Source organism: Salmo salar, chromosome 18 (genome assembly GCF_965601325.2).
Source record: "Salmo salar chromosome 18, fSalSal1, whole genome shotgun sequence".
Lineage (NCBI taxonomy): Eukaryota > Metazoa > Chordata > Actinopteri > Salmoniformes > Salmonidae > Salmo > Salmo salar.
The window spans coordinates 49,049,169-49,121,257 of NC_138308.1; the positions used below are offsets into that span (position 1 = coordinate 49,049,169).

Here is a 72,089-nt window from a genome sequence, read left to right on the forward strand (position 1 = left end):
TGTGAAATGGCATCAAGGCCTCCTCTCACACGCCCTATGATAATTGAACAATTCAACTTTAGCATGCTAATGACCACTTCAGCGTTGCATACTGGATAACTAATTACTGTGGCAGACCTCTCCAATGAAACGGCGTCCATGCAGGCTCAACACTCTGCAATGAATCGGCGTCCATGCAGGCTCAACACTCTCCAATGAAACGGCGTCCATGCAGGCTCAACACTCTCCAATGAAACGGCGTCCATGCAGGCTCAACAATCTCCAATGAAACGGCGTCCATGCAGGCTCAACACTCTCCAATTAAATGGCGTCCATGCAGGCTCAACACTCTCCAATGAAACGGCGTCCATGCAGGCTCAACAATCTCCAATGAAACGGCGTCCATGCAGACTCAACAATCTCCAATGAAACGGTGTCCATGCAGGCTCAACACTCTCCAATGAAATGACGTCCATGCAGGCTCAACACTCTGCAATGAAACGGCGTCCATGCAGGCTCAACACTCTGCAATGAAATGGCGTCCATGCAGGCTCAACACTCTGCAATGAAATGGCGTCCATGCAGGCTCAACACTCTGCAATGAAATGGCGTCCATGCAGGATCAACACTCTGCAATGAAATGGCGTCCATGTAGGCTCAACACTCTCCAATGAAATGGCGTCCATGCAGGCTCAACACTCTCCAATGAAATGGCGTCCATGCAGACTCAACACTCTCCAATGAAATGGCGTCCATGCAGGCTCAACACCGTATCATCAGGCTACGTATTGGTGGATATATTTGTTGTTTCGTTAGATGGCTGTTTAATATGCTGTGTCCTGGGTGATTTAGGTATGTTTAACTACACGGTAGTGAAATATTTCTGGCTTTTTAGAGGTCTATTTGTTTAGATGTATATCTGTTGATATTGACATCTGATTCTGCATTGTCAATTAAAATACTCATACATTATAAATGTTTTTATTGTCTTTTGTGATTGTACGATATCGTACACAGCCTCATCGTTTTGTGATTGTACGATATCGTACACAGCCTCATCGTTTTGTGATTGTACGATATCGTACACAGCCTCGTCGTTTTGTGATTGTACGATATCGTACACAGCCTCATTGTTTTGTGATTGTACGATATCGTATATAGCCTCATCGTTTTGTGATTGTACGATATCGTACACAGCCTCATAGTTTTGTGATTGTACGATAGCGTACACAGCCTCATCATTCTGTGCCACTTTTCTAAAGCTTGTCTTAGCAAACTCTGCATACTGTAATCATGTGTAAATCAGATGAAAGGATGCTATTCCATTTAGCCTGGAACGGAGAGGACAAATCATTTAGCCTGGAACGGAGAGGACAAAGCATTTAGCCTGGAACAGGAGAGGACAAAGCATTTAGTCTGGAACAGGAGAGGACAAAGAGTTTAGCCTGGAACAGGAGAGGACAAAGAGTTTAGCCTGGAACAGGAGAGGACAAAGAGTTTAGCCTGGAACAGGAGAGGACAAAGCGTTTAGCCTGGAACGAGAGAGGACAAATCATTTAGTCTGGAAAAGGAGAGGACAAAGCATTTAGCCTGGAACGGGAGAGGACAAAGCATTTAGTCTGGAACAGGAGAGGACAAAGCATTTATGGTATGGTTGGTGTAAGGTGTAGGTTAGGTGTAATGGTATGATTAATTAAGGCTAGGTGTAATGGTATGATTGATTAAGGTTAGGTGTAATGGTATGATTGATTAAGGTTAGGTGTAATGGTATGATTGATTAAGGTTAGGTGTAATGGTATGATTTATTAAGGCTAGGTGTAATGGTATGATTGACTAAGGTTAGGTGTAATGGTATGATTGATTAAGGCTAGGTGTAATGGTATGATTGATTAAGGCTAGGTGTAATGGTATGATTGATTAAGGCTAGGTGTAATGGTATGATTGATTAAGGCTAAGTGTAATGGTATGATTGATTAAGGCTAGGTGTAATGGTATGATTGATTAAGGCTAGGTGTAATGGTATGATTGATTAAGGTTAGGTGTAATGGTATTATTGATTAAGGCTAGGTGTAACGGTATGATTGATTAAGGTTAGGTGTAACGGTATGATTGATTAAGACTAGGTGTAATGGTATGATTGATTAAGGTGTAATGGTATGATTGATTAAGGTTAGGTGTAATGGTATGATTGATTAAGGTTAGGTGTAATGGTATGATTAAGGTCAGGTGTAATGGTATGATTGATTAAGGTTAGGTGTAATGGTATGATTAAGGTCAGGTGTAATGGTATGATTGATTAAGGTTAGGTGTAATGGTATGATTAAGGTCAGGTGTAATGGTATGATTGATTAAGGTTAGGTGTAATGGTATGAATGATTAAGGTTAGGTGTAATGGTATGACTGATTAAGGCTAGGTTTAATGGTATGATTGAAAAAGGCTAGGTGTAATGGTATGATTGATTAAGGTTAGGTGTAATGGTATGATTGATTAAGGCTAGGTGTAATGGTATGATTGATTAAGGTTAGGTGTAATGGTATGATTGATTAAGGCTAGGTGTAATGGTATGATTGATTAAGGCTAGGTGTAATGGTATGATTGATTAAGGCTAGATGTAATGGTATGATTGATTAAGGCTAGGTGTAATGGTATGATTGATTAAGGTTAGGTGTAATGGTATGATTGATTAAGTTCAGGTGTAATGGTATGATTGATTAAGGCTAGGTGTAATGGTATGATTGATTAAGGCTAGGTGTAATGGTTTGATTGATTAAGACTAGGTGTAATGGTATGATTGATTAAGGTTAGGTGTAATGGTATGATTGATTAAGGTTAGGTGTAATGGTATGATTGATTAAGGTTAGGTGTAATGGTATGATTAAGGTCAGGTGTAATGGTATGATTGATTAAGGTTAGGTGTAATGGTATGATTAAGGTCAGGTGTAATGGTATGATTGATTAAGGTTAGGTGTAATGGTATGATTGATTAAGGCTAGGTGTAATGGTATGATTGATTAAGACTAGGTGTAATGGTATGATTGATTAAGGTTAGGTGTAATGGTATGATTGATTAAGGCTAGGTGTAATGGTATGATTGAGTAAGGTTAGGTGTAATGGTATGATTGATTAAGGCTAGGTGTAATGGTATGATTGATTAAGTTTAGGTGTAATGGTATGATTGATTAAGGTTAGGTGTAATGGTATGATTGATTAAGGCTAGGTGTAATGGTATGATTGATTAAGGCTAGGTGTAATGGTATGATTTATTAAGGCTAGGTGTAATGGTATGATTGATTAAGACTAGGTGTAATGGTATGATTGATTAAGGTTAGGTGTAATGGTATGATTGATTAAGACTAGGTGTAATGGTATGATTGATTAAGGTTAGGTGTAATTGTATGATTGATTAAGTTCAGGTGTAATGGTATGATTGATTAAGGCTAGGTGTAATGGTATGATTGATTAAGGCTAGGTGTAATGGTTTGATTTATTAAGACTAGGTGTAATGGTATGATTAAGGCTAGGTGTAATGGTATGATTGATTAAGGCTAGGTGTAATGGTATGATTGATTAAGGCTAGGTGTAATGGTTTGATTGATTAAGACTAGGTGTAATGGTATGATTAAGGCTAGGTGTAATGGTATGATTGATTAAGGCTAGGTGTAATGGTATGATTGATTAAGGCTAGGTGTAATGGTATGATTGATTAAGGTTAGGTGTAATGGTATTATTGATTAAGGCTAGGTGTAACGGTATGATTGATTAAGGTTAGGTGTAACGGTATGATTGATTAACGTTAGGTGTAATGGTATGATTGATTAAGGTGTAATGGTATGAATGATTAAGGTTAGGTGTAATGGTATGATTGATTAAGGCTAGGTGTAATGGTATGATTGATTATGGCTAGGTGTAATGGTATGATTGATTAAGGCTAGGTGTAACGGTATGATTGATTAAGGTTAGGTGTAACGGTATGATTGATTAACGTTAGGTGTAATGGTATGATTGATTAAGGTGTAATGGTATGAATGATTAAGGTTAGGTGTAATGGTATGATTGATTAAGGCTAGGTGTAATGGTATGATTGATTATGGCTAGGTGTAATGGTATGATTGATTAAGGCTAGGTGTAATGGTATGATTGATTAAGGTTAGGTGTACTGGTATGATTGATTAAGGTTAGGTGTAACGGTATGATTGATTAAGACTAGGTGTAATGGTATGATTGATTAAGGTGTAATGGTATGATTGATTAAGGTTAGGTGTAATGGTATGATTGATTAAGTTCAGGTGTAATGATATGATTGATTAAGGCTAGGTGTAATGGTAAGATTGATTATGGCTAGGTGTAATGGTATGATTGATTAAGGCTAGGTGTAATGGTATGATTGATTAAGGCTAGGTGTAATGGTATGATTGATTAAGACTAGGTGTAATGGTATGATTGATTAAGGTTAGGTGTAATGGTATGATTGATTAAGGTTAGGTGTAATGGTATGATTGATTAAGGTTAGGTGTAATGGTATGATTGATTAAGTTCAGGTGTAATGGTATGATTGATTAAGGCTAGGTGTAATGGTATGATTGATTAAGGCTAGGTGTAATGGTTTGATTGATTAAGACTAGGTGTAATGGTATGATTAAGGCTAGGTGTAATGGTATGACTGATTAAGGCTAGGTGTAATGGTATGATTGATTAATGTTAGGTGTAATGGTATGATTGATTAAGGTTAGGTGTAATGGTATAATTAAGGTTAGGAGTAATGGTATGATTGATTAAGGCTAGGTGTAATGGTATGATTGATTAAGGTTAGGTGTAATGGTATTGATCATCTCTAGGTTTGCAGTAAAGAGAGGTGAAGTTTCAGTGGGACCCAGGACTACAACAGCCTTCACCTACAAAGCAGCTTCTTCATATCCTCAAGACAGATTTGGAATCTACCCGTAACCGATTCTAATGAAGCACGAGGAACCACATTGGAAAGACTTGAAAGACGGTCACACGTGATTCAGATTCCAACTGAAAAGAAGGCAGAAGAAGCGTATTAACAAAAAATAAATAAAAAATGAACGCGGCTCTTCAAAACGCCAAGTCATTTCATTTGCAAGTTCTAATACAAAGAGGACTGATAAGCGTCGACCAAGAGATGACGGATATGATCGGATACGTATTATGAGGTGATTGGAGACCATATTAAACGACACAAAGAAAGCTTTTGTTGGAAAATTCCTGTTGCAGTTCAGCCAATATTGCCTCTTGCTTTAATTTGATTTTTTATTTATTTTTACCTCCCATTGTTGGGATTTTTATTGAGGTTGTGCCTGGCTGCGTTAGTTATCGGGCCCATCTCTACTCCAAGTGAAGGTCATGAGAGACTACGACAGGCAGAGTGCCTCGGTTTATTGGCTTTCATTGAGTCCCCTTATATGAAGCTTATTTGACTATCTGCCTTTAAGATACTGAGCTCTTTCATGGCGTTTGGTGGCGTTGCTATCCGGATATTGTTTATCACTGTTTTGAGATATTCCTAGTGTATTTACACTTGTGGTTGAATTAAATATTCTTCATCACTTTTGTAATATCCTCTTTTTTATGCCTATGTGGTCTCTCTCGCTGTGTGTGTGTGTGTGTGTGTGTGTGTGTGTGTGTGTGTGTGTGTGTGTGTGTGTGTGTGTGTGTGTGTGTGTGTGTGTGTGTGTCAGGGTGTATCAGTGTGTGTGTCTGTGTGTGTGTCTGTGTGCGTATGTGGTGTGTGTATCAGTGCGTGTGTCAGTGTGCCTGTGTGTGTGTGTGTGTGTGTGTATCAGTGTGTGTGCGTGTGTGTGTGTGTGTGTGTGTGTGTGTGTGTGTGTGTGTGTCAGTGTGCCAGTGTGTGTGTGTGTGTGGTTGGGTGTGTTGGTGTGTGTATGTTGTGTGTGTGTGTGTGTGTGTGTGTGTGTGTGTGTGTGTGTGTGGTTGGGTGTGTGTGTGTGTGTGTGTGTGTGTGTGTGTGTGTGTGTGTGTGTGTGTGTGTGTCGGTGTGGTTGTGTGTGTCAGTGTATCAGTGTGTATCAGTATGCAGCTGTAGCTCTTTGTGTATCTTATGTCCCCCCCAAAAAAGCATTGCCCCCCCTGAAAAAGCATTGCCCCTCCCAAAAAGCATTGCCCCCCCAAAAAAGCATTGCCCCCCCAAAAAGCATTGCCCCCAGAAAAAGCATTGCCCCCCTGAAAAAGCATTGCCCCCCCGAAAAAGCATTGCCCCCCTGAAAAAACATTGCCCCCCCTGAAAAAGCATTGCCCCCCCAAAAAAGCATTGCCCCCCCAAAAAAGCATTGCCCCCCCAAAAAGCATTGCCCCCCTGAAAAAGCATTGCCCCGCTGAAAAAGCATTGCCCCCCCAAAAAAATATTGCCCCCCTGTAAAAGCATTGCCCCCCTTGAAAAAGCATTGCCCCCCCTGAAAAAGCATTGCCCCCCCAAAAAAAATATTGCCCCCCCACAAAAAAAAGCATTGAATAGTCTTGCATCTGATGGCTTGCAGATCATTTAGTGATCTACGGTACTTTAAGAACACTAGAAATGCCCATAGCATTATGCAATAACACCTCAGTATGATACGTTAAATAACACACAGGGGGGGAAAAAAAAAGGTTTCTCCACTTGAAACTGGGCAGCTCATTAAACCACACAATGCTGAGCTATTGGTACAAAAGGCCCTCTTCCCTTACCTTCTCTGTACTTTAGGTGAAATTACCCTCGGCTATCCTTCCTCCTGCTCCATGAGGACACTTGACACATTCTGCCTCGCTGACAAAGGCAGAGGCTGAACATTCTAATTAACGTTTATAGAGAAAATCCAGGCTTTCTGATCTTCATTTCACATTTGTGCTTCTGTACAACAGTCTTCTTTTTATAAGACAGTCTTCCATATGACAGTCTTCCATATGACAGTCTTCTATATGAAAGTCTTCTATATGACAGTCTTCTGTATGACAGTCTTCTTTTTCTATGACAGTCTTACGTATGACAGTCTTCTGTATGACAGTCTTCTTGCTGTATGACAGTCTTCTATATGAGTCTTCTATATGACAGTCATCCGTACGACAGTCTTCTGTATGACAGTCGTCTATATGACAGTCTTCTATATGACAGTCTTCTGTATGACAGTCTTCCGTACGACAGTCTTCTGTATGACAGTCTTCTTGCTGTATGACAGTCTTCTATATGACAGTCATCCGTACGACAGTCTTCTATATGACAGTCTTCTATATGACAGTCTTCTGTATGACAGTCTTCGGTACGACAGTCTTCCGTACGACAGTCTTCTGTATGACAGTCTTCCAAATGACAGTCTTCTGTATGACAGTCTTCTGTATGACAGTCTTCCGTATGACAGTCTTCCGTATGACAGTCTTCTATATGACAGTCTTCTATATGACAGACTTCTATACGACAGTCTTCCGTATGACAGTCTTCTATATGACAGTCTTCTATATGACAGACTTCTATACGACAGTCTTCTGTATGACAGTCTTCCGTATGACAATCTTCCGTATGACAGTCTTCTGTATGACATTCTTCTGTATGACAGTCTTCCGTATGACAGTCTTCTATATGACAGTCTTCTATATGACAGTCTTCTGTATGCCAGTCTTCCGTATGACAGTCTTCCGTATGACAGTCTTCCGTATGACAGTCTTCCGTATGACAGTCTTCTATATGACAGTCTTCTATATGACAGTCTTCTGTATGCCAGTCTTCCGTATGACAGTCTTCCGTATGACAGTCTTCCGTATGACAGTCTTCTATATGACAGTCTTCTGTATGACAGTCTTCTGTATGACAGTCTTCCGTATGACAGTCTTCCGTATGACAGTCTTTTATCTGAGAGTCTTCTGTATGACAGTCTTCTGTATGACGGTCTTCTGTATGACAGTCTTTTATCTGACAGTCTTATGTGTGACAGTCTTCTGTGTGACAGTCTTCCGTATGACAGTCTTCTGTATGACAGTCTTCTGTATGACAGTCTTTTATCTGACAGTCTTCTATATGACAGTCTTCCGTATGACAGTCTTTTATCTGACAGTCTTCTATATGACAGTCTTCTATATGACAGTCTTCTGTATGACGGTCTTCTGTATGACAGTCTTTTATCTGACAGTCTTCTGTGTGACAGTCTTCCGTATGACAGTCTTCTGTATGACAGTCTTCCGTATGACAGTCTTCCGTATGACAGTCTTCTGTATGACAGTCTTTTATCTGACAGTCTTCTATATGACAGTCTTCTGTATGACAGTCTTCTGTATGACAGTCTTTTATCTGACAGTCTTCTATATGACAGTCTTCTGTATGACAGTCTTCTGTATGACAGTCTTCTGTATGACAGTCTTTTATCTGACAGTCTTCTGTATGACAGTCTTCTGTATGACAGTCTTCTGTATGACAGTCTTCCATATGCCAGTCTTCCGTATGACAGTCTTCCGTATGACAGTCTTCTGTATGACAGTCTTCTACATGACAGTCTTCTGTATGACAGTCTTCTGTATGACAGTATTCCGTATGACAGTCTTTTATCTGACAGTCTTCTGTATGACAGTCTTCTGTATGACGGTCTTCTGTATGACAGTCTTTTATCTGACAGTCTTCTGTGTGACAGTCTTCCATATGACAGTCTTCTGTATGACAGTCTTCCGTACGACAGTCTTCTGTATGACAGTCTTCCAAATGACAGTCTTCTGTATGACAGTCTTCCGTATGACAGTCTTCCGTATGACAGTCTTCCGTATGACAGTCTTCTATATGACAGTCTTCTATATGACAGTCTTCTATATGACAGACTTCTATACGACAGTCTTCTGTATGACAGTCTTCCGTATGACAGTCTTCCGTATGACAGTCTTCCGTATGACAGTCTTCTGTATGACAGTCTTCTGTATGACAGTCTTCCGTATGACAGTCTTCCGTATGACAGTCTTTTATCTGAGAGTCTTCTGTATGACAGTCTTCTGTATGACGGTCTTCTGTATGACAGTCTTCTGTGTGACAGTCTTCTGTATGACAGTCTTCTGTATGACAGTCTTCCGTATGACAGTCTTCCGTATGAAAGTCTTCTATATGACAGTCTTCTATATGACAGTCTTCTGTATGACAGTCTTCTTTTTCTATGACAGTCTTCCGTATGACAGTCTTCTGTATGACAGTCTTCTTGCTGTATGACAGTCTTCTATATGAGTCTTCTATATGACAGTCATCCGTACGACAGTCTTCTGTATGACAGTCTTCTATATGACAGTCTTCTATATGACAGTCTTCTGTATGACAGTCTTCCGTACGACAGTCTTCTGTATGACAGTCTTCTTGCTGTATGACAGTCTTCTATATGAGTCTTCTATATGACAGTCATCCGTACGACAGTCTTCTGTATGACAGTCTTCTATATGACAGTCTTCTATATGACAGTCTTCTGTATGACAGTCTTCCGTATGACAGTCTTCCGTATGACAGTCTTTTATCTGACAGTCTTCTATATGACAGTCTTCTGTACAACAGTCTTCTTTTTATAAGACAGTCTTCCATATGACAGTCTTCCATATGACAGTCTTCTATATGAAAGTCTTCTATATGACAGTCTTCTGTATGACAGTCTTCTTTTTCTATGACAGTCTTCCGTATGACAGTCTTCTGTATGACAGTCTTCTTGCTGTATGACAGTCTTCTATATGAGTCTTCTATATGACAGTCATCCGTACGACAGTCTTCTGTATGACAGTCGTCTATATGACAGTCTTCTATATGACAGTCTTCTGTATGACAGTCTTCCGTACGACAGTCTTCTGTATGACAGTCTTCTTGCTGTATGACAGTCTTCTATATGACAGTCATCCGTACGACAGTCTTCTATATGACAGTCTTCTATATGACAGTCTTCTGTATGACAGTCTTCGGTACGACAGTCTTCCGTACGACAGTCTTCCGTATGACAGTCTTCCGTATGACAGTCTTCTATATGACAGTCTTCTATATGACAGACTTCTATACGACAGTCTTCTGTATGACAGTCTTCCGTATGACAATCTTCCGTATGACAGTCTTCTGTATGACATTCTTCTGTATGACAGTCTTCCGTATGACAGTCTTCTATATGACAGTCTTCTATATGACAGTCTTCTGTATGCCAGTCTTCCGTATGACAGTCTTCCGTATGACAGTCTTCCGTATGACAGTCTTCCGTATGACAGTCTTCCGTATGACAGTCTTCTATATGACAGTCTTCTATATGACAGTCTTCTGTATGCCAGTCTTCCGTATGACAGTCTTCCGTATGACAGTCTTCCGTATGACAGTCTTCTATATGACAGTCTTCCGTATGACTGTCTTCTGTATGACAGTCTTCCGTATGACAGTCTTCCGTATGACAGTCTTTTATCTGAGAGTCTTCTGTATGACAGTCTTCTGTATGACGGTCTTCTGTATGACAGTCTTTTATCTGACAGTCTTATGTGTGACAGTCTTCTGTGTGACAGTCTTCCGTATGACAGTCTTCTGTATGACAGTCTTCTGTATGACAGTCTTTTATCTGACAGTCTTCTATATGACAGTCTTCCGTATGACAGTCTTTTATCTGACAGTCTTCTATATGACAGTCTTCTATATGACAGTCTTCTATATGACAGTCTTCTGTATGACGGTCTTCTGTATGACAGTCTTTTATCTGACAGTCTTCTGTGTGACAGTCTTCCGTATGACAGTCTTCCGTATGACAGTCTTCCGTATGACAGTCTTCCGTATGACAGTCTTCTGTATGACAGTCTTCTGTATGACAGTCTTTTATCTGACAGTCTTCTATATGACAGTCTTCTGTATGACAGTCTTCTGTATGACAGTCTTTTATCTGACAGTCATCTATATGACAGTCTTCTGTATGACAGTCTTCTGTATGACAGTCTTCTGTATGACAGTCTTTTATCTGACAGTCTTCTGTATGACAGTCTTCTGTATGACAGTCTTCTGTATGACAGTCTTCCATATGCCAGTCTTCCGTATGACAGTCTTCCGTATGACAGTCTTCTGTATGACAGTCTTCTACATGACAGTCTTCTGTATGACAGTCTTCTGTATGACAGTATTCCGTATGACAGTCTTTTATCTGACAGTCTTCTGTATGACAGTCTTCTGTATGACGGTCTTCTGTATGACAGTCTTCTGTGTGACAGTCTTCTGTGCGACAGTCTTCCATATGACAGTCTTCTGTATGACAGTCTTCCGTACGACAGTCTTCTGTATGAAAGTCTTCCAAATGACAGTCTTCTGTATGACAGTCTTCCGTATGACAGTCTTCCGTATGACAGTCTTCCGTATGACAGTCTTCTATATGACAGTCTTCTATATGACAGTCTTCTATATGACAGACTTCTATACGACAGTCTTCTGTATGACAGTCTTCCGTATGACAGTCTTCCGTATGACAGTCTTCCGTATGACAGTCTTCTGTATGACAGTCTTCTGTATGACAGTCTTCCGTATGACAGTCTTCCGTATGACAGTCTTTTATCTGAGAGTCTTATGTATGACAGTCTTCTGTATGACGGTCTTCTGTATGACAGTCTTCTATGTGACAGTCTTCTGTATGACAGTCTTCTGTATGACAGTCTTCCGTATGACAGTCTTCCGTATGAAAGTCTTCTATATGACAGTCTTCTATATGACAGTCTTCTGTATGACAGTCTTCCGTACGACAGTCTTCCGTACGACAGTCTTCTGTATGACAGTCTTCCAAATGACAGTCTTCCAAATGACAGTCTTCCGTATGACAGTCTTCCGTATGACAGTCTTCCGTATGACAGTCTTCCGTATGACAGTCTTCTATATGACAGTCTTCTATATGACAGACTTCTATACGACAGTCTTCTGTATGACAGTCTTCCATATGACGATCTTCCGTATGACAGTCTTCTGTATGACATTCTTCTATATGACAGTCTTCCGTATGACAGTCTTCTATATGACAGTCTTCTATATGACAGTCTTCTGTATGACAGTCTTCCGTATGACAGTCTTCCGTATGACAGACTTCCGTATGACAGACTTCCGTATGACAGTCTTCTATATGACAGTCTTCTATATGACAGTCTTCTGTATGCCAGTCTTCCGTATGACAGTCTTCCGTATGACAGTCTTCCGTATGACAGTCTTCTGTATGACAGTCTTCTGTATGACAGTCTTCCGTATGACAGTCTTCCGTATGACAGTCTTTTATCTGAGAGTCTTATGTATGACAGTCTTCTGTATGACAGTCTTCTGTATGACAGTCTTTTATCTGACAGTCTTCTATATGACAGTCTTCTGTATGACAGTCTTCTGTATGACAGTCTTTTATCTGACAGTCTTCTGTATGACAGTCTTCTGTATGACAGTCTTCCGTATGCCAGTCTTCCGTATGACAGTCTTCCGTATGACAGTCTTCTGTATGACAGTCTTCTACATGACAGTCTTCTGTATGACAGTCTTCTGTATGACAGTATTCCGTATGACAGTCTTTTATCTGACAGTCTTCTGTATGACAGTCTTCTGTATGACAGTCTTCTGTATGACAGTCTTCCATATGCCAGTCTTCCGTATGACAGTCTTCCGTATGACAGTCTTCTGTATGACAGTCTTCTACATGACAGTCTTCTGTATGACAGTCTTCTGTATGACAGTATTCCGTATGACAGTCTTTTATCTGACAGTCTTCTGTATGACAGTCTTCTGTATGACGGTCTTCTGTATGACAGTCTTTTATCTGACAGTCTTCTGTGTGACAGTCTTCCATATGACAGTCTTCTGTATGACAGTCTTCCGTACGACAGTCTTCTGTATGACAGTCTTCTTGCTGTATGACAGTCTTCTATATGACAGTCATCCGTACGACAGTCTTCTATATGACAGTCTTCTATATGACAGTCTTCTGTACGACAGTCTTCCGTACGACAGTCTTCCGTACGACAGTCTTCTGTATGACAGTCTTCCAAATGACAGTCTTCCAAATGACAGTCTTCCGTATGACAGTCTTCCGTATGACAGTCTTCCGTATGACAGTCTTCTATATGACAGTCTTCTATATGACAGACTTCTATACGACAGTCTTCTGTATGACAGTCTTCCATATGACGATCTTCCGTATGACAGTCTTCTGTATGACATTCTTCTATATGACAGTCTTCCGTATGACAGTCTTCTATATGACAGTCTTCTATATGACAGTCTTCTGTATGACAGTCTTCCGTATGACAGTCTTCCGTATGACAGTCTTCCGTATGACAGTCTTCTATATGACAGTCTTCTATATGACAGTCTTCTGTATGCCAGTCTTCCGTATGACAGTCTTCCGTATGACAGTCTTCCGTATGACAGTCTTCCGTATGACAGTCTTCTATATGACAGTCTTCTGTATGACAGTCTTCTGTATGACAGTCTTCCGTATGACAGTCTTCCGTATGACAGTCTTTTATCTGACAGTCTTCTATATGACAGTCTTCTGTATGACAGACTTCTGTATGACAGTCTTTTATCTGACAGTCTTCTATATGACAGTCTTCTGTATGACAGTCTTCTGTATGACAGTCTTTTATCTGACAGTCTTCTGTATGACAGTCTTCTGTATGACAGTCTTCCGTATGCCAGTCTTCCGTATGACAGTCTTCCGTATGACAGTCTTCTGTATGACAGTCTTCTACATGACAGTCTTCTGTATGACAGTCTTCTGTATGACAGTATTCCGTATGACAGTCTTTTATCTGACAGTCTTCTGTATGACAGTCTTCTGTATGACGGTCTTCTGTATGACAGTCTTTTATCTGACAGTCTTCTGTGTGACAGTCTTCCGTATGACAGTCTTCTGTATGACAGTCTTCCGTACGACAGTCTTCTGTATGACAGTCTTCTGTATGACAGTCTTCTGTATGACAGTCTTCCGTATGACAGTCTTCCGTATGACAGTCTTCCGTATGACAGTCTTCTATATGACAGTCTTCTATATGACAGTCTTCTATATGACAGACTTCTATACGACAGTCTTCTGTATGACAGTCTTCCGTATGACGGTCTTCCGTATGACAGTCTTCTGTATGACATTCTTCTGTATGACAGTCTTCCGTATGACAGTCTTCTATATGACAGTCTTCTATATGACAGTCTTCTGTATGCCAGTCTTCCGTATGACAGTCTTCCGTATGAAAGTCTTCCGTATGACAGTCTTCCATATGACAGTCTTCTATATGACAGTCTTCTGTATGCCAGTCTTCCGTATGACAGTCTTCTGTATGACAGTCTTTTGTATGACAGTCTTCCGTATGACAGTCTTCCGTATGACAGTCTTTTATCTGAGAGTCTTCTGTATGACAGTCTTCTGTATGACGGTCTTCTGTATGACAGTCTTTTATCTGACAGTCTTCTGTATGACAGTCTTCTGTATGACAGTCTTCCGTATGACAGTCTTCTGTATGACAGTCTTCTATATGACAGTCTTCCGTATGACAGTCTTTTATCTGACAGTCTTCTATATGACAGTCTTCTATATGACAGTCTTCTGTATGACGGTCTTCTGTATGACAGTCTTTTATCTGACAGTCTTCTATATGACAGTCTTCCGTATGACAGTCTTCTGTATGACAGTCTTTCGTATGACAGTCTTCCGTATGACAGTCTTCCGTATGACAGTCTTTTATCTGACTGTCTTCTATATGACAGTCTTCTGTATGACAGTCTTCCGTATGACAGTCTTCCGTATGACAGTCTTCCGTATGACAGTCTTCTGTATGACAGTCTTTTATCTGACAGTCTTCTATATGACAGTCTTCCGTATGACAGTCTTTTATCTGACAGTCTTTTATCTGACAGTCTTCTATATGACAGTCTTCTGTATGACAGTCTTCTGTATGACAGTCTTTTATCTGACTGTCTTCTATATGACAGTCTTCTGTATGACAGTCTTCCTTATGACAGTCTTCCGTATGACAGTCTTTTATCTGACAGTCTTCTGTATGACAGTCTTCTGTATGACAGTCTTCCATATGCCAGTCTTCCGTATGACAGTCTTCCGTATGACAGTCTTCTGTATGACAGTCTTCTGTATGACAGTCTTCCCTATGACAGTCTTTTATCTGACAGTCTTCTGTATGACAGTCTTCCGTATGACAGTCTTTTATCTGACAGTCTTCTGTATGACAGTCTTCTGTATGACGGTCTTCTGTATGACAGTCTTTTATCTGACAGTCATCTGTGTGACAGTCTTCCGTATGACAGTCTTCTGTATGACAGTCTTCTGTATGACAGTCTTTTATCTGACAGTCTTCTATATGACAGTCTTCTGTATGACAGTCTTCTGTATGACAGTCTTCCGTATGACAGTCTTCCGTATGACAGTCTTCCGTATGACAGTCTTTTATCTGACAGTCTTCTGTATGACAGTCTTCTGTATGACAGTCTTCTGTATGACGGTCTTCTGTATGACAGTCTTTTATCTGACAGTCTTCTGTATGACAGTCTTCTGTATGACAGTCTTTTATCTGACAGTCTTCTGTATGACAGTCTTCTGTATGATGGTCTTCTGTATGACAGTCTTTTATCTGACAGTCTTCTGTGTGACAGTCTTCCGTATGACAGTCTTCTGTATGACAGTCTTTTATCTGACAGTCTTCTATATGACAGTCTTCTGTATGACAGTCTTCTGTAAGACAGTCTTTTATCTGACAGTTTTCTATATGACAGTCTTCTGTATGACAGTCTTCTGTATGACAGTTTTCTGCATGACAGTCTTCTGTATGACGGTCTTCTGTATTACAGTCTTTTATATGACAGTCTTCTGTATGACAGTCTTCCGTATGACAGTCTTCCGTATGACAGTCTTCTGTATGACAGTCTTCTGTATGACAGTCTTCCGTATGACAGTCTTCTGTATGACAGTCTTCTGTATGACAGTCTTCCGTATGACAGTCTTCCGTATGACAGTCTTTTATCTGAGAGTCTTCTGTATGACAGTCTTCTGTATGACGGTCTTCTGTATGACAGTCTTTTATCTGACAGTCTTCTGTGTGACAGTCTTCTGTGTGACAGTCTTCTGTATGACAGTCTTCTGTATGACAGTCTTCCGTATGACAGTCTTCCGTATGACAGTCTTCTGTATGACAGTCTTCTATATGACAGTCTTCCGTATGACAGTCTTTTATCTGACAGTCTTCTGTATGACGGTCTTCTGTATGACAGTCTTTTATCTGACAGTCTTCTGTGTGACAGTCTTCCGTATGACAGTCTTCTGTATGACAGTCTTTCGTATGACAGTCTTCCGTATGACAGTCTTTTATCTGACTGTCTTCTATATGACAGTCTTCTGTATGACAGTCTTCCGTATGACAGTCTTCCGTATGACAGTCTTCTGTATGACAGTCTTTTATCTGACAGTCTTCTATATGACAGTCTTCCGTATGACAGTCTTTTATCTGACAGTCTTTTATCTGACATTCTTCTATATGACAGTCTTCTGTATGACAGTCTTCTGTATGACAGTCTATTATCTGACTGTCTTCTATATGACAGTCTTCTGTATGACAGTCTTCCTTATGACAGTCTTCCGTATGACAGTCTTTTATCTGACAGTCTTCTGTATGACAGTCTTCTGTATGCCAGTCTTCCGTATGACAGTCTTCCGTATGACAGTCTTCTGTATGACAGTCTTCTATATGACAGTCTTCTGTATGACAGTCTTCTGTATGACAGTCTTCTGTATGACAGTCTTTTATCTGAAAGTCTTCTATATGACAGTCTTCTGTTTGACAGTCTTCTGTAAGACAGTCTTTTATCTGACAGTTTTCTGTATGACAGTCTTCTATATGACAGTCTTCTGTATGACAGTCTTCTGTATGACGGTCTTCTGTATTACAGTCTTTTATATGACAGTCTTCTGTATGACAGTCTTCCGTATGACAGTCTTCCGTATGACAGTCTTCTGTATGACAGTCTTCTGTATGACAGTCTTCCGTATGACAGTCTTCCGTATGACAGTCTTTTATCTGACAGTCTTCTGTATGACAGTCTTCCGTATGACAGTCTTTTATCTGACAGTCTTCTGTATGACAGTCTTCTGTATGACGGTCTTCTGTATGACAGTCTTTTATCTGACAGTGTTCTGTGTGACAGTCTTCCGTATGACAGTCTTCTGTATGACAGTCTTCTGTATGACAGTCTTTTATCTGACAGTCTTCTATATGACAGTGTTCTGTATGACAGTCTTCTGTAAGACAGTCTTTTATCTGATAGTTTTCTGTATGACAGTCTTCTATATGACAGTCTTCTGTATGACAGTCTTCTATATGACAGTCTTCTGTATGACAGTCTTCTGTATGAGAGTCTTCTGTATGACAGACTTCTGTATGACGATCTTCTGTATTACAGTCTTTTATATGACAGTCTTCTGTATGACAGTCTTCCGTATGACAGTCTTCCGTATGACAGTCTTCTGTATGACAGTCTTCTATATGACAGTCTTCTGTATGACAGTCTTCTGTATGACAGTCTTCTGTATGACAGTCTTCTGTATAACAGTCTTTTATCTGACAGTCTTCTATATGACAGTCTTCTGTTTGACAGTCTTCTGTAAGACAGTCTTTTATCTGACAGTTTTCTGTATGACAGTCTTCTATATGACAGTCTTCTGTATGACAGTCTTCTGTATGACGGTCTTCTGTATTACAGTCTTTTATATGACAGTCTTCTGTATGACAGTCTTCCGTATGACAGTCTTCCGTATGACAGTCTTCTGTATGACAGTCTTCTGTATGACAGTCTTCTGTATGACAGTCTTCCGTATGACAGTCTTCTGTATGACAGTCTTCTGTATGACAGTCTTCCGTATGACAGTCTTCCGTATGACAGTCTTTTATCTGAGAGTCTTCTGTATGACAGTCTTCTGTATGACAGTCTTTTATCTGACAGTCTTCTGTGTGACAGTCTTCTGTGTGACAGTCTTCTGTATGACAGTCTTCTGTATGACAGTCTTCCGTATGACAGTCTTCCGTATGACAGTCTTCTGTATGACAGTCTTCTATATGACAGTCTTCCGTATGACAGTCTTTTATCTGACAGTCTTCTGTATGACGGTCTTCTGTATGACAGTCTTTTATCTGACAGTCTTCTGTGTGACAGTCTTCCGTATGACAGTCTTCTGTATGACAGTCTTTCGTATGACAGTCTTCCGTATGACAGTCTTTTATCTGACTGTCTTCTATATGACAGTCTTCTGTATGACAGTCTTCCGTATGACAGTCTTCCGTATGACAGTCTTCTGTATGACAGTCTTTTATCTGACAGTCTTCTATATGACAGTCTTCCGTATGACAGTCTTTTATCTGACAGTCTTTTATCTGACAGTCTTCTATATGACAGTCTTCTGTATGACAGTCTTCTGTATGACAGTCTTTTATCTGACTGTCTTCTATATGACAGTCTTCTGTATGACAGTCTTCCTTATGACAGTCTTCCGTATGACAGTCTTTTATCTGACAGTCTTCTGTATGACAGTCTTCTGTATGCCAGTCTTCCGTATGACAGTCTTCCGTATGACAGTCTTCTGTATGACAGTCTTCTATATGACAGTCTTCTGTATGACAGTCTTCTGTATGACAGTCTTCTGTATAACAGTCTTTTATCTGACAGTCTTCTATATGACAGTCTTCTGTTTGACAGTCTTCTGTAAGACAGTCTTTTATCTGACAGTTTTCTGTATGACAGTCTTCTATATGACAGTCTTCTGTATGACAGTCTTCTGTATGACGGTCTTCTGTATTACAGTCTTTTATATGACAGTCTTCTGTATGACAGTCTTCCGTATGACAGTCTTCCGTATGACAGTCTTCTGTATGACAGTCTTCTGTATGACAGTCTTCCGTATGACAGTCTTTTATCTGACAGTCTTCTGTATGACAGTCTTCCGTATGACAGTCTTTTATCTGACAGTCTTCTGTATGACAGTCTTCTGTATGACGGTCTTCTGTATGACAGTCTTTTATCTGACAGTCTTCTGTGTGACAGTCTTCCGTATGACAGTCTTCTGTATGACAGTCTTCTGTATGACAGTCTTTTATCTGACAGTCTTCTATATGACAGTGTTCTGTATGACAGTCTTCTGTAAGACAGTCTTTTATCTGATAGTTTTCTGTATGACAGTCTTCTATATGACAGTCTTCTGTATGACAGTCTTCTATATGACAGTCTTCTGTATGACAGTCTTCTGTATGAGAGTCTTCTGTATGACAGACTTCTGTATGACGATCTTCTGTATTACAGTCTTTTATATGACAGTCTTCTGTATGACAGTCTTCCGTATGACAGTCTTCCGTATGACAGTCTTCTGTATGACAGTCTTCTGTATGACAGTCTTCCGTATGACAGTCTTTTATCTGACAGTCTTCTGTATGACAGTCTTCTGTATGACAGTCTTCTGTATGACGGTCTTCTGTATGACAGTCTTTTATCTGACAGTCTTCCGTATGACAGTCTTTTATCTGACAGTCTTCTGTATGACAGTCTTCTGTATGACAGTCTTTTATCTGACAGTCTTCTGTATGACAGTCTTCTGTATGACGGTCTTCTGTATGACAGTCTTTTATCTGACAGTCTTCTGTGTGACAGTCTTCCGTATGACAGTCTTCTGTATGACAGTCTTTTATCTGACAGTCTTCTATATGACAGTCTTCTGTATGACAGTCTTCTGTAAGACAGTCTTTTATCTGACAGTTTTCTATATGACAGTCTTCTGTATGACAGTCTTCTGTATGACAGTTTTCTGCATGACAGTCTTCTGTATGACGGTCTTCTGTATTACAGTCTTTTATATGACCGTCTTCTGTATGACAGTCTTCCGTATGACAGTCTTCCGTATGACAGTCTTCTGTATGACAGTCTTCTGTATGACAGTCATGTCCACTACTTTTCAATAACAAGAAATAAAAAAATACCAAGCATTTGCAACAATGCTCAGTTGCACAGTCTTGTCCTGTGCCCCCTGGTTAGAGACGTAGCTACATAATTAGAGAGGTCTTGTCCTGTGTCCCCTGGTTAGAGAGGTAACTACATAATTAGAGAGGTCTTGTCCTGTGTCCCCTGGTTAGAGACATAGCTACATAATTAGAGAGGTCTTGTCCTGGTTAGAGACATAGCTACATAATTAGAGAGGTCTTGTCCTGGTTAGAGAGGTAACTACATAATTAGAGAGGTCTTGTCCCGTGTCCCCTGGTTATAGACATAGCTACATAATTAGAGAGGTCTTGTCCTGTGTCCCCTGGTTAGAGACATAGCTACATAATTAGAGAGGTCTTGTCCTGTGTCCCCTGGTTAGAAAGGTAACTACATAATTAGAGAGGTCTTGTCCTGTGTCCCCTGGTTAGAAAGGTAACTACATAATTAGAGAGGTCTTGTCCTGTGTCCCCTGGTTAGAGAGGTAACTACATAATTAGAGAGGTCTTGTCCTGTGTCCCCTGGTTAGAGAGATAGCTCCATAATTAGAGAGGTCTTGTCCTGGTTAGAGACATAGGCTACATAATAAGAGGGGAAGGATGTGGAGGGGGAGACAACATGTTCTTCCTGTAATTTAATTAAAGCACACACATACATACCATAAGATCATATGACCTGTTTGTGCTCGCCATATGTCTATGTTCCACTGGTACAGACCGCTGTGCATCTCCCCACAGTCAATGACCACGGCAATGTGAACTGGATCCACTCTGTGAGAGATTGATTTCCATAACCTACTGCGCTCTCGTAACCCGGTGACCAATACTTTTATTTTTTTTAATTGAATGACTGGTTAGTTTGTGTTTCTCCAGTTGAATGTGAAGACGAAAATGTCCAAAATATATTAATTTTTCTGCTCCCAAATAACGTCTATACCGCCGTGAGGTTTTCCTGGTGGAAATCCGAGCCTCCCGGTGGTTTGTTGTTTACGTCTTCCAGGAACGGGACGCCGGAGCCAAGAGAAGAGCGCGGGTTGGGAAACATCACTCCGGGATACAATTTCACTGCAGCGAGTTGGACGGCAGGAAAGTATATCGGCTGCCTCATCTCACAAAGAGGTGCTAGAAAGAGAAAAACGGACTCCAGTTTGCAACTTTCTCTGGTTTTATTAAAGTAAGAGCTCAACGTTTGTCTCCGTCTTTTGTTTCTAACGTTAGTATCTGTCTTGTCTTTGTTTTTCCGCAGGATGTCACCGCTAAGTCAAGTTCATTTTCCGAGTGTTGTTGTTGTTGTTGTTGTCGTGAACAAACAACGTTTGTTGACATTGGCAATATAGAAGTTGTAGCTAAATACAGCGAGATAATGTAACGTAAATGATGTGTTGTCCCAAAAAAATATATATATTTAATTAGTTAGGACACGCTGTGCTTGCTCCCTCCAAATAGCACAGTTAAAAACGGATGGGAATAATGTGGAACAGGAATCTCTTCCAAAAGACTTAGTAAATAACAAGGTTGCCAACAAACAACAGAATAATATTACCAGGTAGGGAGGGAGTGGGTTACGTGGTGAGTTGATGCCTATTCGGCACCTAGTTATCTATGGGAATTGATCATGCTACTTTGTATACGTTGTTTGTTGACATCCTTTTTGTTATTTACCAAGTTTTTTGGAACAGATTCCTGTTGGAACGTAACACAAATTATACCCACCCGTCAAAAACACGTTTTTTAATGTTGTTACTAGCTATATATTCTTGTTGTTTAAAGACGTTGCTGTCTAAATGAGCTTTTACTTTCCTGTAGTGTGATGCTGTTTTATGTCAACATATAGCTACACCCCTCCACTTCTATAGCTACATACACAAAACATTAGGAACACCTTCCTAATATTGAGTTGCTGCACCCCCTTTTGTCCTCAGAACAGCCTCAATTCGTCGGGGCATGGACTCTACAAGGTGTCGAAAGCGTCCCATAGAGATGCTGGCCCATATTGACTCTAATGCTTCCCACAGTTGTGTCAAGTTGGCTGGATGTCGGACCATTCTTGATACACACAGGAAACTGTTGAGCGTGAAAAACCCTGCAGCGTTGCAGTTCTTGACTCAAACCGGTGTACCCGGCACCCACTACCATACCCCCGTTGAAAGGCACTTAAATCTTTTGTCTTTCCCCATTCACCCTCTGAATGAGACACAATACACGTCTCGAGGCTTAAAAATCCTTAATTAATTTGACTCCTCCCCTTCATCTACACTGATTGAAGTGGATTTAACAGGTGACATCAATAAGAGATCATATCTTTCACCTGGTCAGTCTACGTTCCTAATGTTTTATACACTCGGTGTGTGTTGTTCCACTTATTATCAAGTTTGGTTTTGTTGTTTCAGATCCACAAGAAGAATGTTTCAGCTTGGAAGCCAGCTTGCCCAGTTTCACTTCTCCACAAGACCCAGTACTGCTACTGCAGGTGCCCAAGGAGAGACTACACAGCCTGCCCTAACAGTACAGGACTTTATCCAACATGTCAGGTAGGTCTGAATGAATGATTCAACATGTCAGGTAGGTCTAAATGAATGATTCAACATGTCAGGTAGGTCTGAATGGATTGATTGATTCAACATGTCAGGTAGGTCTGAATGGATTGATTCAACATGTCAGGTAGGTCTGAATGGATTGATTCAACATGTCAGGTAGGTCTGAATGGATTGATTCAACATGTCAGGTAGGTCTGAATGGATTGATTCAACATGTCAGGTAGGTCTGAATGGATTGATTCAACATGTCAGGTAGGTCTGAATGGATTGATTCAACATATGGTGAGGTTGTTAGCTAGATGTTCTTGTTTCTCCTCAACAGTGGTAGCTAGCTAGACGACGGTTGTGTGTGTGTGGGGGGGTCAGGTTGTACGTAGTAAAAAAAAGCATAAGGACCTTGGATTTATAGCCCTCTTTCCAATATTGTCTTTAGGAAACTTGGCGGACTGAAAAAAGAATACATTTTCTGCGACCTACGAGTCCCGACCCAGTTTCAAACCACCAAGGCAGACGACATCAACCTTGTCATCCTCACAGGTGCGCAATCAAGTATTTTTAACTAACTAGGTCTATGAACTGTGTAGTTGACTTGACTCCTAACCAATGTTCCCTCATTTTTTGGGGGGGGGGCACTGAGTAAATTTCAGTTGTGCAAACTTAGAAATTTGTGAAAATTCCTGTTGAACTTCCAGCGCGTGTTTACTGTGAACACTGAGGCTGTACTCGCTTTAAGTTACAGTTTTAACAGTGGCCAAGTAGGCTACTGTGGGTATTTGATTATAATGTAGGTCTACCAGAGTGGCCTACCATCAAAAACAATGGAGAAAAATGCATCCCATAACATTTTAACATGGAAATAACTGTTCTATCATTCAGCCTACAGTAGCAGCCAATGTGTGGTGTTCAATGCCTACATTCCATGAGACTTTGGAAGAGAAAAACATGTAGGGATTGACATTAACCTGTTGATCCACTTGTCCTTCAGACAAATGGTGTGGTGTTTCATGCAAGAAACCAAAATACAACACAGCCCCTTCAAGACAGAAAAGTACTTTACCTGACTGGCTTTTCTAGAAATGTACTTTTTTTTTGTGCTCTTGTAGGAAGCAATCACTCCCCCATTGCTGACTACAAATTATTTATATCTGGGCTAATAACTCACTAACTAGCAAAGGATATGAACAGAATGTGCACACATGGCTACATGCAGCTCTCGCTTTCATCGCGACACAAGCTCATCCATTCACGACCGCTCATGCTGTAAACACAGTCCAGTTCAAAGTGAATGGCACAGATCCATATATGGCAATGGTCTATTTGCATATAGGCCTACTGCAGCTCTGATTGTTCCGCACCGATCTGTGTAGAGTATTGGGCTGAGTTGTAGAATCCTACTCTTGTGTCCTGCCTCCAACTAAATCTCTTGCATAGTTCGTTTTTGTTTTGGTATGTTGCTTTGAAAGTGGCTAATATTGCATTGATTTGATCATAATTAAAACAGTAAAGGGAAGTGTTGATAGTGTTAACTTACAGGGAAAACTCTGAGCTTCACTCAGCTTTCTAATCTCCTGCTTCTCTGTGGGCTGATATTTGTTCTGCGTGGCAGTCCCGGGAGCGGTGAGGAAGTCTTGGTGCTACTGCGTAAACGTGCGCAGCTTAGAGTGAACATTGACAGGGATGCTGGCCCATGTTGACTCCAATGCTTCCCACCTGTGTGTCAAGTTCGCTGGATGTCCTTTTGGGTGGTGGACCGTTCTTGATACACATGGGGGGGGGGGGGGACTGTTAAGTGTGGAAAAACCCAGCAGCATTGCAGTTCTTGACACACACAAACCGGTGCCCCTGGCACCTACTACCATACCCCGTTCAAAGGCACTTAAATCTTTTGTCTTGCCCATTCACTGTCTGAAGGGCAACCATACACAATCCATGTCTCAATTGTCTCCAGGCTTAAAAATCCTTCTATAACCTGTCTCTTCCCCTTCATCTACACTGATTTTTAAGTGGATTTAACAAGTAACATCAATAAGGGATCACAGCTTTCACCTGGTCAGGCTGTCATGGAAAGAGCAGGTGTTCCTAATGTTTTGTACACTGTCTATATGATTGGGTGTATAGATTGAAAGCAGCCATTAAGCTCTATCAGAGGTGCTAATGGACATACTGAGCATAAACTCAATCAAGGCTGTCCAACCCTGTTCCTGTAGGTGTTCACTCCAACCTCTGTTCCTGGAGAGGTACCCTCCTGTAGGTGTTCACTCCAACCTCTGTTCCTGGAGAGGTACCCTCCTGTAGGTGTTCACTCCAACCCTGTTCCTGGAGAGGTTCACTCCAACCCTGTTCCTGGAGAGAGATACCCCCCTGTAGGTGTTCACTCCAACCCTGTTCCTGGAGAGAGATACCCTCCTGTAGGTGTTCACTCCAACACTAATTAGCTGGTAGATGAGCTGAATCAAGTTAGTTATAACTCAACCTCTTCTATCTGTCTTCTAAGGTCACGGGGTGTTCTGCATCGATGTGAAGCCCTGGAGAGGAACGGTGTCTTCCCAGCAGCAGAACTGGCATGTTCAGCTCAAAGAACAGGACCACGACTTTACCAACACCTCTATAGAACAGGTGGCAGACCCTCTTGAGGCCATCATGGTAAATATGTCAGCATCTTTTCGTTACAAAAAAATATACATCTTGCTAAGTCATTCACATAGACTAGTGGTCCAAAAGCTTACAGTATGAAGACTAGATCAGGGGTTATCAAACCTTTTTTTGGGGGGGGGGGGGAACAAATTCATCAGCCCCCCCCCCACCCCAATAACTTGACTGAGATTTTTTTTTAAAAAGGGCCCATAGTTTTACTGTGGCAGGGCGTAGTCGGACAAGTCTCAGGCCCTGGGAAGGAATGTTTTTAAAGGCCTACCTCTTTTGCATAACAAAGCAAATTTCCTGCAATTCTACAAATGTATGTTATTTTATGGGGGGCAAAGCAATGTCGTTACAGCTTTAAGTAACTCCACATTTTGCCATGAGAGAACTTTGCAGTTTTAAATCTTAAATTACAGTGCATTTTATGTAAAAAGGGAGAAAAATAAAATTATAATTGATATATATATATATATATATATATATATATATATATATATATATATATAGCCTACGGTCTTCACCGAGGTCCGGAGGGCCGCACTTAAAATGGATTCTATTTACTCTATCCGTCGCTTTTGGAATTTGCTCCCTGACTGTCTCGCTTGCGTATAGATGACTGTTAGTAAGCCGGACAGGGGAAGACTATAAATGTAGGTCATTATTTCTACAGAGATTCAGTTTGATTTTGGTCATTTTAATGTTGATTGAGATTGTTTCCCCCTCACAGGCCAGATCTGGCCCCCGTATGTTTGACACCCCTGAGGCTCTGATCTACAGTGAATGGAAATGAGTGACTCCTATCCTGCCCTGGTGGACAGGGTGACAGCTGTGTTGAGACACCTGTTTTTCCCCCTCTATAAACATAATTACAGCCGTTAAAATCAAGAGGGCCTACTTTGGGAGGGAATTTACCGAAACCCTGCTTCGCTGTAGTGTTAATCAACTCATTTCCATATAAATGTGCTACTCTGACTCAGTCAAGATCCAGGACAAAGCAGACATTTAGATTAGAATACAAAACAAGTCAGTCAGACTTTTTTTTAAACATTTTTTTAAACTACAGCTTGGTTTAGAAGGATATTTTTATCATCAAATCCTTCCAATGGTGATTTTATTTGTATTTTTTTTGGGGGGGGTAACATTTTCCTAAACTGTGCTTTCCATTTCCATAGTGTGTCAGAAGAACATTACCCACCAAAAACATGCATTATGAGTTATTTGTGGTTGTTAAAATGCTGCTTGATGAAGAATAATATACTATACTTGCTAATGATTAGGTCTCTGATTTATTGACTAATGATTTATCTATACACTTAGATTTTACATTCACTTTTTAGTCATTTAGGGGGTGTAGTTGAGTGTCATCCGCATAGCAGTGATAGGAGAGACCATGTGAGGATATGACAGAGCTGAGTGACTTGGTGTAGAGAGAGAAGAGGGCCTAGAACTGAGCCCTGGGGACCTGAGCCCTGGGGAACGGAGCCCTGGGGAACGGAGCCCTGGGGAACGGAGCCCTGGGGAACGGAGCCCTGGGGAACGGAGCCCTGGGGAACGGAGCCCTGGGGAACGGAGCCCTGGGGAACGGAGCCCTGGGGAACTGAGCCCTGGGGAACACCAGTAGTGAGAGTACGTGGTGCAGATACAGATCCTCTCCACGTCACCTGGTAAGAGCGGCCAGCCGGGTAGGATGCAATCAAGAGTGTGTAGAGTCTGAGACGCCCAGCCCTGAGAGGAGGATCTGATGGAGCCTGAGACACCCAGCCCTGAGAGGATGGAGAGGAGGATCTGATGGTTCACGGTGTCAAAGGCAGCAGATAGATCTAGGAGGATGAGAACAGAAGAGAGTCAGCTTTGGCAGTGTGAAGAGCCTCTGACAATAAGAGGAGCAGTCTCAGTTGAGAAACCCGTCTTGAAGCCTGACTGGTTAGGGTCCAGAAAATAATTCTTAGAGTTGGTCAGAGACTCAAGTTTTTTTTTTGAAAGAAAAGAAAGCAGGGATACAGGTCTGTAGTTTCTGAAGTCAGAGGGTTTGAAGACGAGGGGAGCAACTCTGGGCATTTTGAGGTTAGAGGGTCAGCCAAGGGTCAGAGATGAGTTGATGAGGGAAGTGAAGGTCTCCAGTGATGGTCTGGGGATGGGGTTGAGCAGGCAGGTTGTCGGGCAGCCGGACCTCACTAGTTGCTGGATGTCATCTGGAGAGAGAGAGGGGAGAAAGGTCAAGGCGTCTGTTAGTTCTGTGTGAGTGAGACCAGTGGACTCAATAGGTTGAGTGGATGTCGGCAAACTTGGAGGAGGGAGGGGTAGATGGAAAAGTGTTTCCTAGGTTTAGAGGCAGAGCCTTAACATTTACATTGATAGAAAGTGTACCCATACTAGCACACTGTGTACTCATCGTCGCATACTAAACGAGACGTGTTAAATGGTAAAAATGTTGCAGTATGTCACGGCCGCAACGCAAGAGCAGCTCCTGAATAGGTGGGGTTGAGTGCGGGTGCGTTTTATTTCCAAATTCAACAGACGTGCATCGCATTAACCAGTCTGATAATAGATAATTTCCAATACGATCAATTTGTCTAAACTCTGAATATAATATGAATGGGGTTATAGGCCTACTCAGGCTGGTTATATGCGGACTATCACATTCGACTTATACCATAGCCTATTTTTAAGGACTAAAGACAGTTATTTGGTTCCATTTCAACATATTTATTAGTGAAACAAAAGTGTGTACACTTTTTCAAATGTTGAAATCAAAAGACTATTTCACAGAAAAACGTGGCCAGCCGTGGTGCATCGCAAATTCAGAACCGTTGCATAGCAACATAATAAACTATACCACTGATCATTGGAATGAGATCAGAATGACCTACGAAGGCTTGATCCATCAATTCAGTTATTAAATAGGGAGGCCAGCCTACAAAAACGATTTAGCATGACATCAATAACAGCTAAGTCCCCAGTGCTGACACATTCAGAAATCAAAAGATGGTTTGGCATTTAGTTTTTAAACTCTGACGAGAACAAGAAACACTTTTCAATGAGAAAGCAAATCCTCTTTGGTTAAAAAAAAACCAAAAACAAAGTTTTGATAATTTTAAGGAGAACAAAAATTACTTCGCCTACATTTGAGAACCACAGCAGAAAACGTCGCTGTTCGGCATCTTCCCAATTAAGTAGCTTAGTTTTGTTGTTGGGCCCTAGTTGGCTTCAAGTAGCCAATCACTCTCCAATGCATTGTGGAAAAGTGCATCGAATTCTACTAGATGACGAGTCCAAATGAGTAGAACATAATGGCATTTAAAGTATGATTTTTTTCTAAATGTTGTATACTATTTAAATGTGCATACTCAAACGGCCTACTATTTAGGACACAAGGGTATTTGGTCATGGCCATTGGGTTTAGCAGAGGATGCAGATGAAGAGAAGGTATAGAGGAGGATGATAGGTCCTCTGGAAGTTTTGTTTTCCTCCTTTTTCACTCAGCTGCCTGCAGCCCTGTTCTGTAAGCTATACCCCCTCCAGACCAAGACAGCTAACCTGTGAGATAGATGAGCAGAGAGATATATCTATCACTCCAGTGTTAATCTGCTAAATTGTAATTACTTTGCTACTATGGCCTATTTATTGCCTTACCACCTCATGCCACTTGCACACACTGTATAGACTTTCTTTTTTTTTTCTATTGTGTTATTGACTGTACGCTTGTTTACTCCATGTGTAACTCTGTTTCTGTCGCACTGCTTTGCTTTATCTTGGCCAGGTCAAAGTTGTAAATGAGAATTGGTTCTCAACTAGCTTACCTGGTTAAAAAAATCCTCCATACCAAGACGGGTAACTTGTGGTATCTATATATCCTCCAGACCAAGACAGCTAACCTGTGGCAGTACCTGAGGAGGAGCGGCATATCGGTGCGTCAGGAGCTCTTCCTTCCCAGGCTAGTCTTCCTCGCCCCAGACTGCCAGCTGGATGAAGAGTTGAGGAAGAGGAGGGAGCTGGTCTCCCACAGTCAAATAGATGCGTTCCTCCGCTCCTTCAGAGAGGGTTATGTAGCCTGGATATCAGACGCACTGACTCCTGCCTGGCTGTCTGGTGAGTGGAGGAGGCATTGTGTGTTTTTTGGGTCACAAATACCAATTATTTTTTTGATTTTATTTTTTTAAACAAAAATGGATGCCTTGGATAAGAAAATACTATTTTGGGGAAATATGACAGTTTTAAATAGTGAAAGAAGGGAGCTTTTCAATATTTCTAAGCTAATCAATATTTACTACTGTTAGCCTAGTCTGCCGTTCATCACTTGCTGTACTGTTGAAGGTAGACAGAGAAGCACCTTGCTGTACTGTTGACAGTATAGACAGAGATGCACATTTGCATGTGTGTTTAAGCGCTTTATAAATCCTGTATGTTATTGTGTCCTGCAGGTCACCTGTCGTACCGTCAGATAGGGGAGCTGAAACAAGTGGTGAGGAAAATGGGGACCTGGGACCTCGTCAGACTACAGGGAGGAGAGCAGCTCAAGGTGGCTTTAACAACTTGATGGATATTAATATCTGCAATTTCGCAGATGCTTTTATCCTAAACCGCTAACAGTCGTGTGTGTACATTTTAAGTATGGGTGGCCCCGGGAATCGAACCCACAGTCCAAGAGGTACCAGTGCCGTGCTCTACCAACTGAGTTACTCAGGACCCCCATAGCCTTGTATCTGTCTATTTTATTCATAATAATGCTTAGGCCACTACTTTTTCTAGTGCTGTTCTGAAACCAAAAGACACTGTTTATTAATTTTAGTTTTGTTTTACTGTGAAGTGTGTCATGAATTTTTAAATGCGGTTTTAAATCAAGTTTGTCTGTACTTGGTTTGAAGGGAGACTTCCGGAGCTGTCCTTACATCGCTCTAAACCGCCAGGAGACGGACACCATGGAATTCTTTAAGATCAAAACGCTGTCTGCTAATTCACTGTGGGCTCTGCTGGGACACGCCCCTCAGGTTAGTGCGCCCCCCCCCCCCACCGCCGTCATCGTGACAACCAGCACACCGTATTGAGCTGTGATTGGTTGATGCTGTTGTGCTTCTGCTCACTGACTGAAAGACTCAACACAAGGGCTTAGAAAGAGGAGTGTCTTGGCCCTACAACTCCTTGGGGGCAGAGAAGACTGAAAAGCCTGTGTTAGGGATTGGGGTTTTAGGGCTCCCGAGTGGCTCAGCGGTCTAAGGCACTGCGTATCAGAGCTAGAGGCTTCACTACAGACCCTGGTTCGATCCCGGGTTGTCTCTCAACCGGCCGTGATCGGGAATCCCATAGGGCCGGCGCACAATTGGCCCAGCGTCGTTGGGGGAGGCTATGGCTGGGGTAGGCCGTCACTGTAAAATAAGAATCTGTTCTTAACTGACTTGCCTGGTTTAAATAAAGGTTAAATTAATAAATGTCACTTTCTATAGATACTGTCTCAAAGTTTTTCTCTGAAATTACAAGACACCACTTGAGAATATAATAGGTAAAGATATAACCTTAAGCTGCAAGCAGAGGGCACTGCTACGGCAAAGATCTGCAGAGATGCACTGTATGAGACAAGATTCCCCATTTTTAATTTATTTATTTAACTAGGCAAGTCAGTTAAGAACATTCTTATTTACTACCTGCCCCCCCCCCCTCTAACCACTAGGCTACCTGCCTCCCCCCCTCTAACCACTAGGCTACCTGCCTCCCCCCCTCTAACCACTAGGCTACCTGCCTCCCCCCCTCTAACCACTAGGCTACCTGCCTCCCCCCCTCTAACCAACTAGGCTACCTGCCTCCCCCCCTCTAACCACTAGGCTACCTGCCTCCCCCCCTCTAACCACTAGGCTACCTGCCTCCCCCCCCTCTAACCACTAGGCTACCTGCCTCCCCCCCCTCTAACCACTAGGCTACCTGCCTCCCCCCCTCTAACCACTAGGCTACCTGCCTCCCCCCCTCTAACCACTAGGCTACCTGCCTCCCCCCCTCTAACCACTAGGCTACCTGCCTCCCCCCCTCTAACCACTAGGCTACCTGCCTCCCCCCCTCTAACCACTAGGCTACCTGCCTCCCCCCTCTAACCACTAGGCTACCTGCCTCCCCCCCTCTAACCACTAGGCTACCTGCCTCCCCCCCTCTAACCACTAGGCTACCTGCCTCCCCCCCTCTAACCACTAGGCTACCTGCCTCCTCCCCCTCTAACCACTAGGCTACCTGCCTCCTCCCCCTCTAACCACTAGGCTACCTGCCTCCTCCCCCTCTAACCACTAGGCTACCTGCCTCCCCCCCTCTAACCACTAGGCTACCTGCCTCCCCCCCTCTAACCACTAGGCTACCTGCCTCCCCCCCTCTAACCACTAGGCTACCTGCCTCCCCCCCTCTAACCACTAGGCTACCTGCCTCCCCCCCTCTAACCACTAGGCTACCTGCCTCCCCCCCTCTAACCACTAGGCTACCTGCCTCCCCCCCCCCCCCCTCTAACCACTAGGCTACCTGCCTCCCCCCCCCCCCCCCCCCCTCTAACCACTAGGCTACCTGCCTCCCCCCCCCCCCCCCCCCCTCTCTAACCACTAGGCTACCTGCCTCCCCCCCCCCCCCCCCCCCCCTCTAACCACTAGGCTACCTGCCTCCCCCCCCCCTCTAACCACTAGGCTACCTGCCTCCCCCCCCCCCTCTAACCACTAGGCTACCTGCCTCCCCCCCACCCCCTCTAACCACTAGGCTACCTGCACCCCCCCCCCCTCTAACCACTAGGCTACCTGCACCCCCCCCCCCTCTAACCACTAGGCTACCTGCCTCTCCCCTCTAACCACTAGGCTACCTGCCGCCTCCCCCCTCTAACCACTAGGCTACCTGCCCCCCCCCCCCTCTAACCACTAGGCTGCCTCCCCCCCCCCCCCCCCTCTAACCACTAGGCTACCTGCCTGCCCCCCCCTCTAACCACTAGGCTGCCTGCCTACCCCCCCCTAACCACTAGGCTACCTGCCTCCCCCCCTCTAACCACTAGGCTACCTGCACCCCCCCCCCCTCTAACCACTAGGCTACCTGCACCCCCCCCCCCCTAACCACTAGGCTACCTGCCTCCCCCCTCTAACCACTAGGCTACCTGCCCCCCCCCCCCTCTAACCACTAGGCTGCCTCCCCCCCCCCCCCCCCTCTAACCACTAGGCTACCTGCCTGCCCCCCCCTCTAACCACTAGGCTGCCTGCCTCCCCCCCCCCCCCCCCCTCTAACCACTGCATCCCCCCCACCCCCTCTAACCACTAGGCTACCTGCATCCCCCCCACCCCCTCTAACCACTAGGCTACCTGCCTCCCCCCTCTAACCACTAGGCTACCTGCCCCCCCCCCCCCCCCTCTAACCACTAGGCTGCCTCCCCCCCCCCCCCCCCCCTTCTAACCACTAGGCTACCTGCCTGCCCCCCCCTCTAACCACTAGGCTGCCTGCCTACCCCCCCCCTAACCACTAGGCTACCTGCATCCCCCCCACCCCCTCTAACCACTAGGCTACCTGCCTGCCCCCCCCCTCTAACCACTAGGCTACCTGCCTGCCCCCCCCCTCTAACCACTAGGCTACCTGCCTGCCCCCCCCCTCTAACCACTAGGCTACCTGCCTGCCCCCCCCCCCCCTCTAACCACTAGGCTACCTGCCTGCCCCCCCCCCTCTAACCACTAGGCTACCTGCCTGCCCCCCCCCCCCCCCTCTAACCACTAGGCTACCTGCCTGCCCCCCCCCTCTAACCACTAGGCTACCTGCCTGCCCCCCCCCTCTAATCACTAGGCTACCTGCCTGCCCCCCCCCCCTAACCACTAGGCTACCTGCCTCCCCCCCCCCCCCCTATCCTCTAACCACTAGGCTACCTGCCCCCCCCCCCCCCCTCTAACCACTAGGCTACCTGCCTGCCCCCCCCCCCCCCCCCCCTCTAACCACTAGGCTACCTGCCTCCCCCCCCCCCCCCCTCTAACCACTAGGCTACCTGCCCCCCCCCCCCCCCTCTAACCACTAGGCTACCTGCCTCCCCCCCCCCCCCCCTCTAACCACTAGGCTACCTGCCTCCCCCCCCCCCCTCTAACCACTAGGCTACCTGCCTCCCCCCCCCCCCCTCTAACCACTAGGCTACCTGCCTCCCCCCCCCCCCCCCCCCTCTAACCACTAGGCTACCTGCCTCCCCCCCCCCTCTAACCACTAGGCTACCTGCCTCCCCCCCCCCCCCCCCCCTCTAACCACCACCCCCTCTAACCACTAGGCTACCTGCCTCTCCCCCCCCTCTAACCACTAGGCTACCTGCCTCTCCCCCCCCTCTAACCACTAGGCTACCTGCCTCCCCCCCCTCTAACCACTAGGCTACCTGCCTGCCCCCCCCCTCTAACCACCTGGCTACCTGCCTGCCCCCCCCCTCTAACCACTAGGCTACCTGCCTGCCCCCCCCCTCTAACCACTAGGCTGGCTGCCTGCCCCCCCCCTCTAACCACTAGGCTACCTGCACCCCCTCCCCCCCCCTCTAACCACTAGGCTACCTGCACCCCCTCCCCCCCCTCTAACCACTAGGCTACCTGCACCCCCTCCCCCCCCTCTAACCACTAGGCTACCTGCCTGCCCCCCCCCCCCCCCTCTAACCACTAGGCTACCTGCCTGCCCCCCCCCCCCCTCTAACCACTAGGCTACCTGCCTGCCCCCCCCCCCCTCTAACCACTAGGCTGCCTGCCTACCCCCCCCCCCCCCCCCAACCACTAGGCTACCTGCCTCCCCCCCTATAACCACTAGGCTACCTGCCTGCCCCCCCTCTAACCACTAGGCTACCTGCCTCCTCCCTCACCCCCCCCCCCCCTCTAACCACTAGGCTACCTGCCTGCCCCCCCCCCCTCTAACCCCTCGGCTACCTCCCCCCCCCCCCCCCCCCCTAACCACTAGGCTACCTCACTTCTCTCACTCCACTGTATGTAAATAATTTCTCAGATCTCTCCAATTAACATTGGCATGCTGAGTGTTAATTACTCACTTACTGGCCTTTCTCTCTCTCTCTCTCTCTGCTAAGACGCTCATTAACTGAGCACAGTTGGTTGTAGGAGGTAATTGTGGGTAAACGAGGTAATTGTGGGTAAACGCTGCTGTCTAAAAGCTGCATTATAGATTTTTCAGCCCGATTCCTTTAATTTTTTTTATATTAATTGGTTGATTTGTTTCAGGGAAAGGTAATTGATTGATTTGACTAATGAGGTAAATGCATGCATGCATGCATGCATGCATGCATGTTGGCTGTTCCAGTTGGCCTTAGTCCAAACCTGATAGTCACTCTGAGTGCTTAGGAACCCGAACTGCTGTACTGTGATGAAACAGGAATTCAATTACATTTCAACTATGAAATTCACACAAAATATTGCAGTGCTTACTTCATTTTTTTTTATGATATTTGCTCAGTTGGCAATGTTATGTTGCATATTTCTGCTTCTCGATTCAGATTTCTGACTTATACAAACCAACTTTATTGTCCATGTTACAACTAACAGAAATGTATTTTATAGATGACATGGCTGTTTTTGGGGAAGGGTAGAGCTGTGGCGGTAACGAAGTTTCGTCAGACGGTGATTGTCAAGCAAATAACTGTCGGTCTCACGGTAATTGACCGTTAATTAACATAAACCCACTTAACATCTCCTGGCTTCGACACACAGACTACAAACCATTGATTTCAGACCTTTCGGAACATCTACGTTTTAAAGACTAATAAATCCATGTAATATAGCCTACACCTTCACAATAAATCCATTATTTATTTTAGACAGGTCTAAAGAAACATGATATGAAGAAAATGTAGTCTACTTCAGAAGAACAGAATAGCATACTCTGAGTTAGTCCTGATCTGGCTGTGCCAAATGTCTGTGGGCTACGCTAGTTCATTTAGCAGACAAGATTTGCTTAGAATTCTGTGGCATTATTTTTATAGTATGAAGAATACAGTTGAACATAGCTGGATAAAATTATATTTTCTCCAAACGATTTGAGGAAGTGTTCACAAGGCTGTGTTGAGCGTTTGACAAAAATGTGTTCCTATATGCTTCATTTAGAGTTATTAATGTAACTTCAGTTGTTCTACAAACATTGGGCTGATATGTTTTGATGTCTAATACATTGTAAGGCTGCATGAGACTCAAATGATTTGAAAAAAAGATGCTTGAAAGGCATGAGCTCTGCTTTGTTGTTTGCGCAGGCTGTACACACTTCATCAGTCTCTCATTCACAATTTTGACAAGCACTTGATAATGCCTCGAATTTCACGGCAGCATCCCTTTTGTGTGGCCGTAATGTACCCCCAAAAAAAGAATCCGTGGCCGTTGTGCCCTTCTCCCTGAGTGCTTCGCGTTCTGAAGCACTTCTCGCTCACATGGCTAATGAACAGCAAAAGTACTAGCCTATGTCAATCTACTATCCCCCATAGTACAAAAGTCTACCTATTCTGTGCAATAAATAAATGTGCACATAATCTGGGACTGTTGTGGGATGCGATAGATCCCAAATTAATACAACCACTAGCATTTTTTTGGGGGGGGGGGTTAAACTTTTTTTACCCAATGTGGCTCAAGCAACAGATCAGAACGTTTAGCTTAAAAGGTTGCTAAACTAATAAGCTCCATCTTCACATTATAAACGCAGCAAGGTGCACGTGGCAGTAGGCTATGAGCGCGACTGTTCCATTAGTGGGGTAACACATTATCAAAAGTGACCGCAAATGTGATTTATGTATGTAATGTTTTATTATAAAGGTGCATATTTTTTTTTATGGTGAAACTGATCTCCCTCAAACTTGACACTCGCGTGCTGCTTATGTACGGCAGTTAGGCTTTACATCCCTTGTAAAGCGGATTAATGTGCCTCATTTTAATAAGTTATTTGGACACTTAGTTGTGATACAAACCTTATCAAAACACATAGGCCTATGGGCTAGGCTACATGAGGTGTGCGACTATGATTAAAGAAAGGCTATTGTCACCCATCAGACTATTCTTCATTTAATATTGTCTTTACATATACAGTGGGGGGGGGGAGTATTTGATCCCCTGCTGATTTTGGACGTTTGCCCAGTGACGACAAAATGATCAGTCTATAATTTTAATGGTAGGTTTATTTGAACAGTGAGAGACAGAATAACAACAAAAAAATCCAGAGAAATGCATGTCAAAAATGTTATAAATTAATTTGCATTTTAATGAGGGAAATAAGTATTTGACCCCTCTGCAAAACATGACTTAGTACTTGTTGGCAAAACCCTTGTTAGCAATCAGAGGTCAGATATTTCTTGTAGTTGGCCACCACATCTCAGGAGGGATTTTGTCCCACTCCTCTTTGCAGAATCTTCTCATTGTACTAAATAATATGTCAGTGTGGAATTAGTTTGATTTAGAATGGACCATTTATTATGCACTTGTCTCAGAACCGGGGCAAGGGGAAAAAATACATGTCATCTATGCACTTAAATGAATGGGGGACGCTTTTACCCGTGGTTTATTTTCATCCCAGCCAGGTAGGCTTTTCTCCTGTTTGTTTATATTTACAATGTGCTTAATATTAGGAAAGTTGAGAAATATAGTAGGCCGTATAGAAAGCTGATGGCCTGTACTAAAAAGAGGATCCCATCACTCTATTTTCTCACGCAATTGCATAGCCTATAGAAATGTTGCGCAACATGAGCTCTCATGATGTTTGATTAGATTTTCTGCAACATTTTGCATTGATGTCAGAGATTAGAGAGACAATGGAGTGCTGAGTACCTGGCAGTTAGCAAGTTTGGTAGGCTACTAATGACCATCAGAGCTTGGAGAAGACTAATTACTGTGACTAAACGGACAGGTAATATTTGACTGCCTTGATGACTCGTGACCGCTGGTGTGGCGGTAATAGTCACCGCAACAGTCCTAGTCAAGGGTACACATTGATCATCGGTCCCACCATTCTGGACCCAGTGACATGACATTGATCATAGGTCCCACCATACTGGACCCAGTGACATGACGTTGATCCGGGGTCCCAACATACAGGGTCATGAACTTAATGCTTCCGTTACAGATGTAGCCTACACCTATCTCTAGAGCCACTGACCCGGGGACACACACGCTGTACGAGGCCCTTCCACTCGATACAGTCATCAGTCTCCAGTGGACCCTAGTCCTGCCCAGGGGGCCTCGCTGTGTTACAACGTATTATATTCCCAGCTAAATATCAGTAAATGGAGGCTGAATGGCCCTCATCATAAGGCAACCCACCTTACACACACCATCCATATCTCACAAAGAAACATGACACTCTTATGATGGATAATCCTAGAATGTATGCCGAGAGGAAGGCCTCGTGCCGTGTGTTACGCCTGTCTTGCTTACTGGGCATTGTGAGGTATCGGGGCTTTCTCTGCTCCACTAAGCGACTGGATGACAAGGCACCTCATTGTCACCTTGTTCCTGTCAGACTATACAGCGGTCAGGGTGGGGATCTAGTCCATGATGTTTCGCACAGCTGGTCTTGTTACAGAGAGACTTACTCAATTTCTTGCACGAGTAGAAATTTCCTATTTTGAAAATGTTCCATGATATTTTATTTATATACAGTACCAGTCAAATGTTTGGACACCTACTCATTCAAGGGTTTTTCTTTAGTTTTACTATTTTCTTCAATGTAGAATAATTGTGTGTGTCACACTCTCTCTCTGTCTCTGTCTCTGTGTGTGTATTAGATTTCTATAATATGAATAGCTTTTCCATTTGGAAACCTCCATGCTACCAATTTTAATTATGCAGTCGGTGTGTTCAGGCAGCACAGCTCTTAAATGTGGTTTGGACCAGCTGCTCAGGGTGGATAGAGTGGAAGTGAGAGACCCGGCGTCTCGCCAGACACGGGTGTGGGACCCGGCGTCTCGCCAGACATGGTGTCGGGTCTTTTTGTTACTAGTACTGTAAATACATAGCCATGGGCTCTGATACGACGCAACCTGCCATTTTTTATTTCACTGCTGTTTGGGTAGACGGAATAGATGCCACCAGGTTTGTTTATTAGAGCAGCCCGTAGCAAAACATTTTAAAGACACCTATGTACAACGGAAAACTAAAATACTAGGGAGGGATTATCCCTCCCTGTTTTCAGACGGTTTTCTTTACTCGACAACACTACCACAGTCGGTAAGGGATTCGGTGTATTTTTCTACGGCTCCATCTGTTCTGGTGAGGACATTGGGGAAGGCAGGGATCTATCAGACCCCAGAGGGGAGTATGATGGAGTGCAGCGGGCTGTAATTGATAAATGATGGTCTATATTCCTAGCCCGCTGTTCTCGGGTCGTGTGTGTGTCCTCTCACTCAGATGGCGTGGTACTGTTCGGGCTAGAGTAGAAGAGAGCGTTTTTGAAGGCAGTGCTTGTTGTCTTCACCTCTAGTTAAAAGTATGATGGTGCTGGCAGCTCTGCTTCCAGCTCCAAAGCAACTTTGCAGTATTTTTTTTTTTGTGTGTTTTATTTCTACAAGCGTTTCGCTACACCCGCAATAACATCTGCAAAATGTGTATGTGACAATAACATTTGGTTATGGCACATCTAGGTCTGCAATTAGTCATTTAGCAGACGCTCCGATTCAGAGCCACACAGTAGTTAGTATATTCAGATAGCTAGGTGGGACGACCACATATCACAGTAGTTAGTATATTCAGATAGCTAGGTGGGACGACCACATATCACAGTAGTTAGTATATTCAGATAGCTAGGTGGGACGACCACATATCACAGTAGTTAGTATATTCAGATAGCTAGGTGGGACGACCACATATATCACAGTAGTTAGTATATTCAGATAGCTAGGTGGGACGACCACATATCCTGACCTTGCACTTGAGTTTGTTCTTCACAGGAGACATTGCCTACCTACTCCTCGCTGTCCTTCCATTGGCCAGGTTCTACTGTATTCTCCCATCATGAGCATCCCAATGGGAGACTTTGGCTCAGGGAGCTGCAGACCAGAGAAACAGAGCTCTGTCATAAACCGGTCCTTAGAATCGGTCGGGGTCATGGCCAGTGACGTAGTGGTAGAATCGTCGGGGTCACGGCCAGTGACGTAGCGGTAGAATCTGTCAGGTCCTGGAGATTACAGCTGCCCTCGCTGTGGCGGTTACCTCAGGTTGTCTTCTGTTTTAAGTTTTGATAGCAGCCCAATTTTCTGCACTTTCCTAATTTGGAAAAGTTTTCTGAAGAATGTGTTTTTGTCCAGTAATAAAACGCAAAGCATTTTTCAACAGATGAAAAAATTGTGGTGGAAATTACCATAGTTCAGATTTTTAATTTTTTTTCCCTTCATAATTGGAATATAGCTCTTCAAAGAAAGCCAGCGATTTTAGATAATTATCCCCAGTGTGTATAGAAACCCCTTGCTGCAGAGTGTGTAGGAGTCCTCTGAGCTATGCAATTACACAAGACAAGTGCGGCAAAATCCCAGGTGTCCGTACTACACTATAGCAGTGTAGTACGCCGGCACTATACCCACTCACAGAGCACCAGACCAGTGATGAACGTTACTTTTTTTTTTTTATGTAACGGTGGCTAATTAAACTCTGTCGTTCTATTATCTCTGCTGAGCTCCAAGCCGCAGTGAAGAGTATGGTGGAGAGATCTCATGTCCGTCCGTATGAAGATATAACTCAATAGGCCTAGTGGATGTATTCATCTGTCTACTGTGTATTCAGTCCATCCCCCCTCCTCCTCCTTGTAGTACGATGCCATCATTCTCAAGCCCTCTTTTTGTTCATTGGGTGGAACATTAACATGTGGAAATCCATGTTTTATATTTAACACAATGGTTAGAAGAGGACGTCTACAGTTTTAATCAGAATTGACTAATATATTTGAATACATGTTTAAAAAAAAATAGCCCTCAATTCTCTTTACCTTTTTATTTAACTAGGCAAGTCAGTTAAGAACAAATTCTTGTTTTCAATGACGGCCTACTGGGGAACAGTGGGGTTAACTTCCTTGTTCAGGGGGCAGAATGACAGATTTTTACCTTGTTAGCTCAGGGATTTGATCTTGCATCCTTTCGGTTACTGGCCCAACGCTCTAACCACCTGCCCCCCCCCCCCCCCCCCCCTCTAACCACTAGGCTACCTGCTGCCGCCCCCCCCCTCTAACCACTAGGCTACCTGCCGCCCCCCCCCCCCCCCCCTCTAACCACTAGGCTACCTGCCGCCCCGTTACATTTGTAATATAAAATAACACCAGTTCTTGTATTGGCTACTTTTCCAAGTAGTGTGCATGTATTTCTACCCAGACAACAAGTTCTCAGCTCTAAATGGTGTGTGTTGGTCTGTATCCTAGCCACTGTCCAGTGGCCTCAGGTCTGTATCATATCCTAGCTACTGTCCAGGGGCCACAGGTCTGTATCATATCCTAGCTACTGTCCAGGGGCCACAGGTCTGTGTCATATCCTAGCTACTGTCCAGGGGCCACAGGTCTGTGTCATATCCTAGCTACTGTCCAGGGGCCACAGGTCTGTGTCATATCCTAGCTACTGTCCAGGGGCCACAGGTCTGTATCCACTGTCCAAGGGCCACAGTCACATGGATATTAAAACACTCTGTGTATTGTAACGTTCTGTTATTGCTCTGAGTTGATGATGTCATCCCTGCAGTTGTTTCTCCATTGTCTGTCTATGCTGTCTGTAGTCCTAGGTTATGACTGGCTCCCAAATGGCACCCTATTACTTATGGGTCCGGGGTCAAAAGTAGTGCACTAAATAGGGAATAGGGTGTGGTGTGGGACACACAGCGTAGATTCTAATTCAAAACCCTGTTCCCATCTGTTATGGTTATGTTGAATCCCACATAAACCAGTTAGCAGACACTTTGACCCATTTTATTTTTTGTCTGTTGTCTTGATAATCAGCCTTTGATAATGCTCAGCATCAATATGCTCTTTTAAACCTCCATTTTGCTTTAGTTAATGGAGTCACAGAGGCGGTCAGTGAATGCTCTGGGGGTTAATGACATTAAGACATGTTTGTAAAGGGCTAAATTAAATCAGTCATAGATTGTAGCTCAGTCATGCCAGACAACCAGACAAACCCCATTTTGAAGAGCGAGAGAAGGAGATTCCTATTCTAACCTCCTCACAGCAAATGCACTTATGTTGTAGGGACATAAAGTAAGTGGGTCTGGGATATGAATGGAGCTAAATGGTTATTGGTGCTAGCTGGGGCTCTAATGGCTTCCGGCTAGTCCTGTTAGTTCATCCGTTTACACTGCTGCTACTCTCATATATACTGATGCCTAGTCACCTTACCCCTATACTTATCTACCTCTTATCCCTCCAGTATCCCTGTCACCTTATCCCTCCAGTATCCGTGTGTGTGTCATAAGTTTACGTGCACCTTAGCCAAATACGTTTACACTCAGTTTTTCATAATTTCTGACATTTTTAATCCTAGTAGAAATGCCCTGTCTTAGGTCAGTTAGGATCACCATTTTATTTTAAGAATGTGAGAATAATAGTAGAGAATTATTTATTTCAGCTTTTATTTCTTTCATCACATTCCCAGTGGGTCAGAAGTTTACATACACTCAATTAGTATTTTGTAGCAATGCCTTTAAATTGTTTAACGTGGGTCAAACGTTTCGGGGTGGCCTTCCACCCCGAAACGGGGGGGGGGGAAGGGGCCTGTGTGTGAGCCTCCACTGAGAGCACAGAGCCCTGAGGGTAAAGGGTGGGAGTGGAGGGAGTCACACAAAAGAACTAACCATCTCCCTCACGTTATTTTCTGTCATGTTGACTTCATCCAGCCCTTAAGTCCCTCACATTTCAACAAGACAACTCCTTTTCTCTGTTCTTTTATTTACTGTCTGGTATTTCACAAGTCCCACCGTCGGTTCACCCCCTTTTCAGAGCTGACCAGACAGCTCACTTTCCTTTGAGGGAAAGGACTTCTGTTGTAAAATGTCTGGCAGTGAACCATCTTCTCTGAATGGAGACTGGTGTCCCTGTGGTCTACCTGTAGGATTCTATAATCTGACCTTTGTTGTTCCTAAATCTATATCAAATGACATTGCTGCTGGGTCTTCTACCGTACTTCCCCTTCTCTTTGCTGAGGATACCAATTTGATTTTAAAATCATAATAATTTTGATTCACTAATTAATGAAGCCAACTCGGGTATGGACACTTTTCTGAATGGTCCAAAATACATTATCTTAAAAAAAAATTGTATTCACTAGTAAAAAAATTAGAGCCAGAATCTCAGTTGGTGGGAATGAAATTTAAGATTCCTCAGAGCTGTAATTGATGAAACGTTGTCTAGGAAGGAACGTATTAATTTTGTCTGCAGCAAAGTGGTGAAATCTGTTCGTATCATCAGATGAGTGGTTTGGTTCATCAGGTTTGCTTCTCAACTCTACACTAGAGCTTCATTGACCCATCTCTCATTTTACTGTAATATTGTCTGGGCCAGTACATATGCCTCCTATCTACACAGATTACTCATCGTACAAAAGAAAAATGTGCAAGATTTGACGCCACTAATTACCTGGCGCCATCTGCATCTTTGTTTTCGAAACTCAATCTTGTCTATTTACAACATTAATGTGCACCATTATGTACTTTCATCTACAAATTCTCATATCTCCCAGACAGTTTACCTAAACCCTTCAATGGATTCTTCCAGGTTCATTCTGAAATCCATCTATATAAACACAAGACACGGTTATAACCTTCATCCTCCCCACTACCACACCTCATTATAGTCAATTCTCTATCAGATACAGGAGGTACCATACTCTGGAATTATCTCCACATTGCCAAAACATCATCCCTCTAACTTTAAGCGAAGACTGGAGGCCAGCCTGATGAACCAAACTACTCAGTGGCTTTCTTGCTGAGCAGCCTTTCAGGTTATGTTGATATAGGACTTGTTTTACTGTGGATATAGATACGTTTGTACCTGTTTCCTCCAGCATCTTCACAAGGTCCTTTACTGTTCTGGGATTGATTTGCACTTTACACACAAGTACGTTCCTTTCTAGGAGACAGCTCGCGTCGTCTTCCTGAGCGGTATGACGGCTGCGTGGTCCCATGGTGTTTATACTTGCGTACTATTGTTTGTACAGATGAATGTGGTACCTTCAGGCATTTGGAAATTGCTCCCAAGGATGAACCAGACTTGTGGAGGTCTCCAATTTTTTTCTGAGGTCTTGGCTGATTTCTTTTGATTTTCCCATGATGTCAAGCAAAGAGGCACCGAGTTTGAAGGTAGGCCTAGAAATGCATCCACGGGGAGCTCCCAATAGGCTAACTGACATCATTTGAGTCAATCAGAAGCTTCTAAAGCCATGACATTTTCTGGAATTTTCCAAGCTGTTTAAAGGCAGTCAACTTGGTGTATGTAAACTTCTGACCCACTGGAATTGTGATGCAGTGAAATAATCTGTCTGTTAACAATTGTTGGAAAATTTGTGTCATGCACAAAGTAGATGTCCTAACCGACTTGCCAAAACTAGAGTTTGTTAACAAGAAATTTGGAACTGTGGAAACGGGAAAGGGTCTTGCCCAAAGTTGGAAGCACAGAATCGTCAAGAATGTCATTGTATGCTGTAGCGTTAAGATTTCTCTTCACTGGAACTAAGGGGCCCGAACCATGAAAAACAGCCCTAGACAATTATTCCTCCTCCTCCAAACTTTACAGTTGGCAATATGCATTGGTGCAGGTAGCGTTCTCCTGGCATCCGCCAAACCCAGATTCATCCGTCGGACTGCCAGATGGTGAAGCGTGACTCATCACTCCAGAGAACGCGTTTCCACTGCTCCAGAGTCCAATGGCGGCGAGCTTTACACCACTCCAGCCGACGCTTGGCGTCGCGCATGGTGATCTTAGGCTTGTGCGGCTGGTCGGCCATGGAAACCCATTTCACGAACGCTTCTTGTACTGGCGTTGCTTCCAGAGGCAGTTTGGAACTCTGTAGTGACTGTTGCAACAAAGGAAAGATTGTATGCACTTCAGCTCTCAGCGGCCCCATTATGTGAACTTGTATGGCCTACCACTTTGTGGTTGAGCCGTTGTTGCTCCTAGACGCTTCCACTTCACAATAACAGCACTTACCGTTGACCGTGGCAGCTCTAGCAGGGGGGGGAATATATATATACACATCACACACACAAATATGCTGATGGCTACGCTGTTCCACCGCCGCCGCATAGAGGGACTCCGTCACAATGGCTGCATACAGTGGGGGGGAAAAGTTTTTGATCCCCTGCTGTTTTTGTACGTTTGCCCACTGACAAATAAATGATCAGTCTATCATTTTAATGGTAGGTTTATTTGAACAGTGAGAGACAGAATAACAACAAAATGCATGTTAAATTATTTGCATTTTAATGAGGGATATAAGTATTTTATTCCTCTGCAAAACATGACTTAGTACTTGGTGGCAAAACCCTTGTTGGCAATCAGAGGTCAGACGTTTCTTGTAGTTGGCCACCAGGTTTGCACACATCTCAGGAGGGATTTTGTCCCACTCCTCTTTGCAGATCTTCTCCAAGTCATTAAGGTTTCGAGGCTGATGTTTGGCAACTCGAACCTTCAGTTCCCTCCACAGATTTTCTATGGGATTAAGGTCTGGAGACTGGCTAGGCCACTCTAGGACCTTAATGTGCTTCTTCTTGAGCCACTCCTTTGTTGCCTTGGCCGTGTGTTTTGGATCATTGTCATGCTGGAATACCCATCCACGACCCATTTTCAATGCCCTGGCTGAGGGAAGGAGGTTCTCACCTAAGATTTGACAGTACATGGCCCCGTCAAATGATGCGGGGAAGTTGTCCTGTCCCCTTAGCAGAAAAACACCCCCAAAGCATAATGTTTCCACCTCCATGTTTGACGGTGGAGATGGTGTTCTTGGGGTCACAGGCAGCATTCCTCCTCCAAACACGGCAAGTTGAGGGCCAGAGTGAACAGAATGCAGTACAACAGGGCTTTGATTCAAACTGATAGCGAGATATGGTCATTTTTCCTGATTGAGCAGTCATATAGAATTTAGTGCGTGAATGGGATCTCCTCCACCAAGGCCTTTTGAAGCCACAATGTCTGTAACCTACCATCTGAGTCCTGGCCCAGTGATTTGTTTCCTCCTTTCCTCTGCTTCCTGCCAGTCCCCTCCCAGACAGGAAGCAACAGCTTGTCAATATAGCTAGAGGTCAGAGGTGTCTGTAGAGGTATAGACCTGAGATCAGTCCCCACTGACCCCAGAGAGAGCGGTTCCAGAAGGTCAGAGACGCCTCCAAGCCAGACTGACCACCATAACTTTTTAAAACAAACAGAACTTTTTTTATATAAGAAATTTATTTAGAAAATTGTATTAGTTTGAAATTAGATGGGGAGCTTTACATGTGGAGGACCACTGTGTTTGTATGTTCCCGCTCAGCCCAGTCAAAACTGTTCGCTGCTCTGGCACCCCAATGGTGGAACAAGCTCCCTCACGACACCAGGACAGCGGAGTCAATCACCACTTTCCGTAGACACCTGAAACCCCACCTCTTTAAGGAATACCTGGGATAGGATATAGTAATCCTTCTAACCCCCCCCCCCCCCCAAAAAAAAGCTATAGATGTACTATTGTAAAGTGGTTGTTCCACTGGATATCATAAGGTGAATGCACCAATTTGTAAGTCGCTCTGGATAAGAGCGTCTGCTAAATGACGTAAATGTATGTAAATAAAGATACAATAAATAAGATTTCTCTCCTAACCGAAAGGTGACTACTTATCTCACATCTCCTCTGTCGTCCCCTGTAGGTAACGGTGAAGATGTATCGACGTGGAGCTCCAGGCTGGCTGGGAAAGCCCCTGACGTCCACCAGCACCATCCCTCACAACACGCACGTCATCTTCAGGATCAACGGAGAGGAAACGGATGCCAGGATCCCTGCTAACGCCATCCAAAGCATTACACTCAGCATATGACCTTTTAACCCTGGTTACGGCCCACCAGGTACCCTATATAGTACACTACTTTTAGTGCGCTGGTATATGGAATAGGGTGCCATATTTTGGGATACATCACAGACAGTGGATCTGTATGAGAAACTAGCCTGTTCTCCACAGTCTGCAGGTTTTAGGTGTGTGTGTGTGTGTGCAGTTTTCTAAACTACCAGGTTGGGTATCTGTTGAATCAGTCACTATTTAAACTAATTTACCCAACTCGTTATTTGGGCCCTTTAAGACCAGAAGGGCAAAAGAAGTCAAGGGGATTGTTGATAACTGAAGGACCCTGTAGTGAGGCTTCAGGGATCTCCTTCTATACTAGCTATCACACAACAATGAAAAAAAAAATATATATATATATATCTGCTGTTTTTAGTTATTTATAAGAGTACCTTTTTAGCACATAGATCACTTAGTTGTGCTCCACAGCATCCTGCAGGCTACCAAAACGTCCCTTAACCACAGCTACGCAGCATCCTGCAGGCTACTAAACGTCCCTTAACCACAGCTACAAAGCATCCTGCAGGCTACCAAACGTCCCTTAACCACAGCTACACTTGTCACCCTGTAAGTCAAACCATTGTTATGCTGAAAATCTGTTTCATAATCAGCACTTAGCCTAATGTAAACTCTCCCGTTCGCAAACCGACTCGACTCGCCTTGTTTCATCCGCAGTGGCCTGTCATACTCAACGACAATATTATGTTAATGAAGATGGTTCAGAACAATTAGCCTGATTAACTTCCTGTTTTTGAATGATAATTCTAGTGTTTGGCCCCTGCCACTAACGTAGACATTAACTAGCTGTTATGTCGGTCGGTTTGATTGTCACCACTACATGGTTCAGCTGCGGAGTGTCTACCAAACGTGCTAATTGTTAGTTAAAAACCGCTGGCCCCTTAGTGTTAACGAGGGCTGGGGAAGGTACCTGCATTACTGGCTGTATTGGTTGGATGGCGTGTGATAAGGTCTGTTTTTCCTGAGTTTCTGTACGTTTTTCTTATTAATATCCTCTTCTCTCTGGCAAGATGATCTTCCAAGAGCTCACGTGTTCAGACCAAACCTGGGTTCAAATACTATTTAAAATCATTTTCAATAATTTAGCTGTGCTTTATTGAGCATGCCTGTTTCAATAGAAAAGTCCCAAAAGTACAAACCTGGCACTCCAGGCAGGCTTAAGCAAATGCTTGAAGTATTTGAAAGATTGCATATATATAATACCTACTCTCTATTCTCAGTGAAACCGTGGTTGCCTTGGGGCAGCCATTTTTCCAAGACATTGTTCATTGTTTTTTTTGTTTTTTTTCCTATGGGTGTGCATTCAAAATGGATGTATATGTGTTTATATGTAACTATACCCATGTCTTACGTTCTGAACGTGTTTATATGCAACTATACCCATGTCTTACGTTCTGAACGTGTTTATATGCAACTATACCCATGTCTTACGTTCTGAACGTGTTTATATGCAACTATACCCATGTCTTACGTTCTGAACGTGTCGTTGGACTTGATATGTGCTCTCCTACTCAATGGTTTGTTCTCAGGAAAATGTATCTTTTTGAGACCACTATGCTCCAACTAGTTTTACAAAGACGGTAGGCCTGCTGTGGGACTCTAAAAGTAGATCTACAGTAGGCCTGCTGTGGGACTCTAAAAGTAGATCTACAGTAGGTTTACGGATTATACTGAACATTTTAAAACAAGTCTTGACAATACTACAAGCAACTATACCATTTGTATTCAAAGGCATAATTAAGCCATACTCTGCATGCTTATTTTACCATTTATATATAATTTTTTAATAGAGATCTTTAGTGATTTATTAAATGAGCTATTCAAATGTTTGTACTACTTGATGTTTTTAAAAATAAAATGGTGTCAAAAATCTAATCTTGATAGTGTACTTGTTGTGTATCCTGAAGTCTCTCTCGGTACATGCACATCTCTCTGCACTCATCACAACTACACTGAACAAAATGTATAAAACGCAACATGTAAAGTGTTGGTCCCATGTTTCATGAGCTGAAATAAAAGATCGCAGAAATGTTCCAGATGTACAAAAAGCTTATTTCTCTCAAATGTTCTGCACAAATTTGTTTACGTCCCTGTTAGTGAGCATTTCTCCTTTGCCAAGATAATCCATCCACCTGACAGGTGTGGCATATCAAGAAGCGGATTAAACAGCGTGATCATTATGAAGGTGCACCTTGTGCTGGGGACAATAAAAGGCCACTAAAATGTGTAGTTTTGTCACAAAACATAATGCCACAGATGCCTCAAGTTTAGGGAGCGTGGAATTGGCATGCTGACTGCAGGAATGATCTCCAGAGTTGTTGCCAGAGAATTTAATGTTAATTTCTCAACTAAGCTGCCTCCCAATGTCATTTTAGAGAATTTGGCCTCACAGACCACGTAACCACGCCAGCCCAGGACCTCCACATCCGGCATCATCACCTGCGGGATCGTCTGGGACCAGCTACCCGGACAGCTGGTGAAACTGGGGGTTCGCAGAACTGAAGAATTTCTGCACAAACTGTCAGAAACCGTCTCAGGGAAGCTCCTCTGCATGCTCGTAGTCCTCACCAGGGTCTTAACCTGACTGCAGTCTGGCGCCGTAACTGACTTTTTGAGGGCAAATGCTCACCTGGCATTCTGGAGAAGTGTGCTCTTCATGGATGAATCCCGTTTTCCTTTGTGCCAGGCAGATGGCAGTCATGTGGGTGAGAGGTTTGCTGATGTCAACGTTGTGAACAGAGTGCCCCATGGTGGAGTTGGGGATATGGTATGGGCCCCATGGTGGAGTTGGGGATAAGGTATGGGCCCCATGGTGGCGGTGGGGTTATGGTATGGGCCCCATGGTGGAGGTGGGGTTATGGTATGGGCAGGCATAAGCTACAGACAACGAACACAATTGCATTTTATTGATGGCAATTTGAATGCACAGAGATACTGTGGCGAGATCCTGAGGCCCATCACTCCGTTCCATGACATCTATCACTCCGTTCCATGACATCTATCACTCCGTTCCATGACATCATCCATCACCACGTTCCATGACATCATCCATCACCACGTTCAATGACATCATCCATCACCACGTTCCATGACATCATCCATCCATCACCACGTTCCATGACATCATTCATCCATCACCACGTTCCATGACATCATTCATTCATCACCACGTTCCATGACATCATTCATTCATCACCACGTTCCATGACATCATTCATTCATCACCACGTTCCATGACATCATCCATCACCACGTTCCATGACATCATCCATCACCACTTTCCATGACATCATCCATCACCACTTTGCCACAAGTTTTCATCAAAGTATTTTTGGGGAAATAGTGGATATTTATCCATCAGCAGTAGTCCTTTATTCCCTAGCCTTCAACAGCGTAGGCTGCGTGATGTCTGAACCGTGACGGATCCTAGCCTTCAACGGCGTAGCCTGCGTGATGTCTGAACCATGACCAATCCTAGCCTTCAACAGCGTAGCCTGCGTGATGTCTGAACCATGACCAATCCTAGCCTTCAACAGCGTAGCCTGCGTGATGTCTGAACCATGACGGATCCTAGCCTTCAACAGCGTAGCCTGCGTGATGTCTGAACCATGACGGATCCTAGCCTTCAACGGCGTAGCCTGCGTAATGTCTGAACCATGACCGATCCTAGCCTTCAACAGCGTAGCCTGCGTGATGTCTGAACCATGACGGATCCTAGCCTTCAACAGCGTAGCCTGCGTAATGTCTGAACCATGACCGATCCTAGCCTTCAACAGCGTAGCCTGCGTGATGTCTGAACCATGACGGATCCTAGCCTTCAACGGCGTAGCCTGCGTGATGTCTGAACCATGACGGATCCTAGCCCTTCAACGGCGTAGCCTGCGTGATGTCTGAACCATGACGGATCCTAGCCCTTCAACAGCGTAGCCTGCGTGATGTCTGAACCATGATGGATCCTAGCCTTCAACAGCGTAGCCTGCGTGATGTCTGAACCATGATGGATCCTAGCCTTCAACAGCGTAGCCTGCGTGATGTCTGAACCATGACGGATCCAAGCCCTTCAACAGCGTTGCCTGCGTGATGTCTGAACCATGACAGATGGGCAGGGATTAGGAACGGATGAATGGAAGGCTGGCCACAGGTAGACAATGGGGGGCTCTGTCAGCACTAGTAGTGTGGTAGCCCGTTGGGAGGAGACGGTGTGACGTTCCACACACAGTTGGGAGGGGAAAGGGGGATGTGGTGCAGAACTCTAAGTGGAGACCAGAACACAGGAACACGGTGCAACCTACAAGGTAACAAGGTAACCCGATCCAGGCTGGAATTCCATAGGAACGGCAGCAGATCAATGAGGGTTCTGTTAAAGGGGAAATCGTACAGGATATTGAGCTGAGTGCAGTGAACCCATCAAATTATACATGCATCCTATTGTGACTGTCTCTTTGTAATGGCTGTTTAAATGAGCTGAAGATTTAACAGGATTTACAACTATACCTATCCCTGTTTCATTGTATTTATTTAACAGGATAGTCGACTCAGTAACTATGTATTTATTGAACCAGGATAGTCGACTCAGTAACTATGTATTTATTGAACCAGGATAGTCGACTCAGTAACTATGTATTTTTTGAACCAGGATAGTCGACTCAGTAACTATGTATTTATTGAACCAGGATAGTCGACTCAGTAACTATGTATTTATTGAACCAGGATAGTCGACTCAGTAACTATGTATTTTTTGAACCAGGATAGTCGACTCAGTAACTATGTATTTATTGAACCGGGATAGTCGACTCAGTAACTATGTATTTATTGAACCAGGATAGTCGACTCAGTAACTATGTATTTTTTGAACCAGGATAGTCGACTCAGTAACTATGTATTTTTTGAACCAGGATAGTCGACTCAGTAACTATGTATTTATTGAACCAGGATAGTCGACTCAGTAACTATGTATTTTTTGAACCAGCATAGTCGACTCAGTAACTATGTATTTTTTGAACCAGGATAGTCGACTCAGTAACTATTGCCACTGCTGTCCAGGGAGTCATGGGAGTTTGTGTTCTTTGCTTTACTGAGCTAAAAAGGGAGACTACTTTTAACAATAAAGACGTTTCTTTTATTTAATACCATTTTCCTCCAAGAGTTGCTGAATTTCCCTCTCTGAATTTCCCGCTCTCTACCCATTGATAGACCCAGCCCAGCTATAAGAGGCTAGCTCAGTCACCTGTAACTAATAGCACAACAAGTGGAAGGTTAAAGGTCACAACCTCAACGGTGACGCAAGGCCTCTGACCCTGACCTGTAAGGCTGTGACTATGGAGACCGTCCACTGGGCCTTGACCTGACCCTCTAAGGTGGACATCTGACCTGAGGAGATCTGGACAGACGGGACAAGGGACTCCGGGACAGACCATAGAAATATATTGACTACAATAAAAAAGTAATTCTATGGGACAGAGCCTTGTTAGAGCTGCCGTGTGTGAAAGCGAGAAAGAAAGAGAGAGATACAGAGGGAGTGAGCAGGCTGGACTGCCAGGCTGACCTACTGAACGGAGCAGGCTGGACTGCCAGGCTGACCTACTGAATGGAGCAGGCTGGACTGCCAGGCTGACCTACTGAACGGAGCAGGCTGGACTGCCAGGCTGACCTACTGAATGGAGCAGGCTGGACTGCCAGGCTGACCTACTGAATGGAGCAGCAGGCTGGACTGCCAGGCTGATCTACTGAATGGAGCAGGCTGGACTGCCAGGCTGACCTACTGAATGGAGCAGGCTGGACTGCCAGGCTGACCTACTAAATGTTCTACTGGTCATTCTTTCTCCAGCCACCAGGCTGGAAACCTCTATGACCGTTACAGTGTAATGATGTATGACCCCTGACCCCTGACCGTTACAGTGTAATGATGTCTGACCCCTGACCCCTGACCGTTACAGTGTAATGATGTATGACCCCTGACCCCTGACCGTTACAGTGTAATGATGTATGACCCCTGACCCCTGACCGTTACAGTGTAATGATGTATGACCCCTGACCCCTGACCGTTACAGTGTAATGATGTATGACCCCTGACCCCTGACCGTTACAGTGTAATGATGAATGACCCCTGACCCCTGACCGTTACAGTGTAATGATGTATGACCCCTGACCGTTACAGTGTAATGTCTGACCCCTGACCGTTACAGTGTAATGATGTCTGACCCCTGACCGTTACAGTGTAATGATGTATGACCCCTGACCCCTGACCGTTACAGTGTAAAGATGTCTGACCCCTGACTCCTGACCATTACAGTGTAATGATGTATGACCCCTGACGTTACTGTGTAATGATGTATGACCCCTGACCCCTGACCGTTACAGTGTAATGATGTCTGACCCCTGACCGTTACAGTGTAATGATGAATGACCCCTGACCCCTGACCGTTACAGTGTAATGATGAATGACCCCTGACCCCTGACCGTTACAGTGAAATGGTGTATGACCCCTGACCGTTACAGTGTAATGATGTCTGACCCCTGACCGTTACAGTGTAATGATGTATGACCCCTGACTGTTACAGTGTAATGATGTATGACCCCTGACCCCTGACCGTTACAGTGTAATGATGTATGACCCCTGACCCCTGACCGTTACAGTGTAATGATGTCTCACCCCTGACCGTTACAGTGTAATGATGTATGACCCCTGACCGTTACAGTGTAATGATGTATGACCCCTGACCGTTACAGTGTAATGATGAATGACCCCTGACCGTTACAGTGTAATGATGTATGACCTCTGACCGTTACAGTGTAATGATGTATGGCCCCTGACCGTTACAGTGTAATGATGTATGACCCCTGACCGTTACAGTGTAATGATGTATGACCCCTGACCGTTACAGTGTAATGATGTCTGACCCCTGACCGTTACAGTGTAATGATGTATGGCGCCGGAGAGGATGGCTGATGTTTTACGTGCTCCCAACCAACTGTGTTTATATTATTTGTTTGTTTTTTTGCTTTGTTTGTAACTTATTTTTTTTAAACTTATTTTATACATAAAGTTGCTTCTACCGTCTCTTATGACTGAAAATAACTTCTGGACATCAGAACAGTGATTACTCACCTTGAACTGGAAGAAGCTTTTTCCTTTAACGAATCCGACGAGTCTGACGTGAAAGATTTACTGCTTTCTTGGGAACAGGCCCAAATCCCCGTCATTTGCGTGAAGAAAAGATGGCGAAAAAGGGGGCGGCGGTCGGGCTGCCTTCTGAGAATTCATAGGCGAGCGAGTAAACCCCCACTGCCATCCGTTCTATTGGCCAACGTGCAATCATTGGAAAATACAATCGATGACCTACGATCAAGATTATCCTACCAACGGGACATTAAAAACTGTAATATCTTATGTTTCCCCGAGTCGTTGCTGAACAACGATATGGATAATATAAAGGCTGTCGGGATTTTCCATGCACCGGCAGAACAGAGAAGCTACGTCTGGTAAGACGAGGGGTGGGGGTGTTTGTCTATTTGTCAATAACAGCTGGTACGCGATGTATAATATTAAAGAACCTCGAGGAATTGCTCGCCTAAGGTAGAGTACCTTATGATAAGCTGTAGACTGCACTATCTACCAAGAGAGTTCTAATCTATATTATTCGTAGCCGTCTATTTACCACCACAAACTGATGCTGGCACCAAGACCGCTCTCAACCAGATGTATAAGGCCATAAGCGAACAAGAAAATGCTCATCCAGAAGTGGCGCTCCTGGTGGCCGGGGACTTTAATGCAGGCAAACATTCATTTTACTTAATTTCTACCAGCATGTCACATGTGCAACCAGAGGAAAAAAACTCTAGACCACCTTTACTCCACACACAGAGATGCAAACAAATCTCACCATAATTCTATCCTCCTGGTTCCTGCTTACAAGCAAAAACTAAAGCAGGAAGTACCAGTGACTCGCTCAATACGGAAGTGGTCAGATGACGCGGATTCTACGCTACAGGACTGTTTTGCTAGCACAGACTGGAATATGTTCCGGGATTCATCCAATGGCATTGAGGAGTATACCACCTCAGTCATCGGCTTCATCAATAAGTGCATCGACGACGTCGTCCCCACAGTGACCATACGTACATATCCCAACCAGAAGCCATGGATTACAGGCAACATCCACATCAAGCTAAAGGCTAGAGCTGCTGCTTTCAAGCAGCAGGACACTAATCCAGACACTTATAAGAAATCCCGCTATGCCCTCAGACAAACCATCAAACAAGCAAAGCGTCAATACAGGATTAAGATTGAATCCTACTACACCGGCTCTGATGCTCGTCGGATGTGGCAGGGCTTCAAAACTATTACGGACTACAAAGAGAAACCCAGACGGATTACCAGAGCTACCGAGTGACGCGAGCCTACCAGATGAGCTAAATGTCTTTTATGCTCGCTTCAAGGCAAGCAACACTGAAGCATGCACGAGAGCACCAGCTGTTCTGGACGACTGTGTGAAAATGCTCTCGGTAGCCGATGTGAACAAGACCTTTAAACAGGTCAACATTCACAAAGCCACGGGGCCAGACGGATTACCAGGACAGACGGATTACCAGGACAGACGGATTACTAGGACGCGTACTCAAAGCATGTGTGAACCAACTGGCAAGTGTCTTCACTGACATTTTCAACTTCTTCCTGACCGAGTCTGTAATACCAACATGTTTCAAGCAGACCACCATAGTCCTTGTGCCCAAGAACACTAAGGTAACCTGCCTAAATGAATACCGCCCCGTAGCACTCACATCAGTAACAATGAAGTGCTTTGAAAAGGCTAGTCATGGCTCACATCAACAGCATCATCCCGGATACCCTAGACCCACTCTAATTCACATACCGCCCCAAAAGATCCACAGATGACGCAATCTCAATCGCACTCCACACTGCCCTTTCCCATCTGGACAAAAGGAACACCTATGTGAGAATGCTGTTCATTGACTACAGCTCAGCATTCAACACCATAGTGCCCACAAAGCTCATCATTAAGCTAAGGACCCTGGGACTAAACACCTCCCTCTGCAACTGGATCCTGGACTTCCTGACGGGCCGCACCCAAGTGGTAAGGGTAGGCAACAACACGTCTGCCACGCTGATCCTCAACACTGGAGCCCCTCAGGGGTGTGTACTTAGTCCTCTGCAGTACTCACTGTTCACCCACGACTGCGTGGCCAAACACGACTCCAACACCATCATTAAGTTTGCTGACGACACAACAGTGGTAGGCCTGATCACTGACAACGATGAGACAGCCTATAGGGAGGAGGTCAGAGACCTGGCAGTGAGGTGACAGGACAACAACCTCTCCCTCAATGTGAGCAAGACAAAGGAGCTGATCATGGACTACAGGAAAAGGCGGGCCAAACAGGCCCCCATTAACATCGACGGGGCTGTAGTGGAACGGGTCAAGAGTTTCATGTTCCCTCACCAACGAATTATCATGGTCCAAACACACCAGGACCGTCGTTAAGAGGGCATGACAACATCTTCCCCCCCTCAGGAGACTGAAAATATTTGTCTTCGGTCCCCAGATCCTCACAAAGTTATACAGCTGCACCACTGAGAGCATCCTGACCGGTTGCATCACCGCCTGGTATGGCAACTGCTCGACATCTGACCGCATGGCGCTACAGAGGGTAGTGAGTACAGCCCAGTACGTCACTGGGGCCAAGCTTCCTGCCATCCAGGACCTATATACTAGGCGGTGTCAGAGGAAAGGCCAAAAAATTGTCAGAGACTCCAGTCACCCAAGTCATAGACTGTTTTCTCTGCTACCGCACGGAAAGCGGTACCAGAGCGCCAAGTCTAGAACCAAAAGGCTCCTTAACAGCTTCTACCTCCAAGCCATAATACTGCTGAACAATTAATCAAATGGCCACCGGACTATTTACATTGACCCCCCTCCATTTGTTTTGTAGACTGCTGCTACTTGCTGTTTATTATCTTTGCATAGTCACTTCACCTCCACCTACATGTACTAATTACCTCGACTAACCTGTACCCCCGCACAATGACTCAGTACCGGTACCCCCTGTATATAGCCTCGTTATTGTTATTTTATTGTTACTTTTTGTAATTTTGTACTTTCGTTTATTTGTTAAATATTTTCTTAACTCTTTCTTGAACTGCTCTGTTGGTTAAGGGCTTGTAAGTAAGCATTTCACAGTAATATCTACACTTGTATTCGGCGGCATGTGACAAATAAAGTTTGATTTTCATTTGATGTATGAGCCTTGGCCTAGATGTCCTTCTGTCTCAGGTAGATCTTTACAGAGATATATTTGTTTGTGTTTTAAGAAGTTTTCCTGGACTTTCCGTTTCCACGGTTTCCACGGTAACAGGCTGTCAGCTGACAGTTTCCTGTTCTATACCAGCCTGGAAATCCTTCCCTGTGGCTCAGTTGGTAGAGCATGGTGTTTGCAACACCAGCATGGTGTGTGCAACGCCAGGGTTGTGGGTTCGATTCCCACGGGGTGCCAGTACAAAAAAAAAAAAAAAGAAAAAAAAAGAAATGTATGCAAATAAGTCGCTCTGGATAAGAGCATCTGCTAAATGACTAAAATGTAAATGTAAATGTGTAGATTCAATCCGGACCGCAGGAAGGTCTGTGTTATAGTGTGATTGACATTCAAAAGTTGTTTCCAAGTCGAGCCGACCAAAAGCAGCTTTAACTGTGAATGCGGTCTTCGCGAACGCAGAAACATTGCCTTTAAAAGGTGCATAGTCGAAAAGAGGCAATAGGATTGAATCTAGCACCTTAGTTTGGACAAGATGATTCGGTAATGCTGAGTTTGCTGCTGTCTGAAAAGTAAGCTAGACAGGAAGAGTGGTTTGACCTTTGACCCCATCCAGCTCAGCCAGCTCCTGTAGATGTACCACTGTAGTTATGACAGGGTACACAGGGTAACACCAGAGAGAGTTCAACACACTCTAAACTAGAATATTTTCTGAGCAGCAGGCCTGTTTGGCTTGGTAAGGGCCCTAGACAGTGAATTGTGTTGTTTCTGAGAGTCTAACCTCACAGTGAACATTCTGTTTACTCTAACTGGTGAAGCAGACAGAGCTTCAGGAAGAGCATCGGAAGGACTTCTACTGTGATTACTGAGCATGTGTACACACACACACACACACGCACACGCCATTACGGGGCACTGAAGTTGTCAGTACATTTATTTCTGGTATTTGATACAACTGGAAAGAGTGGAAATAGGTGTGACTCATTAGGACTGTACTGAAATAGCTGTGACTCGTTAGGACTGTAGTGATATAGCTGTGACTCGTTAGGACTGTAGTGATATAGCTGGGACTCGTTAGGACTGTAGTGATATAGCTGTGACTCATTAGGTCTGTAGTGAAATAGCTGTGACTCATTAGGACTGTAGTGAAATAGCTGTGACTCGTTAGGTCTGTAGTGAAATCGCTGTGACTCGTTAGGACTGTAGTGATATAGCTGTGACTCGTTAGGACTGTAGCGATATAGCTGTGACTCATTAGGTCTGTAGTGAAATAGCTGTGACTCATTAGGACTGTAGTGAAATAGCTGTGACTCGTTAGGTCTGTAGTGAAATAGCTGTGACTCGTTAGGTCTGTAGTGAAATAGCTGTGACTCGTTAGGACTGTAGTGAAATAGCTGTGACTCATTAGGACTGTAGTGGAATAGCTGTGACTCGTTAGGACTGTAGTGAAATAGCTGTGACTCATTAGGTCTGTAGTGAAATAGCTGTGACTCATTAGGACGCCAGGAGAACGCTACTTGCCCCAATGCAATATTTTACAATCCAGATGTACAAAAAGCTCTTAGACACTTACCCAGAAAGACACAGCTGTAATTGCTGCCAAAGGTGATTCTAACATGTATTGAGTCAGGGGTGTGAAGACTAATAAAAATTATATATTTCTGTATTTCATTTTCAATAAATTTGCAAACATTTCTAAAAACATGTTTTTACTTTTCCATTATGGGCTATTGTGATGTCATTATGGGGTATTGTGTGTGTAGATGGGTGAGGGGGGAAAAAAACCCATTTAATCTATTTTGATTTCAGGCTGTAACACAACAAAATGTGGAATAAGTCAAAGGGGTATGAATACTTTCTGAAGGCACTGATTGATTGTTTTGAAATTATTAGATAATTAAATGTAGTAAAGTGCATCATCTGGAGAAAACATTTACATTAAAAAAAATTATCCAGGATAAAATCACAATAAAGGCTGAAGGTTCCGTGTTCCGGGTTCCGTGTTAGAACATGGAACTGTCCACTACAATGACACTAGCTTTTGTTACCTGCACTGTTCTGTTCATCCAAAATTGGGTTTTGTTCCGCAAGAGGTTAAGAGTACTTATGGACAAAGCAGTAATGCATTACTGTAATGCTTTTCTTTGTCAAAGCGAAGCATCTTTTGATATATTTTTCTATGGTGATGATAAAGGAGTCATTATATTTGGGAAAATGTAATAATGTGCAGTCCCATTTCACCGGCTTCCTTAGATGATGAAAGGCCACGTACGGTCCAATTTCACAGGCTTTTACATGATGCCTGCCCCTTCCCTTTTCTCAGACACCCAGAGCTCTCTCTGGTCCATGACTATGGCATTATAAGGCAACAAAGCATTTCAAGGTTGTTGTTTTGATCCAAAAGCCACCATGTGTTTTTTCTCACTTCTTATGTTGTGTATATATATTGTTTATCGAGTCATTGAATGTGTGGAATAGATTTAATAGTGGACTACTCTGAGACCTTATCTATAAAATATTTAATGGGTACTTTGTATAGAGACTAGTGTGTGGACTACAATTTGTAATGGGTACTTTGTATAGAGACTAGTGTGTAGATGACAAAAAGACAGTCTCTTTCTGAAATGGCACCCTATTCCCTACATAGTGCACTACTTTTGACCAGAGAAAAACATATCCATAATGTTGCATTAAGGGGTTAACAGGGACAAGAGCTGGGGGACTGACTCAGCGACTCAGACAATGACCAGTACTCCAACCTCTAGTAAAAGCATGTTAACAGGGACAAGAGCTGGAGGGACTGACTCAGCGACTCAGACAATGACCAGTATTCCAACCTCGAGTAAAAGCATGTTAACAGGGACAAGAGCTGGGAGGACTGACCCAGCGACTCAGACAATGACCAGCACTCCAACCTCTAGTAAAAGCATCAGGGACAAGAGCTGGGGGACTGACTCAGCAACTCAGACAATGACCAGTATTCCAACCTCTAGTAAAAGCATCAGGGACAAGAGCTGGGAGGACTGACTCAGTGACTCAATGACCAGCACTCCAACCTCTAGTAAAAGCATGTTAACAGCGACAAGAGCTGGAGGACTGACTCAGCGACTCAGACAATGACCAGTATTCCAACCTCTAGTAACAGCACCATACTACCTGCAGACTAATAAAAGAAATTTGATTAAATTAATATTTCCTACCAATTACTGAGGAGAAGGGTGCTCTGGCCTGACTGGATGTGTTTGAGGGGACCAGGAGAAGGGTGCTCTGGCCTGACTGGATGTGTTTGAGGGGACCAGGTTAAGGGTGCTCTGGCCTGACTGGATGTGTTTGAGGGGACCAGGTTAAGGGTGCTCTGGCCTGACTGGATGTGTTTGAGGGGACCAGGAGAAGGGTGCTCTAGCCTGACTGGATGTGTTTGAGGGGACCAGGTTAAGGGTGCTCTGGCCTGACTGGATGTGTTTGAGGGGACCAGGTTAAGGGTGCTCTGGCCTGACTGGATGTGTTTGAGGGGACCAGGTTAAGGGTGCTCTGGCCTGACTGGATGTGTTTGAGGGGACCAGGTTAAGGGTGCTCTGGCCTGACTGGATGTGTTTGAGGGGACCAGGTTAAGGGTGCTCTGGCCTGACTGGATGTGTTTGAGGGGACCAGGTTAAGGGTGCTCTGGCCTGACTGGATGTGTTTGAGGGGACCAGGAGAAGGGTGCTCTGGCCTGACTGGATGTGTTTGAGGGGACCAGGAGAAGGGTGCTCTGGCCTTGTATTTTTCGAACCCTCCAGGTCACCATCTGCTGCAGCGTGACGTCCTTTATACCAGGACTCCAGGTCACCATCTGCTGCAGCGTGACGTCCTTTATACCAGGACTCCAGGTCACCATCTGCTGCAGCGTGACGTCCTTTATACCAGGACTCCAGGTCACCATCTGCTGCAGCATGACTTCCTTTATGCCAGCACAGATGATCAATAGTAACACCATTATACATCGGCCTGAATGTATTCTAAAGGACCCTCTCTGCACTGTCATTAATAATGTAAAATCACACGGGCCCGATTCAGACTTAGGACATTTACGCCTTTCTTACGCACACCTTTCTTACGTACTTCTCGATAGTTGGTATTCAGACTTACCTTATGAAGGTGCATGACAGGCTTTGCTGGCGTGGTTCCTTTGCTGAATAAATGTAATTCTACCGGTGAAAACCCTCCTACTTGCTGGCCAACAGATTTGCTCCTGGAGTTTTCATTTAATCACGTTTTCAGTACATTTATCTAAAGCCATCCCTTTAAATATGGTGTACCTTTTAGTTAGCATTTTGTCGACACTCACTAGTTTATATGGAGAGAAAGGGTTCAGAATATTAGAAATCAATGAATGAAAGCCATCTAAATATATGCATTTTCATCACCATTTCAGAACCAATTGGTAGATTAAAAAAAATACTCTGATCTTGTAGATTATTTACAGTTAGGAAACTATTTATGAATAATACTTTAAAACATTTGAGAGCCTTTACGCACAAGATATATTGGTGAATCAAAAATACAGAGGTTTGATTCATCCTGAAAGTTGCCAAATTCAATTGTTCAACCCATGAAATATTTGAAGGTGAGAAAAGTGTTCAATAGGGGTTGACCGGTAGTCCTATAAATCTACCCTAATAATCCTCACTAATCATGGAACTGTGATGACAATGGTCCAGTCGTCGTGAACCATGCGTCAGGCTCCAAGTTGGTCCAGTGGTCGTGAACCGTGCGTCAGGCTCCAGGTTGGTCCAGTCGTCGTGAACCATGCGTCAGGCTCCAAGTTGGTCCAGTGGTCGTGAACCGTGCGTCAGGCTCCAAGTTGGTCCAGTGGTCGTGAACCGTGCATCAGGCTCCAGGTTGGTCCAGTGGTCGTGAATCGTGCGTCAGGCTCCAGTCGTCGTGAACCGTGCGTCAGGCTCCAAGTTGGTCCAGTGGTCGTGAACCGTGCGTCAGGCTCCAGGTTGGTCCAGTGGTCGTGAACCGTGCGTCAGGCTCCAGGTTGCTCCAGTCATCGTGACCCGTGCGTCAGGCTCCAGTCGTCGTGAACCGTGCGTCAGGCTCCAAGTTGGTCCAGTGGTCGTGAACCGTGCGTCAGGCTCCAGGTTGGTCCAGTGGTCGTGAACCGTGCGTCAGGCTCCAGGTTGCTCCAGTCGTCGTGAACCGTGCGTCAGGCTCCAGTCGTCGTGAACCATGCGTCAGGCTCCAAGTTGGTCCAGTGGTCGTGAACCGTGCGTCAGGCTCCAGGTTGGTCCAGTGGTCGTGACCCGTGCGTCAGGCTCCAGTCGTCGTGACCCAGGCTTCAGGTTGCTCCAGTCGTCGTGACCCGTGCATCAGGCTCCAGGTTGGTCCAGTGGTTGTGAACCGTGCGTCAGGCTCCAAGTTGCTCCAGTCGTTGTGACCCGTGCGTCAGGCTCCATGTTTAAACTGCTACGTATGGTCTGCGTTCCATAACGATTCCAATAGGCTACATGTTCCAAATTATTTCACAACTTGTAATACGTTAGCCTAATATGATCCACTATTGCTAGCGTCCCTCAGGAACTTTTTTATTTTTTTATTTCACCTTTATTTAACCAGGTAGGCTAATTGAGAACAAGTTCTCATTTGCAACTGTGACCTGGCCAAGATAAAGCAAAGCAGTTCAACACATACAACAACAACAGAGTTACACATGGAATAAACAAACATACAATCAATAATACAATAGAAAAGTCTGTATACAGTGAGTGCAAATGAGGTAGGATAAGAGAGGTAAGGCAATAAATAGGCCATGGTGGCAAAGTAATTACAATATAGCAATTAAACACTGGAATGGTAGGATGTGCAGAAGATGAATGTGCAATTTGAGATACTGGGGTGCAAAGGAGCGTAATAAATAAATACAGTATGGGGATGAGGTAGTTGGATGGGCTATTTACAGATGGGCTATGTACAGGTGCAGTGATCTGTGAGCTGCTCTGACAGCTGGTGCTTAAAGCTAGTGAGGGAGGTAAGAGTCTCCAGCTTCAGTGATTTTTGCAGTTCGTTCCAGTCATTGGCAGCAGAGAACTGGAAGGAAAGGCGGCCAAAGGAAGAATTGGCTTTGGGGGTGACCAGTGAGATATATCTGCTGGAGCGCGTGCTACGGGTGGGTGCTGCTATGGTGACAAGTGAGCTGAGATAAGGCGGGGCTTTACCTAGCAGAGACACTAATGTGACAGATGGAAGAAAGGTAAACTAACTATGTAATGGAGTGATACAAAATGTAAGGAAACTAACAGTAAAGGGACAGTTATTAATGTATGTGGGTATAACTAACAGTAAAGTGACAGTTATTAATGTATGTGGGTATAACTGACAGTTATTAATGTACGTGGGTATAACTGACAGTAAAGGGACAGTTATTAATGTATGTGGGTATAACTGACAGTAAAGTGACAGTTATTAATGTACGTGGGTATAACTGACAGTTATTAATGTACGTGGGTATAACTGACAGTAAAGTGACAGTTATTAATGTACGTGGGTATAACTGACAGTTATTAATGTATGTGGGTATAACTGACAGTAAAGTGACAGTTATAAATGTATGTGGGTATAACTGACGGTGGCTACTGATAGTGGCTAATATTTAACACGATATCAATTATTTAAAAAATAAAGTGAAAAGTCTGGACGTATAATGAGAACATTCTAGAAATCACAAATCAACTCGGTAGGTTTGGTGCTGTACTGTCATTTCGGCATGGCTACAGAAGCCTATAGCCGGGCTCTCCACATTTCATTCCCGCCAGGTTACACTGAGTGTAGAAAATATTAAGAACACCTTCCTAATATTGAGTTGCTCCCCTCCTTGTGCACTCAGAACAGCCTCAATTCGTCAGGGCATTGACTGTAAAATGTGCCAAAAGCGTTTCACAGGGGATGCTGGTCCATGTTGGCTACACTGCTTCCCACACTTGTGTCAAGTTGGCTGGATGTCCTGGTAGACCATTCTTGATACACACGGAAAACTGTTGAGAGTGAAAAACCCAGCAGCATTGCAATTCTTGACACAAACCGGTGAGCCTGGCACCTACTACCATACCTCTTTCAAAGGCACTTAAATCTTTTGTCTTGACCATTCACCCTCTGAATGGCATATGTACGCAATCCATTTCTCAATTGTTTTAAGGCTTAGAAATCCTTATTTAACCCGTCTCCTCCCCTTCTTCTACACTGGTTGAAGTGGATTTAACAACTGACATCAATAAGGGATTGTATCTTTCACCTGGATTCACCTGGTCAGTCTGTCATTGAAAGAGCAGGTGTTCTTAATGTTTTGTACACTCGGTATAGAATTGATGGAACTAGAATGCTGCTGGCGTGGTTCTAGAATGTCAAATCAACCTTCCATCCATTCCACCGTGCTGCTGTGGTCTGGTCTGTCATTACACATCAGCTAATAAATGGACTGGCTAGACTGGCCCAAGGCCAGGCTCCATCAATAATACACTAATAACATAACAACGTGTGGATAATGATGAATTAGGTCCTGGCTAAGGCTTTTAAATGGACCAGAGAACTGGGTGGATGGATGCATTGCCGCTCTAAAACACCAAGCCATTGTGACTAGGATAAACACATTACGCTATGGGATATTCACATTAGTTTACTGCTATATGTCTGGGTTCGGTGCGACCTCTAAATAGGCTGTTACTGCTATATATCTGTCTGGGTTCGGTGCGACCTCTAAATAGGCTGTTACTACTATATATCTGTCTGGGTTCGGTGCGACCTCTAAATAGGCTGTTACTGCTATATGTCTGTCTGGGTTCGGTGCGACCTCTAAATAGGCTGTTACTACTATATATCTGTCTGGGTTCGGTGCGACCTCTAAATAGGCTGTTACTGCTATATGTCTGTCTGGGTTCGGTGCGACCTCTAAATAGGCTGTTACTGCTATATGTCTGTCTGGGTTCGGTGCGACCTCTAAATAGGCTATTACTGCTATATGTCTGTCTGGGTTCGGTGCGACCTCTAAATAGGCTGTTACTGCTATATATCTGTCTGGGTTCGGTGCGACCTCTAAATAGGCTGTTACTGCTATATGTCTGTCTGGGTTCGGTGCGACCTCTAAATAGGCTGTTACTGCTATATGTCTGTCTGGGTTCGGTGCAACCTCTAAATAGCCTGTTACTGCTATATGTCTGTCTGGGTTCCGTGCGACCTCTAAATAGGCTGTTACTGACAGAGGAAAGCAGTGGACAACATCTGTTCTGCTTCGTTGACTTGTTACGTTAATGTTAATCACGTCCAATAATCAAAAGTACTGTTTATAAAGTACCTCTTGTATCTGTCATTGATTTCTCTCTCTAAACCCAGCCATAGTAATGCACTCACAGTTTGCGTAATTATTCAGGACATAATGCACTTTGTCAATAACAACAAAAAAACCTACCCTAGATTTCATGAGACAGTTATACATATTTGTAACCTAGATTGTTGCTCAACAGCACATCGTGTTGAGTTAAGGTAGTTGTCGAGTTTTAAAAAAAAACAGTATGGAAAGCAAGCATCAAATCCTTATAGGTCTGAGTTTCAGAACACAATGCCTTCAACCTTAGATCAGTGAGGACAATGTACACACAACAAATGATGCTCTCTTCCAAAGAGGTATAGCTCTGAAGTGATAGGTATCAGGGATCCTATCCTGTAGGTATTAGTGGTCCTGTAGGTATTAGTGGTCCTGTAGGTATTAGTGGTCCTGTCCTGTAGGTATTAGTGGTCCTGTCCTGTAGGTATTAGTGATCCTGTCCTGTAGGTATTAGTGGTCCTGTCCTGTAGGTATCAGGGGTCCTGTAGGTATTAGTGGTCCTGTCCTGTAGGTATTAGTGGTCCTGTCCTGTAGGTATTAGTGGTCCTGTCCTGTAGGTCAGGGGCCTGTAGGTGAGGGTCCTGTCCTGTAGGTATTAGTGATCCTGTCCTGTAGGTATTAGTGGTCCTGTCCTGTAGGTATTAGTGGTCCTGTCCTGTAGGTGTTAGTGGTCCTGTCCTGTAGGTATTAGTGATCCTGTCCTGTAGGTATTAGTGATCCTGTCCTGTAGGTATTAGTGGTCCTGTCCTGTAGGTATTAGTGGTCCTGTCCTGTAGGTATTAGTGATCCTGTCCTGTAGGTATTAGTGATCCTGTCCTGTAGGTATTAGTGGTCCTGTCCTGTAGGTATCAGGGGTCCTGTAGGTATTAGTGGTCCTGTCCTGTAGGTATTAGTGGTCCTGTAGGTATTAGTGGTCCTGTCCTGTAGGTATTAGGGATCCTGTCCTGTAGGTATTAGTGGTCCTGTCCTGTAGGTATTAGTGGTCCTGTCCTGTAGGTATTAGTGGTCCTGTCCTGTAGGTGTTAGTGGTCCTGTCCTGTAGGTGTTAGTGGTCCTGTCCTGTAGGTATTAGTGATCCTGTCCTGTAGGTATTAGTGGTCCTGTCCTGTAGGCATTAGTGGTCCTGTCCTGTAGGTATTAGTGGTCCTGTCCTGTAGGTATTAGTGATCCTGTCCTGTAGGTATCAGTGATCCTGTCCTGTAGGTATCAGTGGTCCTGTCCTGTAGGTATTACTGGTCCTGTCCTGTAGGTATCAGTGGCCTGTCCTGTAGGTATTAGTGGTCCTGTCCTGTAGGTATCAGTGGTCCTGTCCTGTAGGTATCAGTGGTCCTGTCCTGTAGGTATCAGTGGTCCTGTCCTGTAGGTATTAGTGGTCCTGTCCTGTAGGTATCAGTGGTCCTGTCCTGTAGGTATTAGTGGTCCTCTCCTGTAGGTATCAGTGGTCCTGTCCTGTAGGTATCAGTGGTCCTGTCCTGTAGGTATCAGTGGTCCTGTCCTGTAGGTATCAGTGGTCCTGTCCTGTAGGTATCAGTGGTCCTGTCCTGTAGGTATTAGTGGTCCTGTCCTGTAGGTATTAGTGGTCCTGTCCTGTAGGATTCAGTGTCCAGCTCCCTCATAATGAATCATACACATCATTGTAAGGAATACATTTGGACACATATATATATATATAATTCTGTTTATATATTAATATATTATATTTGTTTATTATTATATATGTTTGGACACACCTACTGATTCAAGGGTTTTCTTTATTTTTACTATTTTCTGCATTGTAGAATAATAGTGAAGACATCAAAACTACGAAATAACACATATGGAATCATGTAGTAACCAACATAAAAGTGTTAAACAAATCAAAATATATTTTATATTTGAGATTCTTCAAAGTAGCCACCATAACAGCTTGACTGTGGTTGTTGCTACAGTAACTGCCATGTGGTGGCTCAATAGACTACACAACAGTGTGAGGACTGCTCCGAGACAGTACTTAAGGTGATGGTACTGTCACTGAAGACCCATGAGATCAGCCAGGACGACGCCGGGCCAAATGTGCTTCGACGCCGGGCTACCGGTCTTCCGGTAGCGGGCCAGGCTACGACACAGCCCTGGGGATTGAACCCGGGGTCTGTAGTGCGACGCAGTTACTTAGACCGCTGCGTCACTCGGGAGGCTGCTTCCTGAAAGATACCATGATGTCATACTGCCTTGACTCAAACGCCACAAGAATGCGCTGGAGAATAGATCCACAGAATTAAAAACTCAAAAAATAAAAACCAGAACACATTTTCCATTACTTTAACTCCTCTGTGTAACAGAATTTAGGGGAATGAATGAAAAGCACACTAACATTGTCTGAAAGATGGACGGAAATGGCCGTCGTATTCACATTGATCTGTGGTTTTAGTAATAATGTAATGGTGGCCAGTGCCACAGGGTATGTTGTAGGGACTGATGCCATTCATTGACTGTTCATTCTCATGTGCCAATATTTGAGTACCCTCAAACTCAACTCTGGACCTCGAAGCCAGTTCCACTGCTTTTTTCTTCTTCTATTGTTCCCCTCTGATCAGGGCCTGATTTAGACCTGGGACACCAGGTGGGTGATATTAATAATCAGGGACTGATTTAGACCTGGGACACCAGGTGGGTGATATTAATGACCAGGGCCTGATTTAGACCTGGGACACCAGGTGGGTGATATTAATGATCAGGGCCTGATTTAGACCTGGGACGCCAGGTGGGTGATATTAATGATCAGGTAAAACATAGGAAACCAGAAGTAGCCCAGACCTTGTAGGGTCAGAGTTCAATACCTCTGTTTTTAGCACTTCCATCATCCCTCCCTTGTCATGTGGATATATTTAGAGTTACCTCAAGTACCAGACGCAGGTTGGACTGTTTTTTTCCTCCCCTTCTACAACAGCCACAATGTGACACCGACTGACACGTAACAGAGTTAATACCAGTGAACGGATTGCTGTTAAATGGTATATTCTTAAGGGGATATGGTCCCAAAAAAACTGTTTCTAAAGTCAAGCTGTAATGGATAGATATAAGTTTAGGTTGTAATCTGGCCTACAGCTGCTGTGGAGAGGTGAAATCTGAGCCTCAAAGTTGTGGTCCATTAGTTCAGCTAAGCTTACCGTGAACGCTAATAGCAGGGAGGACAAGCAGTAGCCCTTGCCCTGTGGTCATGATCTCATTAAATAAACACTGAAATGGAGTTTCATAGTGTCATTGCCGTAGACCACAATGCAAAGAGGTTTTGCCCTGAAAGACTCCGACCTGGAAATCTGATTTGGGTTTAAATGGGGATAACAATTAGCTGATTTAAACAGAAAGTCCCCTGTGCTGGTGGAGTGATCTCTCTCCTCTCTCCTCCCCTCCCCCCCATGCATCTTTGGGTGACAGGATGACAGTATATAGAAAACGGCCTGTCACTCAAAGGCCTACCGCAAATCATCGACACAATGCAACTGGCTCCATTGTTTTTATCAATTGGAATGTGTTTTGTCAAGCGCAGGAGGGTAGCAGGAATTGCCTCTGGTTCTCATGAACCCTACCTGACAGGTTGCTCTGGGTGGAACATGTCTGTTAGAGAGACCTGTAAGGCTTATATGACAAGTGGTTTCACCCCTGTAGGAAGTTTAGTGAATCCCCTCACTGTACAGAGCTGTCATGGGATTCGTAGAAGGGACAACCTTTTTTTGGATTCCTCCAAGCTGATTGTCAAAGTCGAAAGTGATTTTCATTTCAACATTGTCACTCAAAGTTCACAGATACCACCAGATCTATAATGTCTCACAAGTAAAATAATAAATATATTTCCTTCCTTAGATACTTTGTAGTTGCATTACGCTTTTCAAGATCACAGTGGGGAAGAAATAAAAAGTTATTATCAGTCATTAGAGCGGCTGGTTTATTTCCTGACGTTAGTGAGCTAACAGTGAGCGTTTGTCTACGCTCTTTAACCTTACGTCCTCTATAGCCTCGACTTCCCCGGGCTACAAACACATTGCACGGACTGGCCCCGTCTCCCTAATAGACATTCAGTATGACAGGCAGCCAGTCCTAACTAAGGGGAGAGATGTTCATTCACTTGTCCAGCAGCTTTCCCAGGAGGTAACCTTTCTGACCTGAAAATATTTTTCATAATAAATACTATTTTTTATGTTAAGGAATAGTTGTCCCCCTGAAAGTGGGTGGTGGTGGTGGACTAACAACCTAAACAACAACCTTAGTTCCTGAACTGTGACATGCAGGTTAAGCTTAAAGGAAAAACAGCTGAGTTTGATAGTGGACTTCCTAATAGGCCAAGTGGTTATGTTGGTGGGAAAATAATAAGGTCACGTCTCTGTCCACTGACCTACAGGGCACCGAGCTCCTCCTGCACAGCAATGGATCAGTGACGACATCGACGGCATCACAGCTAGATGAGAGCCAACTGATCCGTGATGGACGGCATCACGGCTAGATGAGAGTCAACTGATCAGTGACGACATTGACGGCATCACAGCTAGATGAGAGCCAACTGATCAGTGACGGACGGCATCACGGCTTGATGAGAGCCAACTGATCAGTGACGGACGGCATCACGGCTAGATGAGAGCCAACTGATCCGTGATGGACGGCATCACGGCTAGATGAGAGCCAACTGATCCGTGATGGACGGCATCACGGCTAGATGAGAGTCAACTGATCAGTGACGACATTGACGGCATCACAGCTAGATGAGAGCCAACTGATCAGTGACGGACGGCATCACGGCTTGATGAGAGCCAACTGATCAGTGACGGACGGCATCACGGCTAGATGAGAGCCAACTGATCCGTGATGGACGGCATCACGGCTAGATGAGAGCCAACTGATCCGTGATGGACGGCATCACGGCTAGATGAGAGCCAACTGATCCGTGATGGACGGCATCACGGCTAGATGAGAGCCAACTGATCCGTGATGGACGGCATCACAGCTAGATGAGAGCCAACTGATGCGTGATGGACGGCATCACAGCTAGATGAGAGCCAACTGATCAGTGATGGACGGCATCACAGCTAGATGAGAGCCAACTGATCCGTGATGGACGGCATCACAGCTAGATGAGAGCCAACTGATCCGTAACGGACGGCATCACAGCTAGATGAGAGCCAACTGATCAGTGACGGACGGCATCACAGCTAGATGAGAGCCAACTGATCCGTGATGGACGGCATCACAGCTAGATGAGAGCTAAATGAATGTACATCTACTACCGTACTGTTCATTGACAGCCTCTAAAATACAGGTCTTGAGAAGGATCTACGAGCCTATAGACCTGTCCTGCCTGTATAGAGATGGATGGCTGTGACTGTGTGAGCCTTGAACGGCTGATTAGCTTCTAACGTAACTACAAGGCTTCTAATGTAACTACAAGGCTTCTAACGTTAACTACAAGGCTTCTAACGTTAACTACAAGGCTTCTAATGTAACTACAAGGCTTCTAACGTTAACTACAAGGCTTCTAACGTTAACTACAAGGCTTCTAACGTTAACTACAAGGCTTCTAACTTAACTACAAGGCTTCTAATGTAACTACAAGCTGTGTCACGACGTAGTCGACAGGGCAGGTCGCCAACACTCCATCCTCACGTCCTTATTTTTCTACAACTGTGTCATTTAGTCAGTTTATTCACAGTGTCATTTAGTCAGTGTATTCACAGTGTCATTTAGTCAGTGTATTCACAGTGTCATTTAGTCAGTGTATTCACTGTGTCATTTAGTCAGTGTATTCACTGTGTCATTTAGTCAGTGTATTCACTGTCATTTAGTCAGTGTATTCATAGTCATTTAGTCAGTGTATTCATATTAATAACTGTATTCACACCTGGGAGCCAGAAATCTTTCTGATTGAGAGGGGGTCAAATACTTATTTCCCTCATTAAAATGCAAATCATTTAATAACATTTTTGACATGCGTTTTTCAGGATTTTTTTGTTGTTATTCTGTCTCTCACTGTTCTATATAAACCTACCATTAAAATTATAGACGGATAATTTTAATCCCTGTAAGTGGGCAAACGTACAAAATCAGCAGGGGATCAAATACTTTTTGCCCCACTGTATATAATGTTATGAGGAATATAAACTACATCAAAAACCTCAGTGAGCCTCATATATAATGTAATGAGGAATATAAACTACAGCAACCTCAATGAGCCTCATATATAATGTAATGAGGAATATAAACTACATCAAAAACCTCAATGAGCCTCATATATAATATTATGAGGAATAAACTTCAACAAAAACCTCAGTGAGCCTCATATATAATGTAATGAGGAATATAAACTACAGCAACCTCAATGAGCCTCATATATAATGTAATGAGGAATATAAACTACATCAAAAACCTCAATGAGCCTCATATATAATATTATGAGGAATAAACTTCAACAAAAACCTCAATGAGCCTCATATATAATGTTATGAGGAATATAAACTACAGCGACCTCAATGAGCCTCATATATAATGTAATGAGGAATAAACAACAACCTCAATGAGCCTCATATAATGTTATGAGGAATAAACTTCATCAACAACAACCTCAATGAGCCTCATATATAATGTAATGAGGAATAAACAACAACCTCAATGAGCCTCATATATAATGTAATGAGGAATAAACAACAACCTCAAATGAGCCTCATATATAATGTAATGAGGAATATAAACAACAACCTCAATGAGCCTCATATATAATGTTATGAGGAATATAAACTACAAAAACCTCAATGAGCCTCATATATAATGTAATGAGGAATATAAACTACAACAACCTCAATGAGCCTCATATATAATGTAATGAGGAATAAACAACAACAACCTCAATGAGCCTCATATAATGTTATGAGAAATAAACTACAACAACCTCAACGAGCCTCATATGTAATGAGGAATATAAACTACAACAACCTCAATGAGCCTCATATATAATGTTATGAGGAATAAACTACATCAACAACAACCTCAACGAGCCTCATATATAATGTTATGAGGAATATAAACTACAACAACCTCAATGAGCCTCATACAGTGCCTTGCGAAAGTATTCTGCCCCCTTGAACTTTGACCTTTTGCCACATTTCAGGCTTCAAACATAAAGATATAAAACTGTAATTTTTTGTGAAGAATCAACAACAAGTGGGACACAATCATGAAGTGGAATGAAATTTATTGGATATTTCAAACTTTTTTAACAAATAAAAAACTGAAAAATTGGGTGTGCAAAATTATTCAGCCCCCTTAAGTTAATACTTTGTAGCGCCACCTTTTGCTGCGATTACAGCTGTAAGTCGCTTGGG

The 72,089-nt window shown here is 43.9% G+C and overlaps 1 protein-coding gene across 1 annotated transcript; it reads left to right on the top strand.

The window, feature by feature from the left end:
* Positions 1-20,675: 20,675 nt before the first annotated feature.
* Positions 20,676-47,993, top strand: si:zfos-911d5.4 (uncharacterized). Its single transcript, XM_082964998.1, has 8 exons — positions 20,676-21,113; positions 22,330-22,470; positions 22,910-23,013; positions 24,971-25,119; positions 28,977-29,205; positions 29,538-29,635; positions 29,982-30,104; positions 45,912-47,993. Exons 2-8 carry the CDS (start codon positions 22,343-22,345, stop codon positions 46,077-46,079), a joined length of 999 nt encoding a protein of 332 aa, XP_082821124.1. The 5' UTR covers positions 20,676-21,113; positions 22,330-22,342; the 3' UTR covers positions 46,080-47,993.
* Positions 47,994-72,089: the final 24,096 nt, after the last annotated feature.

Bases quoted from the DNA above. Each gene is read 5' to 3' on its own strand.
- si:zfos-911d5.4 (XM_082964998.1), top strand. From the start codon at position 22,343: ATGTTTCAGCTTGGAAGCCAGCTTGCCCAGTTTCACTTCTCCACAAGA. The intron at 22,471-22,909 runs GTAGGTCTGAAT...TATTGTCTTTAG, and splicing joins GACTTTATCCAACATGTCAG to GAAACTTGGCGGACTGAAAA. The intron at 29,636-29,981 runs GTGGCTTTAACA...CTTGGTTTGAAG, and splicing joins AGGGAGGAGAGCAGCTCAAG to GGAGACTTCCGGAGCTGTCC.